At 43.4% G+C, this 72089-nt stretch overlaps 1 protein-coding gene across 1 annotated transcript; it reads left to right on the top strand.

The window, feature by feature from the left end:
• The first annotated feature begins 35173 nt into the window (after positions 1–35173).
• On the top strand, positions 35174–54552 carry LOC118843197 (all-trans-retinol 13,14-reductase-like). Its single transcript, XM_036750684.1, has 11 exons — positions 35174–35535; positions 38787–38969; positions 40205–40446; positions 41405–41606; positions 44071–44268; positions 45456–45575; positions 51714–51852; positions 52300–52409; positions 52496–52662; positions 52945–53104; positions 54230–54552. Exons 1-11 carry the CDS (start codon positions 35364–35366, stop codon positions 54373–54375), a joined length of 1839 nt encoding a protein of 612 aa, XP_036606579.1. The 5' UTR covers positions 35174–35363; the 3' UTR covers positions 54376–54552.
• Positions 54553–72089: the final 17537 nt, after the last annotated feature.

Genomic DNA, 72089 nt, shown 5'->3' with positions numbered 1-72089 from the left:
AGCTTAGGAATTGTGGGCAAGTTCCAGCTTCTCTCCATTTTCTGCATCTCCAGAATGAAGGGGACGGATAAGGTGGTCTCCAAGCTCCCCCTTAGCTTTAGGATTCTATGTCTCAAATGTGTTTACAGAAGGTCTGTTTTATACAGCATGACTGTATATAGAGAAGCAGGGGTGAGGATGGCACCCTTGAAATAGGCAGCAACAGAGCCCAGGTGTCGCACAAAACAGAAAAATGCTACATTCAGTAGGACCATCTTTTCACTCAAATTACTCCAGGCCAAACTGCCATCTCTGAGCTAATATATTTAGCTGAAGGCTTAGTCATAGATCTCGAGTCCAGCATCTGGAAGATTCATACTGGTTAGTTGGATCTTTCTGTAACTGTTACTCTTTGACCTGGGTGTAAATATGAGGTGACCTCAGGTACTCCTCACTGTTACTCCTGACTTGTCACCAAAGTGAATGAAAGGAAAAAGCATTTATTAGGTGCTCCCAATGTGCCAAGCACTAAGGATACAACTACAAAAGAGTCGTGCCTGCCATCCAGGGGCTTCCACTCTAACCTCTACAAGGGAGGGGTGGGTGGACTGGGAGGGGAACTTTGGTCCAGAACATGTCTGTGAGTGGGGTCCCATGGAAACAGATCATGGTCTCAGAGAGCAGCACATGGCTTTTCAGAGGCAAAGTAAAAACCACATACAGCCCTTAAAATTAAGTATATGATATTTTTCTCCAAGTTCTCCAATCCTTACTTCTGAGTAAACCCTCTGTTGTTCTAGCTGGTCTGGTAAGGCCCCAGCAAGTGGGAATTAGAGGAGACAAACAAGAAATTAGTCCTTAAAATTAATTCACATCAACCTGAAGCAAATTCGAAGGTGGACTAAAGTTCCTGTTTGAAAGGCAAAGAGGGCATCAGGACAGTTTTTAAGTGCCAGAGCTTGGGTGCATGGACTTTCCTTATCCAGAAGTTGGTGGGAGTCAAGGGGGAGGCTCATGCTCCAGAGGAGTAGAGGCCTGGGTGCTCAAGGAGATGGAGGAGACAAGGGGAAACCTCAGGTCAAGCTAGGGTGGGGCTGCACCAGCCAATCCTCTCTTGGTTGTGGGCCCATAGCTCTCCATACCCGAGCACGAGTTGTCAGGAAGGAGCCAAGCTCTCTGAGCTGAGCAGGCTATCTCACTGGTAACTGGAGGAAAAGTCAGGCAGAGAACAACATGAAGGAAATGAAGCCTCCTTGAGCCAGCTAATTTTCCATGAGAGCAGCCTGGGGACTCATTTGGAGAGACACTCTTCCCGAAGGGCCTGGATCACTATTCGAGTGATGTTTACTGACATCACACAGAAGGGAAAGTGCTAGAAAAAAAAATGACACCAAGTCAGGGGCTGAGCTACCTCTGTGCTGCCTTTTCCCCAACTTCTACCTTCTAGAATCCCTCTGGGGCCAACATCCCACCACCACCTCCACGAGCTACACCTTGTTAGGGTGAAATCTGAGCCCAATGTCCGGCCTCTCTCTGCATGTCACGCCATGCCCCTAAAGGTGAGGGCCACAATTCCCAAATACTCAGCAACAGACTCTGAAGATGTGGCTCAGGGCCTTAGGTTATCTCTTTTCCACTCTTGGTCTTTGGCTATTTCCCTCCAGCCGAGGGTTGGCAGAGAAAATGAAAGGCTGACGAGATACCACTTTTCCTTATGGTTGGCACAATCTGTCACCACCAACAACCAAGAACAGACTGAACTCCTTTTCATGTGTCACAAGCCTATGGGTCAGCAAAATACCCAGGTGGCCAAATGGATTCCATGGCGTACTGGGATAAGAATCAGGAATCGATTATTGACCAGCCCTATGATCTCAGGCAAGTCATGTCCAGTTTCTAAGCCTGTTTCCTCATCTGAGAAATGGGGATAATATTTACCTTACCTATCTCATTCACAGGGTTGTTGTAAGGATCTAATGAGATAGCGGAACACTTCTAAGGTTGTATGGTCCTATTCAAATTTAATGTTTTATCATAAGATACATTTTAAAAGAGCAAAAATTAACGTAGGAGTAAGTTGCTAAAATTTAAGAGCATAACCAATTTAAAAGCAAAACCATTCTGCCCTGCAGAACTTTATCATATGATAGCAGCTGCCTGTTTTTCAAGACCAAGTGGACCAGGCACACTGCTCCAAAGAGGCTGGCATAAAGGAGCTGGGGGTGAGGCTCTTGGGGCCAAGTCCCTTGAGGACCAAGCACTCTTTCAAGCACCTTTAGCCAACCCCGGAGGAGATCCTCGGGTCATCCCTTAGGCTGGGTGCCCCAAACTTATGTCTGATCCCTCAAGCGGTGCTCTGGAGTCCATCCTTCCAAAACACATAAGTGTGGATCACACAGAAAAATTTCATTTGTCTAAGGAATCATGGAACAGACTTTTAGAGATTTTAAAAGGATGTAAAAGGATTTTAAGAAATCACCTCATCCATCTTTTTCATTTTACAAATGAAGAAATAAAAGCCTACAGAGTTGAAGTGACTCACCCACGGTCAGCTAATTAATAGTAGGATTAGGGCTAAAAACCAGACACATGGACTACCAGATCAGTGTCCTTCATACTACAATATACTGCTTTTTCATCTTCTTGCCTGGTAAATATAGTTAGTAAATATTCAAGAAAAAACACAACCCCACACCAAAAAATGTTGTAGAAAATAAGCTAAAATTAATTGATATGGGAGTAGGCAGATGAAAAAAAATGCTGCCTTGCTCTTGTATTTTAGAAACAGGACTGGCCTAATGAATGTCTGGCTGGGCTGGTTCTAGGAAAATGTAGTAAAGCCCTTCCCTGATCTAGTCCCTAATCCATTTAGATGATTAGACCCCTTGAGACAGAAAATTAAGTGGTCCTCCTTCCCCAAACCCCTTTGTTGAAGACGGAAGCACCATCTGCAGCAGTAGCAGTGAGCTCCTCTCTCTGTTTCTTCCCCTCTGAAGGGCCTACAAGGCATCCTCAGTGAACACAGACCATCTAGATACTGTGGAATCACTTTGTTCATAGGGCACAGTCGACAAAGAAGACAAAGCAGAGTGGATTCTGCATATAAGGAGTCAGAGTTTTTTTTTCAGGACACCAAGCTTCTTCAGAAACCAGTTTAGAGCTTTCTTCCAGGATGGCACAGGCACAAAGACAAGTCATTCTGGTCTCCCCCTTTTCTGAACTGAGGGTTGCAATATGAAAGAATGCTAATAAGGTCAAAGTTTGGGAAGCAAACAGTTGTGTAAGGACTAGGATGGCATTTTCACTTTTGCCCTGGATGCTGGAGCTAATTTTACACACAGCAGGAAACAGGGTCAAACTGAAAAGGACCTCAGGTGCTCTGGCCCAACCACTTCCTTTCTCTGATGAGGAGACTGAGGTTCAGGGAGGTTTTGTGATTTGCCTAAGATCCCACAGGCAGTATATTTAAAGGGCAGGATTCAAACTCAGGTCCTCTGACTCTATTCCCCTGCAAGATGTTTCCTTCCCTGAGCAGAATCTCTGAGAAGGAAGAATATAAAGTATTCCTTCCATCTTTTTGGGTTCTGCTTTGTATGTTCAAAAGTTTATGGTTGTTGATGATTGTTAAGTTCCTAATAAAAAGGAGAAAGATTTGGAAAATGAAGAAGTCAAAAAGATGGTGGCTGAGAGAAGGATTTTGATTTTAGGTCACAACTCAAAATACAGAAATGACAGCCTCTGGGCCAAGAGCAGTCACACCTCAGCAAACACTGGTGGGAATAGGACTTGCTTGGAGTCTTGCACCTCTATTCAAAAGGCTTTGAGAGAGAAAAGGAGGGGAAGGGATAAACTGGGCACATGTGTGGACTGTGTGCCACACAGCAGGGCTCTTAACCAGCCCAGAAGGGTCTGGACATAAATTTTCAGGAGGTCTGTCACCTATTATGTGAAAAAAATAACATCTTTGCTTTTCACTAACCTCTGACTGAAATTTAGCATTTGCTTTCCTTCAACTGGTGAATTTTCAAAAGCCCACATTATTCAGATAAGTCCATGACACAAAAACCGCTAAGAGCCCTTGCCATAGAGGAGAGCTAAATCAAGGAGGAAGAGGCATTGGGACACCCACGAGTCCACAGGAGACACTCCAAGGAAGGAGCCCCTGTAAAGGCCACGGCCTCAGAGGACCCTCTCCAGAAGCAAGCAGGGCTGGCTGACAAGGAGATGCACAGAAAAGGGCTGAGAGCGGAACTCACAGGCATGAGCACAGCATGGCGTGAGGCCAAGCCCTACTATATGCACATACCCACAGAAAGGGGATGAGACTTTGTAAAAGAAAACAGAGGTAACTGGGCCAGAGGTAACTGGGTATCAGAGATAACTGGGTTGAAGGTAACTGGTTGTCAGAAATAACTGGGTCCGAGGTAATTGGGTGTCAGAGATAACTGGGTTGAAGGTAACTGGGTGTCTGAGCACAGAGTGTTGGAGCAGGAGGGCAGACTGTCTCAAGGAGACCCATTTGGGTGTCCTGGAGGGTGGTGGAGCATGGTAGGTACCAGAGAAGCATGACTATGGTAAGGACACACTGCAGACCGCACCCCCCCGCCCAAGACAGAGGAAGCAAAGACAAGAGGAAGCTGGGAAACCATTATAATGGCAGAAGCACCCAGGTGCTCCCTCTCTGCCAAAAGTGAAGTGCTTTCTAATTCCTGAACTACCTTAATGGTAATTTCTTCCTTCAGAAGGTGAAGGAACCAATGAAAGGAGACCCTATTCTGCGTTTCCCTCCTACCCAAGGGAGAACATGGCTGCTGGCTGGAAATGAGAGCTCTGGAGGGAAAGGAAGGAAAGGAAAGCAGACAAGTCTGATGGGCAGCAAAGAGTTTACAGGGTTCACGGAGAGGTCAGGTAAGGTCTCATGAACTACAATTCTACAGCGGAAGTCAGGAATAGCTCAAGAAAGAGATTTCAGAGAAATAATCCGAAGGGACAGTCTGTGAAAAGGCCCAAATGGATGCACATGGAATTTACCAACCAGCTTAGATTTTAACAATCTAAATTGTTACATTGATGGTGGAGTTGTGAACTGATTCAGCCATTCTGGAGAGCAATTTGGAACTATGCCCAAAGGGCTATAAAAATATTCATACCCTTTGACCCAGAAATACCACTTCTAGGGTTGTATCCCAAAGAGATCACACAAGTGGGAAAAGGACCCATATGTACAAAAATATTTATAGCGGCTCTTTTTGTAGTAGCTGAGAATTGGAAATCAAGGGGATGCCCATCAAGTGGGGAAGGGCTGCACAAGTTGTGGTATATGAATGTAATGGAATACTATTGTGCTATAAGAAATGGGGAAGATACGGACTTCATAATAACCTGGAGAAACCTACACAATATAATGCTGAGCAAGCTGAGTAGAACCAGGAAAACATTATACACAACCACAGATATATGGATTCTGTGATGACTAACCCAGATAGACTTCGCTCTTCTCAGCAATACAGGGTTCAAAGACAACTCCAAAGGACTCACGATGGAAACAGCTATCCATATACAGAGAAATAACTATGGAGTCTGAAGGAAGATTGAGGCACACTGTTTGCTCTCCTATTTTTTTCCTTTGTTTTTTTCTTTTGTTTTCGTTTTTATTTTATTTTTTGGTTTTGTTTCTTCTTTCTCTTGATTCATTCCATTGGTCATAATTCTTTACAACTTGACTATTGTGTAAATAAGTTCAATGAGAAGTTATACATAGAAGATATATCGGATTCCATGCCATCTGGGGCGGGGAGGTGGGGTAGAAAATCTGGAACTCAAAATCATGTGGAACTGCAGTGTTGTAAACTAAAAATAAAAAAAAAATCTTAATTAAAAAAAAGAATCTAAATTGGTGCTGAGCGAACCTGTTTGGTGAATAAAACAATCACCTAACACTCACAAATTTTGCTGGCCCCAGACCAGGCTTCCTACCCTATTCAACTATCCACCAGCACAACAGGGTCCACCCATGGTGAGCATACCACTCTCAGCTTTGCTGCCACTTGTCTCCTTCTTCTGAACTCCCCCCACCCCTAGATTTCCACAGGCTTGCTGTGGAAACACTAATAAAATCAATGCAGCCATCGTGACTGGAATGGAGGTGATATTCTGCCAGGAGAGTTACAATCCCCTAACTGCTGCGAACAAAAGTCCCTTCCTTGGCCACCACTCCCCCACAGGTAGCATATTCCCCCATTAGACTGTAAGTTTTCTGACAGAGGAACCATCTCAGTTTTGTCCTTTTTTAAGTCCTCAGAGCCTTGAACAGTGCCTAGCACATAGAACGCAATGTCTATTAAATACTTGTTAATTAAGAAGCCACGTTCAGAAGTTGGAAGCAAGGGAAGATATCAAAGGGTGGATACGGAAACATGGCATGGTCCCACAGGAGCCCCAGGTTACTCTAGCTCAGAATAAGCGGATCTTGGTGAAGAAAGTGAAGGACAACAGAAAGGTGGGTTTTTAAAAATATATAGTGAGTGGGGCAGCTAGGTGGCGCAGTGAGTAGAGCATGGCCCTGGAGTCAGGAGGACCTGAGTTCAAATGCGGCCTCAGACACTTGACACAATTACTAGCTGTGTGACCTTGGGCAAGTCACTTAGCCCCAATTGCCCTGCCTCCCCCTCCAAAAAAAAAATTAAAAAAAAATATATAGTGAGAAATAAAGGCGGGTCAAAGCAGCTCCAGGATCACGGATCAGAGAAGACAACAGAGAGAAGGCAATGATTTCACTTTTATTCTGCTTTTGGCAAAACGAATGATCTTTGGACTAAGAGAGACAGGATAAACATAGCTAAGAGAGAAGTGATTCCCAAAATCAATAAGGAGAAAGTCAAAGAGCTCCTGGGCACCCCTGACAAATTCAAGGAACTTGGCCCAGCAGAACTATATCCTCGGTCTTCTCTGGAAGGTCACAGAGCAATAATGTGAAGAAAAACACCACCAAGAGACTTAAGAAGTCATGAGACAGAATGGAAATCTTGCTTCCAGAGGAACGATGATGAGGCACACTTACAGAGACATTATATGAGAGACCCAGAGGGCTGCAAATACTGTCTCCTGGAGGCTATTCTTTGCCACAAAGGTGGGGGCTGGGGTGGAGATAGGGTTACTAAAAATGATAATGATGTTGGGGGAAAAGAAGCAAGAGCTTCCAAAAATATTTTTAAAAAGAAAGATTGTGGAGTAAAAAAATAGGAATAGAGAAGGTAAATATCTCAAATTTTTAAAAAAAGAGAATGGAGTCTGCCAACCATAGGCCAGTGAGCTTTATTTTTAATTTCCTGGGAAAATGCTAGAATATGTTACTAAAGGGACAGCTAGTGAACATCTTGAAAAGGAAGCAGTAATGACAAAGAGCTAGCACAGCTTCATCAAAAGCAGGTCATGACAGACTAACCTTATTTCCTTTTGGACAGGGTTACTAAGAGCAGGTGCAGGAGCATGCGAGACACAGAGTGTACCTAGGTCTTAACAAAGCACTCAATAAATTCTCTCATGCTGATCTTATGAACAGGATAGAGAGATGTCACCTACACAACAGTAAGGCAGATTCAGAACTAGTGGAATGGCTGGACTCAGGCATCAATGGTTTAATGTAATCCGGATCTTCAGCGAACTGTCCCAGGGATATGTAATTGGCTCTGCATTGCAACAATTTCATCGATCTCTCCAATAAATACATAAGTGGCACCATTACCAAAGCTGCAGGTGACAAAAAGTTGAGAAGGATAGCTAATATATTTCATGATAGGGTCAGGATTCAAACAGAACTTGTTAGAATGCTGGCCTGAATCAAAAAAGATATAAGGATAAACAGATTTGAAAACTCAACTTTACAAGGTGAAAAATGATGACTAGATAGCAGTCTGTCTGCAAGATATCTGAGAGTTTAGGGCACTGCAAGATCTGTGAGAGTCAACAGGGTGATAGAGCAGCCAAGAAAATGAATGCCATCTTGGGGTGTATTTATTAAGAGGCATAATATCCAGTGCTAGGAAAGGGATAATACAGAGGTTCTTGGGCCCAGTCATGCAGCCTCCGGAGTGGTATGTTCTGTTTTGGATGTGATTTAAGAAGGATAGACACAGGGGAAGCTAGATGGCTCAGTGGATAGAGTATGGGCCCTGGAGTCAGGAGGAGCCAGCTTCAGACACTTACTAGCTGTGTAACCCTGGGCAAGTCATGTAATCCCAATTCCTTCTTCCCCACCTCCCCATCCCCAAGAAGTATAGAGATTAGGTAAAATGTCCAAGGGATGATAATGAGAAAGACTCCAAATTTATACCAGATAAAGAAATTGGGGATGTTTAGCCTGTAGAAAAGAAGAGCTGCTGAAGGCCAAGGAGAAGTGATAACTGTCTTCTAGTACTTCAAGGGCTGTCTCATGGAAGAGGGATTCAGTTTGTTCTCCAGATCGCAGAATTGAGGGAAAATGTGTGAAAGCTGCAAAGAAGCCAATGTAGGCTTGATGTCCAGAAAACCTCCTAACAACTGGAGCTTTAGAAGACAGAATGGGCTGCCTTGGTCATAGATACTCTAATGGAAGGCCGTCAAGAAAAGCTGAATGTGTCGTAGAGAGGCTTCACTTTCAGGTATGGCTTGGACTCGATGGCCACTGAGGGACCTTTCCACCTTTGAAATTCTGTGATTCTTTCCACAAATTCCATCACATTTCGTTTTTAGAGGCTTCTCAAAATTCCTCTGCACTGGTCTCTGGGGCAGGAACGAGCACCAGTTAGAAAGTGTGCAGAGACATAAAGATTCAGGCTCCTCTGGAACCATGGCTGATCTTGGAGGTTTGGAAGAGAAAGGGTCCTCACTCCAAACTCTCAGGACAAGGGGAAGGGGCTGCTCTTGAATATCCTGACTTGGTGACATGGTAGATTGGTCAGAATAAAGAAAATCTCAACCTGAAATATCAATCTAGCATTTTAAGCACGGGGAGATTAGCCAAAACCTGGTGTCTTCTTTTTCTCCTAGTACTCGGTAAACTACTTTCTCTGATCCTCCAGGAGATAAAAAGGTAAATATTCTTCCACTTTTCAGCAAAGGAGGCTGAGTTCAGGGAAGATGAATGAGAAAACCACCCAGTAAAGCAGGAAAAGAACTGAGAAAAACAAGGGACATTTGTTTTTTTTCCAAAGTGCTTCGGGGATATTCTATCTGTACAACAACCTTCAAGCTAGGTAAGGCAGATATTATTATTCCGACTTCAGAGACCGAGAAATAGAAAAAGAGATTAAATAACTTGCTTAAAATTACCTAAGAAATCAGCAGCAGCACTGGAAACACAGCCAGGTCTTCTGATGCACAAGCCCAGTCATGATCACAAAGTTAAGCCTCTAGAATCCTCTGAAAGGGAGCCCAGGACAAGCGTAAATAACCAAGCACAGATCTCTGGAGGCTCAAGTCTGGCCATCCTCACACTGATGGAGACTCAAAGTTCTAAGTATGCCTGTGGTGACCAAGAAGGCTCATCAGCTGGCTCCAAACCACTACCTTCCTCGGTCAGAGCCTGGAGGACCATCGGGTACTTCAGGGCAGATATATGCAGGAGCCGGAGACCATTCGTGTCAGGATGGAGCAAACATCCTTTTTCCCAGTGATGCTTCTATGAAGCTTCAGTCATTAAAGTGCTCTCTTGCCATCAGGTTTTTAAGCCCTGGAATTGATTAAATCCTGAGGCCTCAGAAGGAAAGGGTCAGAGACAATATGAAATTACCAGAAAACCTCTAGCTCAGAGCTCAGAGGAGGCTGAGGGTGTCTTTCTTTGCCCTGTACTGAGCTTAAACTACAGTGATGACAACTCCAATGCCAGGCTTTCCAGCCAGACTGAGCAACATTAATCTCACATCATTCCAGATGAAGCCTTATTTTAAGTGATCTGGCCCTTTTTCCTTTCGTGGTCTCTGTTTCTTGAGAAAACATGCCAAGACAATGAAGTGCCTTAACTTGTGTTCTAATACTTCACATTTATAGAGCACTTGGGGGTTGACAAGGTGCCTTCCTCACAAGAACCTTACATGGAGGGCAGTGCAAGCCTTATTCTCATCTGACAGATGAGCAAACTGAAGCTTAGAAAGGCTATGGAGTACCCTCATGACCATGCAGCTAGCAACCAGGAGTCAGGATCTGAATACAAGCCAACTCACTTTGAGGTCAGGCTCTTTCCCCTAACCAGTAGTTACTCCAGGTTTGCTAATTTGGGGTGTGGTTGTACCTTTAGGAAAATATCTGAAGGTTGTTATCTATAGGGTGAGGACTTTGATTCCCTATCAAGAGTTCCAGAGAAATAATATAGCAGAGATGGTAAATGTTAATAATTAGAGGACATATTTTTTCCAAAGTGCCCCTTGATTTTAGGAACAGAAGTCCAACTCCTAAGGGGTAAAGCCAGACCCTGAAACGAGGCTAATTGGAACTTCAAAGCCTATATAATCACAAGTAATGATGTGGCAGTACACAGAGACCTAGGGTATATACACATATATAAAAATGCTTGCTGAATGACTGATCAATGGGCACTTCTAAAGAACTGGCACAGGTCAAGAGATGCATACAGGTACACATTTGCTGGCTGGAAGGAAGCTGCCTTGCTCATCATTTTGTAGGGAGGGCTCAACAGAAGTCTTCATAACGTAAAGGAAATAAGGAGAGGAATCAGTTTACCGGGGATGTGTCCACCATCCAGATGTGATGCATAATTGAAATGATTTAAAAATTTAATGCCTATAAGTGTCCCAACACATCTTGACTCCAATGTTCCTTAAAATGGATTAACTTCTGAGAAGGTAACTTTAAAAAAAAAAAGGAATAGAGAACTACTGACCTGCTTCACATCCTACTCCCTCATTTACAAATAAAGAAATGGAAGCCCAGGGGGTCATGAAGTTGTCAAGTAGCAGAGCTGAGCCTTGAGCAGGGGCCCCCAACTTCAGGGCTCTCTTCCACATCCCAAACACTTCCCTCCAAACAAGCCTCCTTCAAGGTCTGATGCTACTAGGAACTCTCCCCACATTTCCCCTCTACAGACTTTGAACTCTTGAAAGTCTGTACTATACAACTGGGCAACTGGACTGTTTGGAGAATCACAGGCTCTCAGATTTGGGAAATACCTTGGAAGTCAGCTAATCCAAACCATACTTGAGTAGTAATTCCATGTATAACATACCTAATACATAGTGGCCTCCATTCAATGAAGAACACTTTCACCCAGCACACTCCACACATCCCAATCATTCTGAATGCCCTGAGGATCATCACCCAAAACTGCCTGCCCATCCCCCATCACCTGATTCCTCATTCCCATCCCCTTCAACCCTCCCTGAAAAATTCCAATCAAACACCACCTCCTTCCACGGTGCCCTTTGGAATGCCTGTTCTATAAGGAATAAACTTCCTTTCATCCTCTGTTCCTCTCCCACTCCTTCCATCTTCTAGCTGTCACTGAAACCTGGCTTTCCCTAATGATACAACTTCTTTGGCCGCTCTTTTCAGCACTGGCTGTACCTTCACTCATTCCCCTCTGCTCACTGGTCAAGGCAGGGCAGTAGGAAAGGAGTTGTCTGTTGATCTGTGCTATTTTCTCTGCTTGTATTTTCTCTATGTTCAGGGTGCTCACCTCTCCCCGGAACTAAGGGAATGATATATATGTTTAATTAAAGTAAAATGGTTGACTCCTTTAAAAGCAGATCAAAGAACCTGTGCTAGCAGGCCATCCTGGGTATGCTAGGGTGCTTGCTGTTAAACCACTGCGACTTCCAGGTTCTCCCCATACCCCACCACTCATGCTATTCATCTCTACTATACAATCGAAATCCTAGTATAGTTGATTCTTGTCATTCATGGCAGTTATGTTCTATAAAGTCATGGTGAACAATGAATTGGCAAATATGAAACCATTGCTTCTGGGAGAAATACAGGGTCAGGTTCCTGTGAGCCTCTGGTAACAACATTTACTGAAGCACTTTCCAGAGTTGGCTAATGGACAGATTGGTAGATTTTCTTTACCTTTTTCTCATCATACCATATTGCTAACATCGAACTGAAGGCCCACAGGACTGTAATTCAGGTCTAACACACATACTTTCTCCATAAGGTACTTCCCAGCTTTCTTCCACTTAGGGACACTAGACAGCACTTAAAGCACTGTGTTTGGGGGCCATTTTAAATGACAAAATCACCAACAAAAAATGTGGAATGTGATGCTAAATAGACCACAAAAAGGATACTTGTTTATAGAGCTGAAACAAGAAGGCAGAGCATCACTTCATTCACCTCAGCTGGAAACAGGTTGGACAACTCAAATTTTTCATCACTCTTCATGTGTCCACAAATGACGGTGAAAACAGTGCAACTCACAAATAAATTTGAGTAAGCAGGCGAATACCCAAATACAGAATGCAAACAAGGACTGGCTGTAGCTGCTGTTTGTAAACTTTCTCAATGGGGTGGGTACGTGGATCACAATTTTTCTCTCCTTCCCAACTCCCACCCTTACACTAGGGGACTTCAGCATCCACATGGACTCTCCCTCAAACACCCTGACTGCCCACTCAGTTCCCCAACCTACTTCCTTTTCAGGTCACTGTGCTCTCCTGGTTCTCCTCCTACCTCTCTGGTCAACCCTTCTCTGTCTCCTTTGCTGGATCTTCCTACAGCTCATTTCCTCTAAGCACAAGTGTTCCTTAGGATCCTGTCCTGGGCCTTCTTCTCTTCTCTCTCTATACTACTTCCCTTGGGATCTCATCAGTTCCCAAGGATTTAATTACCACCTCCACGCTGATGATGCTCAGATTTACCTATCCTGCCCTAAACTCTCTGCTGATTTCCAATCTAGCCTCATTTCTAACTACTTTCATACATCTCAAATTGGATGTCCAAAACAGAACTCATTATCTTTCCCCCTAAACCTACCTCCCAACCTACCATCCTACCTACCTTCCCTATTTCTATTGAAGGCAACATCACTGTCCCAGTTCCTCAGACTTCCAACCAAGGCAACATCCTTAACTCCTTACCATCTCTCACCCCCTATATCTAATCTGCCAACTTCACCTTTGCACTATCTCTCTTGAATATACTTCCTTCTCTCCTTTGACATTGCCACCTCTCTGGTATAGGCCCTTATCCCTCTCATACCTGGATCACTGCAATAGCCTACTGGAGAGTTTGCCTACCTCAAGTCCCTCCTCACTCCAGCCCATGTTCCAAATCACACTAAAGTTATTTGTCTAAAGTGCAGGTCTCATCATGTCATCCTCAATAAACTGCAATGGCTCCCTGTTGCCTTCAGGATCAAATACAAAATCCTCTGTTTGGCATTTGAAGCCACTTATAACCTCCCCCCAACACCTCACTCTCCAACACCTACACTTGGCCACCATGGATCCCTTGATGTTCCACAAACACGATTCTCCATCTCCTTACTCCAGGAATTTTGTCTGCTTGTCCCCCCACACCTGGAACGTTCTCCCTCCTCGTCTCTGCCTACTGGCTTCCCTGATGTTCCACATAAAATCTCCCCTTCTACAGGAAGCTTTTCCCAGCCCCCTTAGTTTTTGTGCCTCCTCTCTGTTATTTCCTAATGATTTGTTACTTGGCTTGTTTGCGTGTTCTTTTCCCAATTAGAAGGTGAGCTCCTTGAGGTCAGGGGCTGTCTTCTACCTCTTTTTGTACTCCCAGAGCTTAGCACATTGCTTGGAATATAGTGTAAAATAAATTACTTAATCTTTAATAACTGACTGACTGTCCAGTCTACACCTAAAGATCTGCAGGGATGAAAACCTCACTCTCTTCAAGGCTGCCCAATCAGCTTTTAGAGAATTCTGGTAGGAAGGTTTTCCTTGTATTCAGCTGAAATCTGCCTTGGTAACTTTTCACTTCCTGTCCTTAGTCCTACCCTCCAGGACCAAGCAAAATTAGATAAATTCCTCTTCCCCTTTATGACCTTTTAAATATTTAAAAAAACAACAATTATGTTTGGCATCACCTCTCTGCCCGCCACCCCAAGATCAAACATCCCTGGTTCCTTAAACCAATGTTCACACACAGTCACATGTTCTCTCACTACCTGGACACGCTCTAGCCGGTCCAGGTCCTTCCTAAAGCAGGGCATCTGGGACTAAACATGACACTCCAGACAAGGCCTGATCAGCTCATAGCACATGACAGCCAGTTCTTCCCTCATCCAGGTCACCGTATACTTAGATAAGCATTTAAGACTGTGTTAGCTTTCTCTACGTCCTTGAAGGCAGGGACGTCTTTTGCTTTCCTCGTGTCTCTTGGTCTCTGGGCACAGTGTGTTCTCGACAGTGTGTTCAACAAGTATTTCATAGATGTGGAGCTAGAAGGAATTCAGAGGTTTTCTGGCTCAAGCCCCTCATTTTATAGATGAGGAAACTCACTACAATCAATACCCTGTAGGTTTCTATATTTTCCTAGGCTTCATTTTATAAATCCTTTTTCTCTCTTATCTAGTTTAGCCCCATCAATTCTAGGAAGAACTACCCAGGATTCCTTGGAGTAAATCACCTATCTTGCTACAGAGAAGCTAAATGAATAAAATACTGGAGCAACACAGAAATACCTTTATCCAAGGACTGGCTACTGTAACCACTGACAACAGGCAATCAGAACTTTGTGAACCTTACGTGAAAACTAGGTTTATTACAAGAGAAATGAACGTGAGTGTTGAACCCAAAGAGTTCACAATCCATACAGAAGTCTGCACATTTACATCAGTAGGACAAAGGAAGGAGGAGATATCAGAATCCCTACCTGAAGGGGCGTGGCATGGGAGGGGAAAGGTGCAGTAAAGGAGGGAAAAAGACAAAACCCCTCCTGAAGGGGAGGAGCAAGATGAGGGCCAAAGCCACACTCTTTTCCCTTGGGAACTGCTGGATCATGAAAATAGGAGGGTCTCTTTATCTGCAAGGGTCCAGTTGCACAAGCCTAATGCAGACTGACTGGAGCCTGCCTTAACTCCCAAGGACACACAGGGAGTCCAGCTTGGGATGCAAATCACAAATCACATCAGCTGGGAGGGCTTAATTGTTGACGCATTTACAGCCACCTACATACTCTGGGTCCGGTGTTTCTGGAAATTATCACTACTCAAAAAGACTAGTTCAAGGGATCCCTTAACATTCCTTAACATCAGAAATATTAGAATATTTTAAAGTCAGGCTGAGCAAGATACCTGGGGCAAGCTGGTGGTCTCATTCAAAGAGACACCAGAGTATCTAAGAGTTATCAAGACAGACTATATAAGGTGTTTAATAGAGATGCGGCAGCAGAAAGAACAGAGGACACCTAGGGAAAAATGGCTATTTGCCAGGTTGCAGGTTTCTCACCCAAAGAAACATACAGGAGAACTGTAGGAATAGAAAACTAGACTTTAAATTCTAGGAGGGCAGGGATTATGTCTTACCTAAATGTTATTTCTTCCCCAATGCTTAGCACAGCAACCTACACAAATCAGATGCCCATCAAATGTCTGAAAAGTGAACTGAGATGTAAAAGTTCTTCAAATGGAAGAGCCTCCTGGATGGGAGGCGGGGTTTAAATGTGATGAATTAGAGTCAGGAAACTATAAATCTTTTACCATATATTTCTAAATTCCCCTTTAGGCAGTGGTGTTTTATCTTCCATTTCCACTAAAACCAACATTCTCTAATACTCTGGTCCCAGGTAAGAGCACTTATCTGTCCATCTCCTCTCTCTTCCCCATAAGGGGGACAGCAAGCTCCTTCATTCATGTCTCAACCGTATTCCTTTAGAAAATCCTTGAGAACTCAGTACAACATGCCTCAGCACAAAATTTCTGGCAAGGCCAGAAATCCAGAAGCCACAGGTAACAGTGGAAAAATCAAGGTCTCTATCTTTTCATTGGTCATGCAGGCTGAGGCAGAAGAAACAGGACTCCTAAGAAATCAGGCAGCCGCTAACTTCAAGATTCCCATCCAGCCATCTCTGGGGGACTCAGTTCTCTCTTGGAATCTTCAAAAGATGCAGCAATGTTAGTGACTTGGATTTGCTAACTCTTCTGTGCTGCAAGGCCAAGCTGACTCTGCAGATCAAGTCTCTGGGCCCTCAGATCCAAGTGAATTGTCGATTCTGCCTCACTTCTGCTACCAGGAACATCAGGCTATGTCCATGTACCAGAAAGTACTCACAAAACTCAGGCCCAGTGAAGAGTTGGTCTTCTTGTGTAACAAACAAAGCCCTAGGTAGTGGCCAGGGCTATTGCCTTCAACTCTGTGATAAAAAGTAAACCCACGTTATCATCTACAAGAGTGGTCTCTAACAGAGAGGGCCGGCACCCCCAGTAGGTGATGGCATCACTACATGGGGTAACCAATCAGAGGATCACCTTCTAGTACTAACCAATCTGCTATTTTCAATACAATTCCATCCTCCCTTCCCCATCATTCCCCTACTCCACTCCTTCCCAGTGCCTGCCTCCTCCCAAACTTTCCCATCCTGAACCTGGCATAGGTTCAGTTATAACCTGCAGCAGCAGCTGAGTCAGCCATGTTCTTCCCCTTGCCCATCCCTCCCCCCAGCAATGTGCTCATACTGTCCTCCCAGATTACCCCACGGCTGAGGCAGGTGCTTGCAGGGAGGCAAGCCAATCTATCCCTTCCCTTTTGTTTTTGCTGGTTCAGAGTGAGCTAAGTAGATAAGCAAGGATGGATGCATTCTGTACCAACAGTGTCAGTATATTATCTTTCCTTCAGAAACCACCCTCTTCCCAACTCCTCTTTCTGTTCAGCGGTCCACCATCCTTCCGGTCAGCTCCTCCCTTCCTTTGCCCTCCCCTCATAGATGCAATCAGGTACCACGTCTTGTTCATTTACCTCCCATACCTAGCATCTACCCCCTTCTCTCCACTGACATAGCTCCTCACCCCAGACTACTGCAACAACTTCTTCTTTGGCCCCCTGAACTTGGTTTTCCTTAATGGAATCCAGCTTCCACATACCTTCCAAATTAATAATACTCTTGGTTTTGTTTTAGTATTTCTTGATTTCTCATAAAGTCATTAGTTTCCATTTGTTCCATTGCAATTTTTAAGGGATTATTTTCTTCAGTGAGCTTTTGGATCTGTTTCCATTTGGCCAGTTCTGCTTTTTAAGGCATTCTTCTCCTCACTGGCTTTTTGGACTTCTTTTACCATTTGGCATAGTTGTTTTTTAAGGTATTATTTTCATTACTATTTTTTTGTTTCTCCTTTAACAAGCTGTTTACTTGTTTTTCATGATTTTCCTGAATCATTCTCATTTGTCTTCCCAATTTTTCTTCTACCTCTCTTACTTGATTTTCAAAATCCTTTTTGAGCTCTTCCATGGCCTGAGACAAATTCATATTTTTCTGGGAGGCTTTGGATGTAGGAGCTTTGACTTTGTTGTCTTCTTCTGAGTGTGTGTTTTGATCTTCCTTGTCACCATAGTAATTTTCAATAGTCAGTTTTTTCTGTTGTTTGCTTATTTTCCCAGCCTATTATTTGACTTTTAACTCTTAGTTAAAGCAGAGCTCTATTTTTTAAGTGAATTTATTTTTTGTTTTTAGCATTCACTTCCATAAGTTTTAAATTTTTCCCCCTCCATCCCCTCCTCCCTCCCCAAGACGGCATGCAATGTGATATAGGCTCTACATATACATTCATATTAAACATATTTTCACATTAGTCATGTTGTATAGAAGAATTAGAACTAATGGGAGGAACTTTGAGAATGGAAAAAAAGAAGACAAAATAAAAGTAAAATAGTCTGCTTTGCTCTGCATTTAGACTCCATAGTTCTTTCTCTGGGTGTGGATGGCATTTGCCATCATGAGTCCTTTGGAATTGTTTTAGGTCCTTGCATTGCTGAGAAGAGATGTTTATAAAAGTCAGTCATCACACCCTGTGTACAATATTCTCATGGTTCTGCTCATTTTGCTCAGGATCAGTTCATAGAAGTCTTCCCAGGTTTTTCTGAAGTCTGCCTGGTCATCATTTCTTATAGCACAATAGTATTCTATTACATTCATATACCACAACTTGTTCAGCCATTCCCCAATTCATGGGCATCCCTTCAATTTCCAGTTCTTGGCCACCACAGAAAAAGCTGCTAAAAATATTTTTGTATATGTGGGTCTTTTCCCACTTTTATGATCTCTTTGGGATATGGCCCTACAAGTGGTATTGCTGGGTTTGTACAGTTTTAGAGCCCTTTGGGCATAGTTCCAAATTGCTCTCCAGAATGGTTGGATCAGCTCATAACTCCACCAACAATGAATTAGTGTTCCAACTTTCTCACATCTTCTCCAACATTTATCATTCTCCTGTTTTGTCATATGGCCAATTTGATAGGTGTGATGTGGTACCTCAGAGTTGTTTTCATTTGCATCTCTCTAATTAACAGTGATTTAGAGCATTTTTTTCATATAACTAGAGATGGCTTTAATTTCTTTCTCTGAAAACTTCCTGTTCATATCGTTTGATCATGGGGGAAGGACTTGTATTCTTACAAATTTGGCTCAATTCTCTATATATTTTAGAAATGAGGCCTTCATCAGAGACACTAGCCATAAAAATTCTTTCCCAGTTTTCTGCTTCCCTCTTAATCTTCGCTACTTTGGCTTTATTTGTGCAAAACATTTCAATTTAATGTAATCAAAATGATCAATTTTGTATTTCATAATGTTCTCTATCTCTTGTTTGGTCATAAATTCCTCCATTCTCCATAAATCTGACAGATAAACTATTCATTGCTCCCCTAATTTGCTTGTAGTATCAGCCTTTACATCTATTTCATGTACCCATTTTGACTTTATCTTGGTATATGGTATCAGATGTTGGTCTATGCCCAGTGTCTGCCACACTATTTTCCAATTTTCCCAGCAGTTTTTGTCAAATAGTGAGTTCTTATCCCAGAAGCTGGGGTCTTTGGGTTTATCAAAAAGTAGATTGCGATAATCCTTGACTACTGTGTCTTATGTACCTAACCTATTCCACTGATCCATCACTGTATTTCTTTGCTAGTAGAAACCAGTTTTGATGATTGCTGCTTTAGAATACTATTTAAGATATGGAATGACTAAGCCACCCTCCCTTGCATTTCTTTTCATTAATTCCCTTAATATTTTGGACCTTTTGTTCTTCCAGATGTATTTTGATATTTTTCTAGCTTTATAAAATAACTTTTAGTAGTTTGGTTGGTATGGCACTGAATAAGTAAATTAATTTAGGTAGAATTGTTGTTTTGATTATATTAGCTCAGCCTACCCATGAGCAACTGATGTTTTTCCAATTATTTAGATCCAACTTTATTCATGCGTAAAGTGTTCTGTAATTGTGTTCATATAGTTCTTGGGTTGGTTTTGGTAGGTAGGCTCCAAAATATTTTATAATGTCTACAGTAACTTTAAATGGAATTTCTCTATCTCTTGCTATGGGGCTTTGTTAGTAATATATAGAAACGCCAGTCATTTATGTGGGTTTATTTTATATCCTGGAACTTTGCTAAAGTTGTTTATTATTTCAAGTAGTTTTTTACCTGATTTTCTAGGATTCTACAAGTATATCATCATATCATCAGCAAAGAGTGATAACTTAGTTTCTTCTTTGACTATTCTAATCTCAGCAATTTCTTTTTTTCTCTTATTGTTATAGCTAACATTTCTAGTACTGTATGGAATAATAGTGGTGATAATGGACATCCTTGTTTCACGTCTCATCTTACTGGAAATGCATCTAAGTAATCCCCATTATATGTAATGCTAGCTGGTGGTTTTAGGTAGATGCTACTTATCATTTTAAGGAAGGTTCCATTTGTTCCTATGCTCTCTAAGGTTTTTAATAGGAATGGGTGTTTTATTTTGTCAAAATCTTTTTCTGCATCCATTCAGATAATCATATGGTTTCTGTTAGTTTTGTTGTTTATATGATCAATTATGCTGATAGTTTTCCTAATATTGAACCAGCACTACAATCCTGGTATAAATCCTACTTAATCAAAGTGTATTATTCTCATGATAAGTTGCTGTAATCTTTTTGCTACTATTTCATTTAAAATTTTTGCATCTATATTCATTAGGGAGATTGGTCCATAATTTTCTTTCTCTCTTTGATTCTTCCAGGTTTACGTATCAGTACCATATTTGTATCCTAAAAAGAATTTGGTAGGAATCCTTCATCACCAATTTTCCCAAATAGTCTACATAGTACTAGAATTAATTGTTCTTTAAATGTCTGATAGAATTCCCTTGTAAATCCATGTGGCCCTGGAGAATTTTTCCTAGGGAGTTCATTGATGACTTTCAATTTCTTTTTCTGAGATGGAGTTATTTACTATTTTACTTTCTCTTCTGTAATCTGGGCAATTTATATTTTTGTAAATATTCATCCATTTCACTAAGATTGTCAAATTTATGGGCATACAGTTGGGTAAAATAATTCCTAATTATTGTTTTAATTTCCTCTTCATTGGTGATGAATTCACCCTTTTCATTTTTGATACTGGTAATTTAGTTTTCTTCTTAGCAGAGCTCTATTTCCAAGATGGAGGGCATGTTGTCCTAAGCTTCAGGGGTTTTGTGCAGCTGTATTCAGAGATAATTCTAGGGACCTGTAAGTTTTCAGTTCTTTCAAGTTGGTATGATCTAAGGAGAAATGTGTATGCCTCTCCTGACCTGTGCTCCAGTCTGCGAGCAACCACAAGCACTCTTTTTGGCCCTGGAACTGTGAGGAGGGTCCCCTTTTTACTGCTGCCACAGGTTCTACTATGCCAGGGCTCCTCCTTGTCCTGGGAGCACCACCCAGGACTGCAACTTGGATCTGAGTATCGGCAAAGCAACAGAGTCCTGCCTCAGTGCTAGCAAAGGAGCACCTGTAATCTCTTTCTGACGAGTTGTTTGACCCCTTTACCATCTGAGCTGAGAGAAGCAGCCTTTGCCATTGCCACAGCTAAAACAGTCACTCCCAAGGCCTGCTCCTGGATTTCTGGGGCTGTGGCTGTGCTGGTACAGCCTGTGCTGGACTGCACTCCACTCTCTGCAAGGCAGCCTCCTAGGCCTCTTCTAAGCAAGGTCATTTGAGGATAGGTCTATGCAAGGGAAACACTATCTAAGGATAAGAAGCCATGGCAGAGAATACCCTCCTTCATAGCTGCTACACACATGGGAAAGAACAGAAATGTTTCAATGTGATTATGTATTAGGAGGGCAGAGTTTATAATCTCAAAGAGGATCATAAACATGTCTGAAAGGTTCGGAACCGCCAGATATAAGAAACTCTCCAAGTAGAAGGTAGAAGAATCAAAACATATATTTAGGCTCCACAGTAACCAACCCATGAACCAGCAACCCCATTTTGATATATTGATCAAAAGCTTCCAGGCCCAATAAGTACGCCTTGAAAGAGTAACCAGGAGGCTACAGAGAAGCATGATTGTGTAAAGCAAAATCATGCTTCCCCCTCTATGGTAAAAAGATTACCCACTGGCCTGAAGTCTTTGTTCAGCTTCCTCCCGTAGGTCAGCTCTGCTACTGGCAGCTCCTGCTTCAGCTGTGGCTGTAGCTGTAGCTGTGGCTGTGGCTGTGGCTGTGGCTGTGGCTATAGCTGTGGCTGTGGCTATAGCTGTGGCTGTGGCTGTGGCTATAGCTGTGGCTGTGGCTATAGCTGTGGCAGCCTCTGGCTCCAACGGGAGCTGCTTTTAACCATCCAGCTTCTGCGGGGGTGTAAGGTACGCCGGGGAAAGCACAGGTTCTTTCCATCAGCTTAAGCAAGGGAAGCAAGGTGAAGGGGCCGACAAGCTTACTCCAGTCCAAGATACAAACAGCATTCAGTTCAGGGGAAAAAGCCAAACTAGTCAAGGCCACTTGTTGACCAAGTGCTAAGGAGCCCATTTTTGGTTGCCAATACACTCCACCCCTTGTTATAGGATACATAATCTAATCAGCCATGTATCCTAGAACATACATTGTGATCCAATTACAAAGGAAACTAAAACATATCATTCATTATAAAGCAAAACATATCATTTGGTGACATTCCTAAATATTGGTTTACGATTCAAATGTGATCCACCCCTAGGTCCCAGCAAGATAATCTCTTCAATCAATCATCCCAAAAATAATTATTAATAGTTCAAATGTCCACCCCTAGATCCTTGTATCCATTACATAGGATCAATAATATCATAACAATAAAACAACATAGCAAGGATAACACAAAATAAGTAGACATAGAATACTATCATCATTCCCACCCCCCTTGAATGATTGGGGCTCAAAATCTTGGGGTAAGGGGTGAAGGTCTCATTTTCCATAGCTTCTTCATGCTGAAATTGGATGTAGAGATGGCCCTGCCCCAGAAAGTCCCATTCCAGAGGTCAGTTAACGAGCTGGCAGGAATTCCAAGAATGCTATGTGCTTAGGCAGTCACCAGAAAGTGCAGGGTGCTTAAGCCTAAAGGAAACAAAACTAGCAACAATGTTAGCCAAAACAAAGGACAAAAAGGGTAGACAAGTATGGACTATTATTCTTCAAATAAAATCATCTCAAGTTTGGTTGAGATTTCAGTTATGCAAAGATCCAACATCAGAGCCAAACTCAGGTGGGAAATGTTTCTTTTCAAAAGGAACATAATGAGGAAGCCAAGAGGATCCCACCCTAGATAGAGACTAAGATTGTCCTCTCAGCCTTTCCCCAGATGTACAAGGAAACACAATGGGAAAATTAAACTAAGAGGATCCCATCCTAGATAGAGACTAGGATTGTCCTCCCAGCCTTTCCCCAAATGTACAAGGTTTCATCCGTTAATCACACAAGGTCACCTTTCCTCTGAGTGGCTTATGGCATTTACCAGCATCAGCCATACCTGTGGAGTCTGTGAATCTATTATTATAACCTATTCACGGTAAAATATATGGTTCAGGGGTACGATTTGGTAATTATTTTCCCCTGAATAGACAACTGTTACAGTGTTGTCCTTCCCATGGGCTATAACTTCTGCAGCCTTTGGAATATCATCTGGCTTCCGTTTTACCCATACCTTAGCTCCTGACTTTATTCTATCAATGGAGCAAGACCCTTTTGCCCCTCTAGTAGTTATTTTGGGAGGAGGGTCAGTTTTCACAAAGGGTATTTTTTCACAGGGGATAATAATCACTTGAACCATCCTATCATTTCTACAAAATTGTACAGGTTTTTTACCCATATTCTGGAGTGTCACAACAATTTCTTTTTGATAATTAGAATCTATCACTCCAGCCAATACATGTATTCCTTGAGCCGCTAATCCTGGTTTAGGTAATATCCATCCAAGATGATTCTTGGGGATTCTCATACATACTCCAGTAGGGGTTTTTCTTATCTCTTTCCTATTTAACCTAAAATTCTCTATACAATGTAAATCATATCCTGCTGAACCAGGTGTTCCTGGACTTGGTAGTGGGACATCTTCCCTCACAGTCCAAAATTCAATGTTTTGGATCTCACATGTTTGCTGTTCTCTGATCTGCAGATTTGGGGTCATCATTCTGGCTAGAGGTGTACTCCCCCCTAAGGGCCTATTATTCAAATTACGTAAGGCAATAGACAAATTATCCTTCCAATGTCGATATGAATTATTTGAGCTTAATTTTCTCAGCTGTTCTTTCAACAATCCATTCATTCTTTCAATTAGCCCAGATGCTTGTGGGTAATATGGAATATGATATATCCATTCTATATTATTCAACACACAATATCTTTTCACTTCTTTGCCCTTGAAATGTGACCCATTGTCACTTTGAATCTGCATTGGGGTTCCATAATATAAACTTACAATATCTAGAGTTTTACAGGTGTTTTTCTGAGTTGCGTCTTTATAAGGACAAGCCACTAGTACACCTGAATAGGTGTCAACACACGTACATACATATTTACATCCTTTATCCTGGGGTAGTGGGCCAATATAATCTATCTGCCAAATTTGGGCTGGAACTTTTCCCCTTGCTATTTCTCCAGTAACTATCCTAGGAAGAGTTCGTTCTTTTTCTAATTGGCATATACAACACTCCTCTGTTATTTGTTTTAACAACGCATGAGAAATACTGATACCTCGATCCTGTGCCCATCGATGGGTGGCCTGGACCCCTAAATGGCCAGCAGTCTGGTGGACCCATCTTGCTAAGGCTGGGTCATCAGTTGGAGTCGGAGTAGGGACAATACATTCAGTAGCAATCTTTGCTAGTCGATCCGCATGTGCATTGTACTCACGTTCTGGTGTGGTCAGGGTTGCATGAGCATCAACATGAAAAACTGACAGATCTGTAACCAAAGACATGTCCCATATATTTTCCCATAACTCTTTACCCCAAACTTGTTTGCCATGAATCTCCCAATTCTGATTCCTCCATATAGGCATCCACGTAGCTAATCCATTAGCTACTGCCCACGAGTCAGTAAATATATGACACTGTCCTCCTTTCTCTGCTCTGATGGCCTGATGCACTGCCATCAGTTCAGCATATTGGCTACTTCCACCTATCCCAGAACTTTCCAGAGTTCTCCTTGTACAGGGGTTATAGGCTACTGCTTTCCAATGTCTCTTCTGTCCTAAATATTTTGCTGTCCCATCAGTAAACCAAGCATGTTTCTTCTGTTCTTCATTTAGTCCGTCATATCCATTATTCCATTTCACTAAGGATGGTACCATCTGTTGCTTAGATTCAAGGGGCTTTTCATTGCTCTCAGTATCAATGTTCGCCACAGATTCATGTAGAGCAGAAACTCCATTTTTGCCTGCTCTGGACCTATTCTGAATATACCACTTCCATTTGATTATGCTTGCCTCTTGTGCATGTCCAATTCTGTGAGAAGCTGGGTACTCATTACCCAAGTCATAATTGGAATTCCAGGCCTTAATACCACTTCATGACCCAGAGTTAGTTGCTCAGTTTCTACTAAAGCCCAATATGCAGCTAACAGCTGCTTCTCAAAAGGTGTATATTGCACTCCAGATGAGGGCAGTTTCCTTGACCAAAAGCCTAAAGGTACACTTCGGCTTTGTTGTTTTTTGCCACAGACTCCAATTTGCATAGTCATCTTGTACAGTCACTTGTAACTCCACTGGCCCATTTTGCATAGGCCATAAGTCTAGAGCTAATTGGATAGCAGCCTTTGCTTCCTCAAAAGCTCTACTTTGTTCAAGTCCCCAGTCAAATTCATATTTCTTTCTGGTGACTTTATACAAGGGTTTTAAAATCTGTCCCAAATGTGGGATGTGGTGTCTCCAATAACCAAATAGCCCTATGAACTTTTGGGCCTCTTTCTTATTGGTAGGGGTGGGAAAATCCTGGATTTTTTGTCGAGCTTGTGGGAGAATTTCTCGCAGTCCTCTATTCCACTGTATCCCCAAGAATTTTACAGTTTGAGCTGGCCCTTGAACCTTTGCGGGGTTGATTTCCCATCCTTTGCTTTTAATATGGTCAATTAATAATGCTAAACTCTCCTCCACCTCATTTATATTCTTTCCCTGTATCATGATGTCATCTATGTAATGTGTAAGCTGTACACCAGGTAACTTTAATTCATCCAGATGTTCAGCTACAATCCTGTGGCAAATAGTTGGGCTATGAATATATCCTTGCGGCAGGCGTGTAAATGTATACTGTCGGCCTTGCCAAGTAAAAGCAAACTGATTCCATTGCTTGGGGTCTATTGGGATTGTAAAGAAGGCATTGGCCAAATCAATAACTGCATACCAAGTCCCTTCACGTTTTTGTATTCTCTCTATTAAAGTAACCGTGTCTGGGACAGCAGCATACAAGGGAGGAGTCACTTTGTTCAGCTGTCTATAATCTACTGTCATCCTCCATGTCCCATCTGACTTTCGGACTGGCCAGACAGGGTTGTTCCATTGAGTAGTTGTAGGGACTAACACTCCTGCCTCAACACATTCTCTTATAGTGTTGGCAATTTCATCTTGCCCACCTGGCACACGATATTGCCTCAAAGTAATTATTTTAGAAGGTTCGGGCAAAGTGATTGGATCCATCTTGATTTTCCCCACTAAGACTGCATTAATGCCCATTTTCCTCACAGCAAATTGGTATTTCCCTTCGGGTAAATTTAAGGTCATACCCTTCAATATGTCTATTCCAATGATGTATTCGGGAATAGGCACAATAACCACACTATATTCTTTCTTGGGCAACTGTCCAATTTTCATCATTAATTTAACTTGCCTGGCTGATATTTCAGTCCCTCCTAGTCCTGTAATGGTAATAGGAGTTCCATGGCTGAACTTGTCTGGATTTCCATAAATAAGGGTGGCCTCGGCCCCAGTATCTATTAATGCCTCAGTTACCGTACTTGACCCATTTTTCCAATACATGGTCAAGTTAATGTGAGGTCTGCAATCCAGCCTGTGTATTTCCTTAATTTGGACTGGGGCTCGGCCTGTTCCCTAGTATTCCCTTTCATGTGATTCACTTGGGTTTGAAGGTTCAACATCTGTAGTATTTGCAGGAGCAGTTCTTATTTCCCTATCTCTCCTGTTATCAAGGCCTTTATCTCTATACATTCTATATAATTCATTGGTTGGAATTCCATCTATCATTTCAAAACCTACCCCTGCTCTCAATAAAGCAGTAAACATTTCTTTCCTTGTTACTCTCCTTTGGCGCCAAGTTTGCTGGTTATTCACCCTTCTCTCTCGAGGAGATCTATCCCTTCCCCAGTCACCTAAGTCATGTAACTGTAAAATCTTATTTATCACTGTTGTAAGACGGCTCCCTACTTCTCCAAGTAATAAATTCAAAATTAGTTGTTTATAAGCAGGGGGAGCTGTCCTAATTATTAAATTCCTATGAGGCAGTCCCATTGGATCATTGTAATATTTGTCTGCAGTTCCTATCATAATGGCAGTCTTCATTACCTCCTCCTTTAGTCTCATGATACAATCTCTAAGTGAATACCAGGGTCTGTGCTCAGTGGGCCACATAGAATCAGTAGCATATCTCTTATTGCATCCCACAGCGGCTAATGCCAACAGAGTAGTCCTGCTATCACCATCTCCTTGCTGATGATGTTCCCTAAAAGCTTGTTGAACTAGAGGATCATGGCTGATACCTATGAATCTCATGCAGTCTGTCCTATCTACTGATATTCCACTGGCCCCTTGATCACTGAGTCTTACCATCCAAGATATCAATGGTTCTCCTATTCTTTGGCTGAATCTACTCAAAATATCTGTGACCTCTTGTGGTGAGAAATCTTCCTGAATTTCCCTTGTAACTGAATCTTCACCTCGGGTTTCTGTCTTCCTCCTTTGTATGGGTCGAGCCCTTGTCTGATCATTTAACCATCTCCTATTCTCTGTGTGAGGGACATCCTGAACCCCAGTAGTGTTTTGTGCCTCAGCCCCTAACATTGTCTCATTTTCCCCCCACTCACTTCCTCTGCCACCATGGCTAGGACGAAGCAGGCAGTCAGGCTCTTTCTGGGCTGGGTTGAAATGCACTCTGGGCTTTTTTGGTCTCCTGTTGCTCTTAGCCACATTAATAGAAAAGTTCTCATTTGAGTCAGTTTGGTCTCCTGCTATCTGAGATTCCCCTTCTTCCTGTGGGGTAGGAGTGCTCCCATGTCTTTCACTTAATCTCAATCTTTCATATACTAGCCGGTAGGCTGATAACACTATCCAGCTTTGCCTAGATAGTGATGCCCCTGACTGAATCCCAACTTCTTGTAAACACTTTTCTAAATCCCTAGGATCTCCTCTCTGTAGCCTTGGTTCCCAGTTTTCACAGGGTCCAGCTTTTTTAGCCAATTCTTTTGCTAGGGAGGAATAAAATGGATCCTCCCATCCTGGGATATTCATCTCTTCCTCTGGAATTGTTCTGCTTCTAAATAGAGATCTTATACCTAGCGATCCCATCCTTGTCGCCAAATGTATTAGGAGGGCAGAGTTTATAATCTCAAAGAGGATCATAAACATGTCTGAAAGGTTCGGAACCGCCGGATATAAGAAACTCTCCAAGTAGAAGGTAGAAGAATCAAAACATATATTTAGGCTCCACAGTAACCAACCCATGAACCAGCAACCCCATTTTGATATATTGTTCAAAAGCTTCCAGGCCCAATAAGTACGCCTTGAAAGAGTAACCAGGAGGCTACAGAGAAGCATGATTGTGTAAAGCAAAATCATGCTTCCCCCTCTATGGTAAAAAGATTACCCACTGGCCTGAAGTCTTTGTTCAGCTTCCTCCCGTAGGTCAGCTCTGCTACTGGCAGCTCCTGCTTCAGCTGTGGCTGTAGCTGTAGCTGTGGCTGTGGCTGTGGCTGTGGCTGTGGCTATAGCTGTGGCTGTGGCTATAGCTGTGGCAGCCTCTGGCTCCAACGGGAGCTGCTTTTAACCATCCAGCTTCTGCGGGGGTGTAAGGTACGCCGGGGAAAGCACAGGTTCTTTCCATCAGCTTAAGCAAGGGAAGCAAGGTGAAGGGGCCGACAAGCTTACTCCAGTCCAAGATACAAACAGCATTCAGTTCAGGGGAAAAAGCCAAACTAGTCAAGGCCACTTGTTGACCAAGTGCTAAGGAGCCCATTTTTGGTTGCCAATACAGATTACCTGCATGGGAAAGAACAGAAATGTTTCAATTTGGTTAGCAGTTAGGATACAAGCATCTCATTCCCAGGAACAAGGAGATAAGGAACTTTACTATATTAAACCATTACTTCATTGTATTTTTCTGAGAAGTCAGAATGACTTCACAATTAACTTGTATAAAAGATTGTCTATGTTCCCATTAAAATCAGTCTATAGCTAGACTATATGACTTGGTTAGCCTCATTTTGTGTCTTTTTGTGTCAATTACTCCATCCTATACTTGCACCACTGCTGGCACTCACCCAGGTACAACAGACATTTCCTGCCGACCTCCTGGGTTGTATTTTGCATCTAAGGACTGAGAGGTCTGGAAACTACCACTGCTATGAGTGATTCAGTCACCCCAAGGCCTGCTCCAGATTTGCTGGGGGTCTGGTCTGCTCTGGTGTGGCCTGTGCTGAACCATGCTCCTCCCTCACCCTGGTGCAACATACTTTTCTTGCTGACCTTCCAAGTTGCCTTGGGCTGGAAATTTGTTTCACTCCATCTTTTTGTGGGTCCTGCTGATCTAGAATTTAATTGTTTAAAGGTATTTGTAGGGGTTTAGGGGAGAGCTCAGGTGAGTCCCTGCTTTTACTCCATCATCTTAGCTCTGTCTTCTCAAATTGATAATACTAATGTGTGGGTCACTCCTTCATTTAATCAAATGATAGTTTACTACTGACTCTAAGATCAAATGGCATTTCATCTTTATTTCATCCCTTTTAAATTCTATTTTTTGTGCAAATTTAATAATGTACATAATTATTTGTATAGTAGTAGTAATAAATGTAAATACACATATACATATATTTGGGGGTTGTGTTCAAATTTGTTTTACTTTTAGAGGTATGTGGCCAAGAATGTCTGGAGACTGGTGATCTAAAATGCCATTTGGGAAAGTCTGAACCATGATTTAATCAGTATAGGGAGCTCTATAACTTGTGGGGAATGAATAACCTTAGTGAATAGCTGGGGGCCTGGAAGATCAAATGACCTGCCAAAAGTCAGGAAGGTGTGTGTGAGTGCATGCATGAGTGCATGCGTGCATGCGTGTGTGTGTGTGTGTGTGTGTGTGTGTCTCTGTGTGTGTGTGTGTATGTGTGGGTAACAGATTAGAAGCCCAGGCCTCCTGATCCAAAGGCCAGCCAACCTTTACCCTATTATATTTTGCTGCATCTCTTAAATTTATCTTACTACATATTAATTTCCTTCCACCCATCTCACACCATATTAGCTTATCTAGGAAGCAAAATAGAGATAAGGACAACTGGAAATGGGAGATCTTGGCCTTTTTAAGCTAAGGTCTTTCCTATGTCTCAGTTTGACTGAGGCAACACCCATTCGGTGATTAGGGTTAGGTAAGAAATGAGGCAGAAAATGGCCTCTTTACCTAGTCCAAAAATAAAAAAAAAATTGATCTGGGAGAGGAAGACCCTCAAAGTTTCTGGCCAAAAGAAAATAGTTGTTATTTACATTTATTCTGAGCCAATCAGGGCCAAAATAATGACCAAGTGGGGTTTCACCTGAGACTTATTGTTGGCCAGTCAATGAGAGGCAGAGTGATTCGGATTGAAGGCAAGATCCTTAAGAAAAGTAATCTAGTCAGTAAACCCCAAGGTATCTGCAAGGTTTCAGTATTCAAAACTTGCATTCCTTTGGGCAGAGCATCTGCAGGTAAGGGTATCATACCTTATGTGGACAGAGAGAAGGGAAGGGAAAGGGAGGGGAGAGAGGGAGATGGAGAGAGAGAGAGAGAGATTGAGAGAGCATATGAAAGTGAAAGAAAGAACGAGCTGTGTTGTCCAGAAGGTTCTGGAGGAGAAAGTCAGGCTGGTGGCTTTACACGGCCCTCCTTCACTTATATCCAATTCACTTGCACATCATGGCATCACCTCCCTGAAGTCATGGTGCTCTTCAAAAATGAAGGACAAAAGCAACAGCAACAGCAACAACAGGAAGCAAGAAGCCAGCGAAGCAGGATATTTGACAATCCTAAGTAGGCTAAGCTACTATTGTGGAAAGCAGAAGTAAGAAGATCAGTTATATAAAGCATCTTCTCTGCACTCTACATCAGAGTCCTGCAGGTAACCTTCATTTGGACCTCCTGTTTTTAAACATCAGCTTGTGGAAAATAGGAAAATTAGTTTTTACATGGCAAAAAGAACTATGGCTGGAAGATAGGTCACAGTACTAGTGTAAAGAAGGTAGGCACACCTGTCCTTGGAAGAATAATTTTTTAATAAATGTAAATCCATTTCAAATTAACAAATAGTTATTATTAAATACTATATACAAGGCAGCTAGGTGGTGCAGTGGATAGAGCACTGGGCCTGGAGTCAGGAAGACCTGAGCTCAAATCTGGCCTCAGACACTTCCGAGTCGAGTGACCCTGGGCAAGTCAATTTTGTTGGCTTCAGTCTCCTCATCTGTAAAATGAGCTAGAGAAGAAAATGGCAAACTACTCCATATTTCTGCAAGAAAACCCCAAATGGGGTCACAGAGAGTCAGACTGAAAATCGACTAAACAACACCATCGCTAAATGAAAGGCATTGTACTAGGTGCTGTCATTTTCACATGTTTACTTTGTGCATGAGAACACAGCTGAAATGGGGAGAGGAGGCTGGACAGGAGCAAGAGTGCCATGCACCCTGACCTGTTATCAGACACTAAGGCACACTTTGTGATGCCAAAGTTCTCCTGGTAATGAAACAGAGCTGGGAGTCATGAGACATCCCAGTCTCAAATGATCTAAATTGGAGATGCCTGAAAGTATGTGGAAAGGCAAATGTAGGGAAAGAGGGAGTGGTGAAAGGAAGCACAGAGTTATACTGCAAAGACAAGGAAGAGGTCAGACCCCTATCCACAGGGCAGTAACCAAAAAAAGAAAAGACCCTTGAAGAAGGCTCCTCGCTCACAGAGCCAGAGCTGGAAGCAACCTCAGAGGAAAAGGAAGCCCGAGGGGCCACATGACTTGTTCCAAGTCTCTCAGGCAGTGATTTCTGGAGGAGAGATTTGAGCCCAGGTTCTTTGACTTCTTAGTAGACTGCACTGCCACTTCCCAGAGGTTGGAAATGCATAGGTGGGCTTCCATCTGCACCAACAGAAGAAGTACCCTCATCAATTAAGTCATTCATATATCCCTGGAAGGGGAAAACTCACTGAATAGGTATTTTAAGTAAGTAAGTAACTGACTTCATCTGTGTATACACACATATATAAAACATTATGTGAAGCCTGTAGTCATGGCATGATAGCATCTACTTTAAAGGACAGCCAAAAAGCAAGTGTGGTTTGGGCCTCACGCAGAGGCCAAGCTTCTAGGAATAAAGAGGGGATAGGTCTGCTCTATTTCTACCCTGGTCAGACCCTATCTAGAGCACTGCATTCTGCTCCAGGAACCAAGGCTCAAGGAGAACACTGGCAAACGGGAGACAGACCAGAGGAGGGCAATCAGGGTAGGGAAGGTCCCAAGTCCATATTGGAAGTTCCTTGAAGGCAGGACCTGGTTTGTTTTCTTTCCTTCTTTCCCTTCCTTCCTTCCTTCCTTCCTTCCTTCCTTCCTTCCTTCCTTCCTTCCTTCCTTCCTTCCTTCCTTTCTTTCTTTCTTTCTTTCTTTTTGTCTTAGATCCATTTTTTACATTTATTTTTTATTTTTAGTTTACAACACTAAGTTCCACAAGTTTGTGAGTTCCAAATTTTCTCTTCCTCCCTCTCCTCCCCCCTCCACCCCAAGATGGCATGTAATCTGATATAGGTTCTACATATACCTTTGCATTAAACTTATTTACGTAATAGTCAAGATGTAAACAAGAATTATAACCAATGGAATGAATAATGAGAAAGAAGAAACAAAACCAAAAAAGAAGGAAAAAAAAAGAGAGCAAATAATTTGCCTCAATCTGCATTCAGACTCCATAATTCTTTCTCTGGATGTGGATAGCTTTTCCCATCGTGAGCCTTCTGGAGCTGTCTTTGAACCTGGTATTGCTGAGGAGAGCCAAGTCTATCAAAATCAGTCATCACAGATACCGTGTGTCTGCAATTGTGTATAATGGTCTCCAGGTTCTGCTCCCCCCACTCAGCATCAGATCATGTAAGTCTTTCCAGGTTACAATGAAGTCTGTCTGCTCCTCATTTCTTATAGTACAATAGTATTCAATTACATTCATATACCACAACTTGTTTAGTCATGCCCCAATTGATCCCTTTGATTTCCAATTCTTTGCCGCCAGAAAAAGAGGTGCTATAAATACTTTTGTACATATGGGTTCCTTTCCCACTTGTGTGATCTCTTTGAGATACAGTCCTAGAAGTAGTACTGCTGGGTCAAAGGGTATGCATATTTTTATAGCCCTTTGGGCAAAATTCCAGATTGCTCTCTAGAATGTCTGGATTAGTTCACAACTCCACCAACAATGCAACAATGTTCCAATTTTCCCACATCCTCTCCAGCACTTATCATTTTCCTGTTTTGTCATATTAGTCAATGTGACAGGAGAGATGTGGTACTCAACTTGTTTTGATGTGCACTTCTCTAATCAATAGTGATTTAGAGCATTTTTTCATATGACCACAGATAGCTCTAATTTCTTCCTCTGAAAACTGCCTGTTCCTATCCTTTGACCATTTCTCAATTGGGGAATGACTTGTATTCCTATAAAATTGATTCTGTTCCCTGTAATATTTTAGAGATGAGGCGTTTATCAGAGACACATGTTGGAAAGATTTTTTTCCCAATTTTCTGCTTCCCTCCTAATCTTTGTTGCATTGGCTTTGTTGGTACAAAAACTTTTCAATTTAACATAATCAAAATTGTCCGTTTTGCATTTTGTAATACTCTCTATCTATTGTTTGGTCATGAATTCTTCCCTTTTCCATAAATCTCAAAGGTAAACTTCGATATTAGGAAAATTATCGGCATAACTGATCACATCAACAACAAAACTAGCAGAAACCATATGATTATCTCAATAGATGCAAGAAAAGCTTTTGACCAAATACAACACTCACCATCAGCAAGCATTATATGTAATGGGGATAAGCTAGATGCATTTCCAATAAAATCGGGGGTGAAACAAGGATGTCCACTATCACCCCTATTATTCAATTTGGTACTGGAAATGTTAGTTTTAGCAATAAGAGAAGAAAAAGAAATTGAAGGAATTAGAATAGGCAAAGAAGAAACATCAGTTACCTATGGTTATGCCGAGCTAATATAATAAATGACAATTTTACCCAAATTAATTTACTTATTCAGTGCCTATCAAACTACCAAAAAATCATTTTGCAGAGCTTGATAAAATAATAACAAAATTCATCTGTTAGAATAAAAGGCCCAGAATACCACAGGAATTAATTAAAAGAAATGCTAGGGAAGGTGGCCTAGCCATACCAGATATTAAAACTCTGTGACAAAGCAGCAGTCATCAAAACTACTTGGTACTGGCTAAGAAACAGAGTGATGGATCAGTGGAATAGGTTAGGTACCACAAAATGCAGTAGTCAAGGACTATGGCAATCTACTCTTTGATAAACCCAAAGAGTCCAGCTTCTGCGTTAAGAATTCACTATTTCACAAAAACTGCTGGGAAAACTGGAAAATATTATGGCAGAAACGGCATAGAACAGTATCTTACACCATATACCAAAATAAAGTCAAAATGGGTTCATGATTTAGGTATAAAGGCTGATACTATAAGCAATGTGTTAGAGCATGGTTCTCTTTTTCTTTTTTTGGTGATCTCTGCGCTTAGCACAAATACAAAGTATGTAGGAGGCACTGAATAAATGGTGATTGAATTAGACTGGATTGTCAGTTCCTAAGCTAAGGGCTGAGGAATGGGAAAAAAGAAAAACATATCCTGCTCTTATACAGGTCAGTCTAATGGAGAGACAACATTGGAACAACTCTGTACAAACTTGTTGGGTTTTTAAAAAGTGTAGTTTTATAACTGTATCTACATAACTGGCTTCCTTTGCAGCCCTACATACCGTATTTGATGCACATAAGAGGGTCCACAGTCTTCACCAGACTACCCGGGGGTAGTAATCAAAAGTGATAACCCTAAGCTGCAGAAACGGTGCCAAGCTGCCCTGGAGATGGGAGGTCTCTACACAATGAGATACCTGCCCCTCCCCGATCCCCATCCCCAATTCCTTCAAGCGGAAAAAGCCCAGGATGCACCAGGGGAGCCCCAGCGGCTGGAAAGATTACATAATATCAAGCCCTTCGGGTAACGCCCTCTTCCCGCCTCCAAGGGAAGCTGGACGAGGGGGCTGAGGGGGACACTGGGCCTTCGGCGCGGTGCCGCGTCCTGCAGTCACCCACCGGCCTCAGCCTCCAACGCCGCCTCCCCTCTCGGTGATCCCTTTCCCCCAGGGTCCGCCTCCGTCCACCAGCTCCCCCTCAAACTCACTCTCCCTGCGTCTACACCTGCCCACTGCCTCGGTGCCCCACCCCACCCCCCAACAGCGCGCGGCCGAGCCGGAACTACACTTCCCAGGAGTCCTCGCTAGCCAGCCCTAACGACTCCTCGCCGAACCGGGCAGAGAGCCAGGGTGCAAACTTCGACGTCCAGTCGCTGGACTGCCCAATTTTGCTGCCCGCCCTAGTGGTGCGGAGCGAGGTGGGTGGGCTATGGGCGGGGCGGCGCCCAAGGCCCTCCTTATATCTGGCCAGACCACCTCGGGCTCCATTCCTCGGAGGCGGTCAACAAGATGTTGTGGCTGTGGTGGGCGCTGGCGCTGGCGGCCGGGGTCGCGCTGCTCGTGACCCGGGTCCGGAGGTTCGTGGGCGGCGGCGGCCCGAACCCCTTCGCGAAAGACGTGAGGAGGCCGCGGGAGCCGCTGGTGACCGACCGGGAGGCCCGCAAGAGAGTCCTCAAGCAAGGTGCGAGTCCCGCGCTGTGCCTCAGTTTCCCTCTATGTAAAACCCATAGCGGAAGCGGAGGGTTGGCGGGGAGGTGGCGTGGATCCAGGCCCGACGGTTTCAGAGCGTGTCACCGGCGGGACCCACTCCCGCAAGGATCTGTGACTTTGAGCGAGGCACCCCCGCCCACGGCCCCAGTTTCCCCACAGGTCAGACTAGGGTGTAGCCCTGAGCCCCCCAGAGGGGCTGTCGGGGCCGGACGTGGACAAGCTCTAAGTGTCTGGTCAGCCTGGCTCAGTGACCTCTAGCTACGAAGCCCGGCGGGCCCTCACTACGAACCACTCGCAGAGCCAGTTCTACAGAGCCCAGTTATTCCTCCCGGAGCTTGTGTCCCTCGCCCCCGGCACCGAATAGCTGCTTAATGGGCCTTCTTCATTTAGCCTTCTGCACTGTGTCATTTCACTCAAGACTTCTCTGGCGTATCTTATAGTATTGTATTTATATATCATGATTTTTCCAACCTTTCCACAGTGGATGGGCACCTCCTTAGTTTCCACCTCTTTACCATCACAAAAAAAGAGCTGGTAGAAATATTTTTGTAGGCGTGGGTCCTTCAGCTCTATGTTTGACCTTTTTGGTTATAGGCCTAGTAGTGATTAAGTAATTAAGTAATGGTAATAGTAGTAATTAAGTAATTCTTTGGGCAAGGTTCCAAATTGCTTGCCAGAATGGCTGAAGCAATTCACAGCTCTGCCAGCATGGCATTTAATGTGCCTGTGACCTTCCAACATTTGTTATTTTCCTTTTTTTATCATCTTTGCCTATCTAGTGGATGTGAGGTTGGAACCTAAAAGTTACTGTCATTTGTATTTTTCTAATTATTAGTGATTTTGAGCATTTTTCCGTATGGCCATTGACAGCTTGGGCTTCTTCCTTATTAAAATGTCTGTTTTCACCATTTATCAGTTGGGAATGGCTTTTATAAGAGGTTTGAATGAATTCCTCATAGATCTTGAAAATGAAATTCTGATCAGTGAGACTTGTTGCAAACATTCCCCCCTGTATGTTTCCCTTCTAATTTGAGTTGTATTGGCTTTGTTATCCAAAAACCTTTTAATTTTATGTAATCAAAATTGTCTGTTTTGGATCCTCTCTGGCCCCCATTTGTTCACGAGTTCTTCCCCATCCATAGACCTAAAAAGTCATTTCTTTCTTGCTCCCCAGATTGTTTATGATGCTATCCTTAATGTCTCTAAGTTATGTATCCATCAGTGATCTCTTAATCATCAGATCTTGTGGCCTATTCCTCCGTGGCCTTTCTTGGAAGGTATTGACCACCTTCTCCTCCTGTAAAGTCTCTTCTCTCAGATGTTCTGGCACTGCTTTCTCCTGGTTCTGCTCCAACCTGACTACTCCTCCATCCCTGTGGCTGGATCTTCATTCCTGTCCCACCTACTACCTCTTGGTGTCCCCAGAGCTCTGCCTTGGGGCCTCTTCTTCCTCTGTACTCTCTCACTTGGAGATCTCATCAGCTCCCATGGTTTAGTGATCACCTCTCTGCACATGACTGCTGCATCTCCAGATCCAGCCCTAGTCTCCTGAGCCCCAGCCCTATACCACCAACTGCCTATTAGACATTACAAAGAGGAGATCCCATGGGCATCTCAAATCTAGCTTGTCCAAAACTGACCTCACTCTCTTTCTGCCCAACATACCCATCTTTTGAACTTTCCTGTTTCTTTTGAGGGAACTACCGTCCACCTTTCTAGGCTCCCAGGCTTGCAGGCACAGCATCATCCTTGATTCCTCACCTTAATTACCAATCAGTCATCCAATCTTAGTGTTGTCCTCCTCATTCCATCTCTTCTATGGTTTCCTTTCTCTCTGCTCTGGCCATCACCCCAGTTTAGACCATCCTCACCTCTTGCCTCTACCATTGTAGCCTTCTAATTGATCTCCCTGCCTCAAGTGTCTTCCTACTCTAATTTATCCTCCATTCAGCTACCAAAGCGATTTTCCTGAAGCTTGGGTCTGATCATCTTCTCTTCTCCCTTCCCCTCTCCCTGACCCTATCCTTCCCTGATTCAGTAGACTCCAAGGGCGCCCTGTTACTTCTAGGATCACATGCTAATTCCTCCGTTTGGCCTGTAAAGCTCTTCATAACTAGGCCCCTTCCTAACATTCCATGCTTCTTGTCCCCTTCACACACTCTACAGCTATTCTAGCCATGCTGGATACTTGCTGCTCCTCATTTAACAATAACACAATAGTTCTCCTTTATGTAGCGCTTGCTGTGTGCCAGGCCCTGTGCTGAGCCCTTCACAGATATTATTTCATTGGATCCTCACAATCCTGGGAAGTAGGGACTCTATTATCCCCATTTTGCAGATGAGGAAACTGAAGCAAACAGGTTATATAACATGCCCAAGGTCACACTAAAGTTACTAAGTGTCTGAGGCCAGATTTGAACTCAGCTTTTCCTGACTCCAGGTCCAGCTCTTTCCAATCAGTGATGCTCCATCTCCTCGCTGCCTCCACACTGGCTGTTCCACCAACCAAGAATGTTCACCCTCCTCAATGCAGCCTCTTATGCTCCAATGTCACCTTTTTAAGGGGGCCTTTTCCTTGTCTCCCAGCTCCCTCCAAGGTTACCTTCCATCTACTCCTTACGTACCTATATCTGTACAAGTTGTTTCATCCATTTAACTATCCCCTCCTCAAAGGCAGGGCTGCTTTTCTTGTACCCTCAGCACTTAGCAGAGGACCTGACACATGGTAGGCCCTTAATTGATACTTTTTTGATTTTCGACTGAGTCCAAGGCCAGCACTGTCTCCTGACTTCCAAGCCTCATCTCTGTTTCCAGAATGAGAGACCAGGGGGAGGTCACACCTATTCAGTTATTAAGGCTAGGTAAGAAATGGGGCAGAGAATGGCCTCTTTTACCTAATCCGGAAAAAAAAAGTCAATCTGGGAGGGGAAGACCCAGGATCTTATCTCTTGTTTGGACTCCAGGTTCTAAACTCACCTCTCAACTGCTGTTATCTGATGAGTCAGGTCCTCATTAGGTATGGGAAAATTTTCATTGGAATAGACTATGCCAGTTCAGATTACATATCTCACTCTCCTTGAGACAGAGGGTCAGTGCCTGTACTTGTGGCTTTTCTCATTGTACGTGGCCAGAGATGTTCGCTTAGATTCCTGTTCCACCTCCCACTCATCTAATGCTGTCTCAGAGATCAACATGCCATCTCTCCCACACTTTCTTTCACAGCTTTCTCTGCCAGTCGTGTGCCAGACCACCTGGATGCTGTGGTGATTGGGAGTGGCATCGGGGGCCTGGCAGCAGCGGCCATCCTCGCCAAAGCAGGAAAGCGAGTCCTGGTGCTGGAGCAGCACACCAAGGCAGGCGGCTGCTGTCATACCTTTAGTGAAAATGGTCTGGAGTTTGACACAGGTAAAGTAGGTCTGTTTCCGGGCATACCTGAGGGTGGCAACACAGGCTAGGGAAGAGGATACAGAACTCAAGAGTGCTGGAGGCCAAAGCTGGGTTCTGCCTCCTACTGCCTCCCTGGGCCTCAGTTTCCTTATTTGTAAAATGAGGAAGATGAGACCAGTTGGCCTCTGAGGTCCCTTCCACCTCCAGACTAATGATCTTAAAGTTCTGCTACGGTGGCACCAGGTGACTTGGATTGGGAGTTAGAGGAAACCAGACGGAAGGTGACACTAGGCATCCTCATTGGTTTAGTGAGTCCCTCTCCTTAATAGACTCTCTTTTTTTCTTTCAGTACACAAGAATTCTCTGTAGCCTTGTTCATGGTTTGTCTTATAGACCAGACAGGGAGATTTCCTTAGAGCAGGGGAGGTTATCCTTACTTCTGGGTCAAGTCCAGGCAACAAGCCTTTTATTAGAATTCTAACTCTGGGCCAGGTCCAGTACTAAGCACTAGGGACATAAATACCAGCTAAAAGACAGTCCCTGCCTTCAGAGCTTACATTCTAATGGGGAGAGGGGCTGGGGTGGAATGGGCTGGAGCCTGGCTGAGCTGGGCCCTTCCTCAAAATGGAGGAGAGAAGGGGACCCTGGGAGGGTGGCTCAGGCAGAGAAGGGAGCTGAGTCACTGGGGGCAAAGTCTGGAGAATGAAGTGGCCAGACTGGGACCCTTCTCATAGTGAAGGCTCTGAGAGTTCAACAGTGAGAGAAGACAGCCAAACAGCAGTGGCAGAGTGTGGAGAGTAAAAAACAAAACAAAACAAAGCCACGCTTTTATTAAGTGCCTGCTGTGTGCCAGGCACTCTGCTAAGCCCTTACAACTATATTATCTCATGTGATCCTCACAACAACCCTGGGAAGTAGGTGCTAGTATGATCCGCATTTGACAGATGAGGAAACTGAGGCAAACAGAGATTAAGTGACTCACCCAGGATCACACAGCTCATAAGTGTTTGAGCCAAGATTTGAACTCAAGTCTTCCTGACTTCAGGCCCAGCTCTTTGTCCAGTGCACCACTGAGCTGCCAAGTGAAGGACAGCTGGTCTGGGGCTTTCCTGTTACCAAAGGGTGATCCCAGGGTTGATCTATATGAGGGGAAGTTTGGGAGCTTCCAGCCACCTTCATGTGACTTTCCTTCTTTCTCTACCTCTGTGGGGTTATGCTCAGCAGCATACCCATTCTATACCACTCTTTGACAGGAATCCATTATATTGGGCAGTTGAAAGAGGGCAGCTTTAACCGCTTCCTCTTGGACCAGATCACGGAGGGGCAGCTGGACTGGGCTCCCATGGACTCCCCCTTTGACATCGTGGTGCTGGAGGGACCCAGTGGCAGAAAGGAGTTCCCCATGTACGCTGGGGAGAAAGCCTATATTCGGGGCCTCAAGGAAAAGTTTCCTCATGAAGAAGCCGCCATTGACAAGTACATGAACATGGTGAAGGTAAGACTGGGCTGAGCTGGGAGGCTCCTCCCCATCTGCAGAGACCCAGGAAGGGCCAGCATTGACCTACAGGGGGAAAGTGGAGATGGAGGAGGGACAAGACTTCTGGCCCCAGCTGCTTCTCATCAGGACATTGGATATTTGCCTGACACCCCCAAGCCATGGCCTTGGGGATTTCCTCCTTTACAAGCACTGAGGGCTCCCATGAAGATACACTGGTGGGCAGGAAAGTCTTAGCCCCTAACAAGTCACTAACAGCTGTCTGCCTCAGTGTCCTCTTCTGTAAAATGAAGATAATATTAGCACCTACCTCCCAGGGTTGTCCTAAAGATCAAATGAGATAATCCTTGTAAAGCATTAGCCCTGTGCCTGGAGCATAGTAGGTGCCATCTAAAACCTGTTATTTTAGTAGGCTCTAGTTTATTAGATTAGCTCCTGTCACCTCACAGGGTCCTGAAGAAAGGGAATTTGATGGAGGGAAGGAAGGCTCAGGCCAGGTTGGGGGCATTGAACACTGCTGTGGAGAATGAGTCATCTGTGGTCTGTGGGCAGTTAGGGTGGGAAGGGGCACAGCCTGAGGGCACTGGACAGAGGGGGAGAGGGCCATGAACAGGAAGAAGAGCCCAAAGCGGTGGTGGAAAAACCCTAAAACAAACATCCTACACTCCCCAGTTTTACCTTCAGTAGATCAGGGCAGGGCTCAGGTCACTGTGTTGCCCTGGGAACAGCATTGGTTCTTAGTAAGGATTAATGAGTAAAATGTTCAAAATGCAGATCTTTCTAAGAATGATTTGGGAAGTGCTGGGAGGGACCCCCCCTCCTTTAAAGTCAGGCTATGCTTCTTCCCACCTGCTTAGTGATTGAGATCTGGCCCATGTCAACGGGGCCTCAGCTCTTTGGGCTGGCAGGGCCAGGAATGCAGTAACTTCTTTCTGCCTGGGGTCCTTTCTTTCTCCAGGAGGTGGCAAAAGGATCCTCTCATATGGCCATGCTGAAGCTCATCCCTTTGCCCATGGTGAAGCTTTTGGACAAGTTTGGGGTGCTGGCCTTTTTCTCCCCTTTCTTTAGAGCAGCCACCCAGAGCTTAGCGGACGTGCTCAACCAGCTGCCTGCCTCCCCGGAGCTCAAAACCGTGCTCAGCTATATCTTTCCCACCTATGGTATGGACGTTGGGCTCTGGGAACACTGGGAGCAGCCAGGTGGGGAGGGGGCAGCCTTTGTGAACAGACTGCTTGTCTCTTGGCTCTCCTTGCTTTGCTGGCATTGGAGGGAAGAGGAGTTTATACTTGTAGCCCCCAAGAGCCTGTTAACAAGACGGCTCGTCTTTTGTGCGTCACTAGGTGTTGCATTGCACAGAGTGCTGGGTCTTGAGTCAGGAAGACCTCAGTTCAAATCTAGCTTCAGATATTTACTAGCTGTGTGACCCCAAGCAAGTCACTCAACCTCTGTTTTCCTCAGTTTACACAGCTATAAAATGGGGATCATAAGAGCATCTACCTCCTAGGGTCGTTGTGAGGAACAATGAGTTCATATTTGTAAATGGCTAAGTACAGTGCCTGGCACATGGCTGATGCTGTATAATTCTACCTATCTTCATTATTCTTATTGTCACTCTGCCACCTTGAATGGGTTGTGATCTGCTGGAGGGAGGACCAACATGGATTAGATCATAAATCCATTGGCTTGAAAAGAAACTGAATTTGTCACCAGAGGAGCTGGGTTCAAGTCCAGGCTCTACCACTGAACAGCTGGGTGTAGTAACAACAGTGCTGCTAGCAGCTGTTGTGGAGGTGAAAGACCAACAGCAGGAGCACACAGGAGGGCTGCTAGCACAGGTCCTTTGATCTGCTTTTCTAAGGAAAGCAACTTTAAGGGGTTAACAGTCTTACTTTAATTAAACATACATATACCATTCACTCAGTTCAGGGGGAAGAGCCAGCACCCTGAACTTCAGAGCAAGTACAAACAGAAAATATAAACAGAGCAAAATAACACAAATCAGCACACAGGCTTCTCTCTGACCACAGCAATACAAACACAGTTACCAGAGAGAGAAGCACCAACATCTGGGTTTTCAAAGCCGGGGGGCTCCATGAGGCTACCCAGAGTCTTGTCTCATCAAATCCCAGGACACTCTTCCCAGTGAGTGAGAGCTCCCAAACAAAATGCTAACCTCAGAGTTTATATACACTTCTTCAGGATCAGAGCACTTCACACCTCTCAAGGGTTTCACACCTCTCCTGACCTAACTAGCAAACCAAGACTCAGTCAAAGGCACTTGATTGCCTTAGTGTTGAGAAGCACTCTAAAACAAGACAACAAAAAGTCCCACTTTGCTTGCCATTACACTGGGAGACCAGTAAGCACTCAGTTTACCTGTGAGCCTCAGTTTCCCTAATTGAAGTAATACTCATACTACCAGCCTACTAAATTTGTTCAGGGAGAATAGATGTGAAGTGCTTTTTAAGTCATAAAACACTCTAAATGTGACCCATTTTATTCATTCTGTTGTTGTCAAATGTCCTTGCTAATGCTTCTTCATTATGCCAGAGGAATCTTGGGTACTTGACAGCTAAGCCAGTGGAGGGCCAGCTCTGATGAGGCCCTTCTGATGGTGTCTGTTCCCTTCTCTCTACTCTCATATCCACCACTTGGTTTCCAGCCCTCATCCTCTCTTACCCAGACCATCACTGTGACCTTTGCCTTCCCACTTAGCATCTTCTACGTTGTTAAAGCACATCTGATCATATCATGCCCTTACTCAAGGGGAACTAGAAGTTGCTCATCCCATCTGGGATCAAATAGAGATTTTATTACCTATCTCTACCCTACTTTGCCAGCCTTATTAGGTGTAATTCCACTTCCTTTGCCCCCTGTGACATAGCCGAGTGCGCCTTCTTGTGACTCTCACCTGCCTTCCTTTTCTCTAGCTATCAGCTAGATGCTGGTTGAATCATTGCTAGGTCTCTAGAATTTGCCCCCACACCATTGTTGGGTTTGTCACTTGTTTGAAATCCCAACATTTGCTGACTTAATAGCTGAGTCTTCCTGTAGTTCTTATACCTTTAAGTACTTAAATGCTATTTCATTCAGCACATCACTGAATGGTCATTGTGTTAGTCAAAGTGAGACCTGGGAAAGACCTCAGCTTAAAAAGGCCACAGTCCCCCACTGCATCTGGGCCATCTCAGGTCATCCTGACCTGATCTGTGTCTTGTCACTGGACTCAGATAGCTCTCAAGGAGAGCGTGAGGCTGGTGACTTTGCAGAGCCCTGCAACACTTAAATCCAACTCACTTGCAAGTAATGACACCACTTTCCTGATGTCAAGGTCCTCTTTGAGCCTGAAGGACAAACAATGAACAAATGAATGTCACTACCCCATAAAAGTTCCTTCACTCTGTGCCCTGGAACTTTTGCTGTCCTGTGAGATGTGGCTGTCATCTTTAAATAAGCCATCATTGCAATCTTGAGGGAGAACTCTTCCATTACCACAGGTTTGGTTGGTGACAAGGTTCCCTGATAGATTACGTATTGGGGGAGATTTTGGTCCTGAAGGGATCATGCTGGCCGGTAATGTGTGAGTGCCAAACCTAAAACACTCACCTTACTTTTCTCCCACAGGTGTTCCCCCAGAGAATGCCAGTTTCTCTATGCATGCCATGCTCATCCACCACTACCTTCGTGGAGCCTTTTACCCCCAGGGAGGCTCCAGTGAAATCACTTTTCACCTTATCCCAGTGATTCAGCAGGCTGGGGGTGCAGTCCTTGCCAGGGCAACAGTGGAGAGTGTGCTCTTGGATTCTGCTGGAAAAGCCTGTGGTGAGAGCAAGCACTGTTTCAATAACTGCTTTGTGCCAGTCTCTAGGAATGCAAAGAACAATGAAATTGCCCTTACCCTCAGAGAAATTACATGCTGTCAGAGATTACATGTGCATTTCAAAATGGCATAAGGTAAAAATTTTCTGCATGGGGAAGGATGAGCCGTTGGGCGATTGACATCAGAACAGGCTTCATGTAGGGACTGGTGCTGGAGTAGAATCTGAAGAAAGCCAGGGAACCCCAGAGCCTAAGTTGAGGTGGTAGTACCTTCCAGGAAGGAGACATAACCTTGTCAAGGTTCAGTGGAAGGATGTGGGAGGTTGGGTGGGAGGTCCATCCATCAGCATGGGCCATAGGCAGCAGAATGGGGAGTAAGAGCAGAGGGAGACCACTTGTAAAGGCTGCAGAAACTGAAAAGAAGACATTTGACTTTATCCTAGAGGCATTAGAGAGCTGCTGAAATTCACCAAGAGGGGAAGGGACCTAGTGAGGCCTGCCCCCAAGGGAATTCCTTCGGCAACTGGGCTGACAGCATGTATTTGACATGGGGGGACCAATTGGGAGGTGGTTTCAGTAGTCCAGAGCTGAACTGGTGAGGGTCTAAGATAGGGTGGTGGCCGTTTGAGTTGAGAGGAGAAGGTGGATATCAGAGATATGTGGAAGTGGACATGACAGTATTCAGCACCCGATGGCTTATTTGTTGTGAGAGAGAGTGAGGAATCATTGATAATGCCAAGGTTGTGACATGAGACACAGATATTGATAATAGGTACCAGTAATTGTAAGTCATAGGTAACCATAACATGAATATGATAGGGCTCATTAGACAGGGACAGACCAAATACTAGGGGAGTTCTGAGGACGGGAATGGATTACTTTGGCAGAAAAGTTTTCATAGGATAGGTGGCATTTTCAGTATGGGTGAAATTGAGGCAGAAATAGATGGGGTTGGGGGCAGTGTGATGCCAGGAAATAGCTGAGGAGAAGGAGGGAGACCAGGGAACGGGGAGCTGGGGCTCCTGAAGAAAGCATCACCTGCTATCCAGCTCTGCTAAGGCATCTATCTCCCTGCTTAGGAGGCAAGGTGGGCCTTTGGAAGATGTATTGTGAAAGGCCCTTTGTGCTCTGCAGGGCTTCTCTTTCCTTTCTGGGCTTCCTGGACCTCATCCAGTCTCCTCTGTTTGCAGGTGTCAGCGTCAAGAAGGGCCGCGACCTGGTGAACGTCTACGCTCCCATCGTGATCTCCAGCGCAGGAATATTTAATACCTACGAGCGCTTGCTGCCTGAGAAGGCGCGCTGCTTGCCAGGTAAAAGCCGCTTGTCCTTCCCCGCTCTGCTTCCAGGCTGGCTCAGCTGTGTTCTGCAGACTCTTCTTAGGGAAGACAGGTCACTGCCTCCCTCATGCCCTCTGTCAAAGCCAGGCCTGGGGCTTGGGTGGCAGATTCCTTTGTCATGGTCCTTGAATCCCGATCATCCTCGTCCCCTTCTTGGTACACGGGTTCTTCCTCCTGTCCATGTCTCCCTCTTCTCTTGCAAGTCCGTCTGCTGGTGGCTAGCACTTCTATAGCATGTGACATTTCCACAGCACTATAGAGATATGTTCTCATTTGATCCTCAAAACAACCCTGGGAGTTAGTCACTATTATCAATCCTATTTTGAAGATGGGGAAACTGAAGCAAACAGAGGTTAAAGTGATTTGTCCAGGGTCATACAACTAGGAAATGTCTCAAGCTGGATTTGAACTCAGATTCCCGACAGAAAGCAGGGCAGGCTTGCTGACTGTTAAGCAACAGTCATTCACAGCATGCCCTTGCCCTCTGAATCTCTGCACCCCTTCATGTCACCGTGTACAGGCAGAACAGACCGTGGACAGACATTTGTAGGCCTTTGGACAGGCTGTGTACCTCCCCAAGGTCATACACACATTTTTAAATTTTGGAGAGGTAATGTCAGGTTCCAGGGGAGGCTTGTGAGGAAGGAAACATAGGAGGCTTAGTGTCCCCTTAATCAGAGGCTTAGAGGCCAGAAGGGAACTTGTTTTGGTGGGAGATGGACATGATGTTTGAGACATGTAAGATGCCCTAAATAGAACAGAGTGGCTATGAAAATTGAGAAAGGCTACAGGCATTCACTGAGCACCTACTGTGTACCTGGCACTGGGCTGGGTGCTGGAAGGGTAAGGGATTTAGAATCAGGAGACCTGCATTGAAGCTTGGGCAGTAGCTCAGTGAGCTAAAACCCACCATACTCTGAACAAGGGTGCTTGGAGGGAACAAGGGTGAAGAGACGGGCTCATAGCCCAAAGACAGTGGTATTAACACCAAGCGGCAAAGCGTTGACAGAGGAAGGAAGAAAAAGGAAGCTTCTCACAGAAGGTCAGACTTTAGCTAAGATCTGAAAGCAGCCAGGGAAGCTAAGAGGCAGAGATGGGGGGCCGGGGTCATTCCAGGGATGGGGGGTGGGAAAGTGGGACACATGGTAAAGACACCTGACATGAGAGATGGAGAGTCTTGTTTGAGGAACAGTCAGGAAGGCAGCTCATAGAACAGTATTGGGAGGATTGTTAGTATAAGACAATTGAATGGGTGGAAAGGGGTCAAGATATGACGGGCTTTCAAAGCCAAACAGGATTTTATATTTGATCGTATACATAACGGAGAATTTAGGGAATGTGAGTGACCTGGGCTGACCTGCACTGCAGGAAGGACAGTTTGACCGAGGGGAGAGTGATGGACTGAAAGGGTTAGAGACTGGAGGCAGAGAGACCTACAGGCCTTGCCCTTGTTCAGGCATGAGAGGGTGCACCATGGTGGTGGCAATGTCAGAGGGAAGGAGAGGAGTCTACAGAGATGCTATGTGCACCATGGTGGTGGCAATGTCAGAGGGAAGGAGAGGAATCTACAGAGATGCTATGGAGGTCAGATAGATGGGCCTTGGCAATGGACCAAAATGGGGGACGAGGGGATTGGAGAGTGACAGTCTGGAGACAGTGTGGGGAACTGGGAAATGGGGCTGTTCTTGGCAGTAAATGGGGGAAAGATACTGAGTTCAGTTTGGACATGTTGAGTTAACGATGTCTGTGGGACATCCAGTTCAAGATGTCCAATAGACAGTTGGTGATGTGAGACTGGAGGCCAGGAGAGAGGTCAGATCGGGACAAACAGAGCTGAGAATCATTTGTATAAAGATGATGATAGAATCCACGGGAGCTCATAAGGTCACCAAAAAAATGGTATATAGGAACAAGAGAAAAGGACCCACTGTTAATGGGCACGGCTTGGATTCAGCAAAGGAGACTGAGAAGGAGTGGTCCAACAGCTAGGAGGAGAACCAAGAGAGAGAAGGGAATCAAGGAGAAGGTGACTGACAGTGTCAGAAGCTGCAGAGAGGTTCTGAGATTTGGATTGAGAAAGACCACTGGCTTTCGCAGTTAAGAGATCATTGGTCTCTTTGGAGAGAGCAGCTGCATTTGCAGGGTGCAGTTGGAAGCCAGATTGTAGAGTTAAGAGAGGGAGAGGAGAAGAAGAGCAGGCACCTGGGGTAGATGCCTGTTGGAGTTTAGCCACGACAGGGGGAATATAGGACGACAGTTAGTGAGGATGGACAGGTCGAGTGATGATTTTTTTGAACATGGGGAGACACGGACGTGTTTGTGGGCAATAGAGAAGTCACCAGGAGACAAGGAGAGACTGGAGATAAATGAGAGGGGTGACCAGCTGGAGAGGATGGGATGGAAGGGGATCATGTGCCTTGGCGGGGAGAAAGGGCTCGTGATCAGGTGAAGCAAAGATGAGGGAGGAAATAGTGGTGGAAGACACAGGTGATGTGAGGTGAGGAGAGAAGAGAAGCTCTGAGAATGGCCTGTTTTCTCAGTGAAATGTGAGGCAAAGTCCTCAGCTGAAGTGGGGAAGGAGGTAGAGCGTTGGGCTGTGGGAAGTTCAAGGAGGGTGGAACAACTTTGGAAATGTTATGGTGAATGGGTAATGATTCCACAAAGGAGATGTAAAAGAGGGAGAGGAAATAAGCGTTTGTATGGTGCCAACTAATGATTCTCTCATTTGATGCAAACAGTGGTTAAAGTGACTTGTCCAGAGTCACACAACCAGTAAGTGTCTGATGCCACATTTGGACTCAGATCTTCCTGACTCCAGGCCCACTGTTCTATCCACTACCATCCACTCCTCTACCCAAGGCTTGGCTTGCCACAGTGAGGGCCCTATTAAGATTACGTAACACAAGCTTGTTGTGGATCCAGTCCATAGGGTTTCATGAATTTCTCATGCTTTGTTCAGCAGCACAAGAACAGGAGCAAAAGCAGGGGATGGTCACCATGATCCAAGGTCAGAGTTCATCAGGGCAAGGTCTTCCCTAGAGGAAAAGGGCAAGGGCCTAGAGAGAAGACAGTAGGGGGGAAATGATCCACCAATGGGTCAAAATGGGTAAGGGAAGAGAATGTCATCAGTGCAGGGTGATGGACTGGGAGAAATCTGATGGGACAGAAAGCAGTAGTTCAGGGTTGCAAGGGAGAGAGAGGTTCTCTCAGGTTCTATCTGTCAGATAAAGGAACTTCAGAGTTTGTGAACATGGATGTGAGGCATGTGTGGGTGATGGCAGCATCCCAGATATGACCTGTCTGTAGAGTAATGGGAAATGAATAAGCTGGAAAGAGAGGTAAGGGCGTTTGCGGAAGTATCAGCAGATATGTTGAATGCTCTTGGTGTAAGGGCAGGAGTTAAAAGAAAAAAATACAGTGAGCCAGGCACTGAACTCACTGAAGAAGGAAGGACAGCATCGTAGACGTCTGCAGACAACAGCTACCAACATCTTGATGGGGTGATAAATGTGGATTGAGTGTATCTTGCAGAAGGAAAGGTTAGTGAGACATGGAGGTAGAGGGAGAACCTGGAAGTGCCATGGGGAGCAAAGAGTTTTCCAACTCCCCTTCTAAGATCAGTGGGTGGTGGGGAACACAGCATAATGAGTGAAAGTGCAACCAGGGCTGGAAAGGGTGGCCAGAGAAGCTGGGTCACTTGGAGAGCCAGGACTCAATGAGGATGAGAAGATGGAGAGACCGGGGAAGGAAAGGTTGAGGTGAAATCTCCAGTCTTCCAGCAGGGACAGTAGAGGAGTGGAGAGTTTGGGGGTTGGAGGATTCAGGTCGGGGGGGAACATTGAGAGGGATGGGAATAAGGAGCAGTCATTGGGTGATGGAAAACAGCAGCCTGAAGTATTGAATCCCTGTGATGGGTAGTGGCTATGACTAGTGGAAGTGCCTGAATCATTGAGTAAAGATTGAAGTAGGTTAACTTTGTCCATAGGGTAGAAGGCCTCAGGTGGATTTGTCTCAGGGCTCAGGCAGCTGTGTGTGGCTGGAAAGAGAAGGGAGTGTAGGTGGTGCTTGGATGGGCCAAGCCATGTCCTGTGGAGCCATGGGTGCTGCAGATGATGCCTGCAATAACTTTGTCAGACATGGCCCCCATCCTGCCTGATCTCAGAAAAGCTTAGGAAGTCTAATTTGCTCCCTTTCATTAAGAGCTTTAATTTCTTTGCTCATTACTAATACTTTGTGCATTTATGTAAAGATATCTTAGGCCATGGCTTTTATGGTTGAAACCTTTCTAGGATTTTTGTCTTGGGCTTGTAAATTTATGAGAATTCCTCTAATATTCTTCTTCCTCTGTTGTCCCTATTCTTTCTGGTACTTAGCTTGATAGGTAAACAGGCAGTATATTTTCTCTGTCTCCTGTTTGGTTTGGGCCCAGGGGAGGAGACTAAGCATTTGTTAAGCTGGGCTGTGCTAAGGGATTTACAAATATCATCTGATTGGATCCTGGAAGGTAGGTGCTACTATTGTCCTCATTGAAAGATGAGGAAACTGAGACAGGCAGTGGTTGAGTGACTTGCCCAGGGCCCAGCACCACACAGAATTAAGTGTATGAGTCCAGATTTGAACTTAAGGCTTCCTGAGTTCAGGCCTAGCACTGTATCCACTGCATGCAACACCTAGCTACCCAGCTCTTATGAGGCGCCCTCCATCTAGGGCCAGGAGCACATCATTCCTATATTTTAAGCCATGATCCAGATATCCAAATTTAGATTCCAGACACCAGTTTCTTAAGCTGTTCCCTTCCTAAATTTGTCTCACTTTTCTAAGACTTTTCTCTACAATCAGCAGCAGGGATAAAAAAAAAACATCTAGGCCACTTAGCCTTCAGTTTCATAACTGAACGAAATAAGGAAAAAGCTTTTATTAAGAATTATGAAGTGCTGTCAAATACAAGTGAAGACAGTCTCTGCTTTCTTGGAGTTCACACTGTAATTGGGGGTACAACATAATGAGTTTGGGTGCAGGTAGATGGCAAGGCCCAAGGGTTTGGGGGGCTCTGGACAGGTGAGACAACAGTACCTAAAGGAATGGAAGGAGTAGCAGCAGATGGTCAGCCCTGGGGGCCTGGAGCAGATAGTAAGGCCCAGGAAATCTCCACATTCCTGGAATGGTCATAGCTGGTGAGACCTAACTCATCTAAAGAACATGAGCAGCCAGATGGGGTGAAGGATGGGAAGAAGTGCGAGAGCACCCCCAGGGTGGCTGGCACTGTGGCTCAAGACTTCATAATCCTTGGCAATGCTTTCTAAATCATTTTAGTCAGTTATCATTTGTCTTCACTGTAGTCACCACAAGTTTGTGGTAGTGAGGTTTGGCAAGTCTGAGAGGTTTCTCCTTCGGATATTCGATACTTGCCATGGAAAGACACCAGAACTCTGGATTAGTAATATCTGGTTGACAAATGGCTTTGTCTCTACCCCTTAGGGACTCACCAGATGCTGCTGATAGCATACCAAGGATGGGGAACCTGCGGCCTTGAGGACACATGTGGCCTTCTGGGTCCTTGGGTGCAGCCTTTTGACTGAGTCCAAGTTTTACAAAACAAATCCTTTTATTAAGGGGATTTGTTTGGATTCAGTCAAAGGGCTGCAGGCCCTAGGGGGTCACATGTGGCCTCAAGGTCACAGGCTCCCCACCCTATTGTTGCTTGGAGGACAAGTTGATGCTTCTGTCTCTTTGGGAAGAGCCTCATATCTGTTGCTTAACTTCAAGTGTCCTCCTTTGCCTTCTTCTACCCTCCAACCTCCAGACCCAGGTCAGGATTTCCCTCTGGCTCTTCAGATCCTTTCTCAAGTCCCTTGACCTTTCATGAAATATTTTAGAAAGTAGGAATAGTGTCCTGATCCACTCGGAAGCGAGGGTGTCCAGCATGCTGTCCCTCAGGCAACAGGGGTAAGTTTCAACCACCAGGCAAGCTTCCCTGAGGTCAGTGACTTTAACCCCATCTGTAGGCATATACATACATACATACATACATACACACACACATATGTACACACATATACATATGGCCACCAGTCTGTCTCTGGGTGCTGAGGTCACTGGTCTTTTTGACAGGTATACAGACCCAGCTGGGAATGGTGCAGCACGGCATGTCTACACTTAGTATCTTCATCTGCCTCCAGGGCTCCAAGAGTGACCTGGGTCTGGAAGCCAAGAACCGTTATGTCTACTTTGACACAGACATCGACAAGGCGTAAGACCTAAAGGAGAGCTGGGGCTAGGGGCGGAGGGTAGCCATTGATCCTCCTCCTGTTTCCTAAAAGCTAGGCAGAAAAGGGGTCCCAAACTGATTCAGAGGCCCAGGGTCTCCACAGCCAGTTGCTCACTCTTCCTCTTTGAGGTCAGATCTCCTTCTAGAAGCTCCTGTATCTTTTTTCTCCTTCCATCTCCTAAGCTATCTTCCTCTTTCCTTTGGTGCCAGGATCAGTTGTTGGTTTTACCTGTTTAAGTTGTCTCTGTCAGCATTTTTGGATGCAAGGAATCTGTCCAGCTCCTCTTCTACTTAACTGTCCTATTTGGGGAGAATGACTCCTGTCCCCTTCTTTTGAGAGGGTTAAGACACCACCTCCGAGTGTGGCTCCATTGATTCAAACTGTAGAGGAACCAGTCATGTGGGTGATCTCTTCTTTCCTCCCCACAGGATGGAGAGATACCACTCCCTATCCAGGGATGAAGCTGTGGCACACATTCCCTTTTTCTACATCACCTCAGCATCATCCAAAGACCCAACATGGGAGAAGAGGTTCCCAGGTGGGACAGAGGCCATGGAAGAGGGGAAAGGAAGAGGGAGGATAGGCCCAGCACCAAGCATAGTGACCAAAACTCTATCTCCACAGACAAATCAACAATGATGATGTTGTTGCCTGCCCGCTATGAGTGGTTTGAGGAATGGCAGGATGAGCCCCAGGGCAAGAGAGGGAGTGATTATGAGGCCCTGAAGAACTCCTTCATTGATGCTTCCATGTCTGTTTTGATGAAACTTTATCCTCAGTTGGAGGGGAAGGTACTGGAGTGAGTGGGAAGAGGGAAAAGAGGGTGGGTCATGTAAGTGAGTGGTAGAGAGGAAGCTCAACCTTTACAATCTCCCTCCTTATCTTGGTACAAGAGAGAGGGGTCCTAAAGGAATGTCACACTGTGGGTAAGGGGATATAGCCACATGCACCCATTGGTTTGACTCACCTTGGAGTAGTGTAGACAGACTGGAGAGAATGAAGAGAACACAGATGCTGGAGTCTGAGGCCACTATTGGATTTCCTCACCTCTGCTACCTTCCTCACCTTCTCAGGTGGAGAGTGTTTCAGCAGGGTCACCATTGAGCAATAAGTTCTTTCTGGCTGCCCCCCGTGGAGAGCTCTATGGGGTTGACCATGACCTGAGCCGTCTCCAACCCCAAGTAATAGCTGCAATGAGGACCCAGAGCCCCATCCCCAATCTCTACCTAACAGGTATGCTCCTTCACTCTGCAGAGATTTCTGCTGTCCCTAAGTACCCTCCCCTCCCCATCCCCCCATGTGCCCCTAAACCTAAATCCCTTCACCTCTACCCAGGCCTTGCCTTTAATGTAATAAGCACATGTGAGCAGTAGGAGACATATGTGGGATCCCAGGGAAATCAGGGACATAGGCCTGCGGGAGTGATGGGGAGAAGGAACAAGGAACAAGAATATGTGGTGCCTCGAGACAGTCCCCTTGGATTTCCAGGATTAGTCTGAGCAAAGTGACCCCTTAGCACTTGGGCATGGCATAGTCCATCTTTAGCAAGGGACCATTTTGTGCTGACCTGATTAATGTCCCTAGAAGAAAAGAAAAGAGAAGAAGGTTTCTATCCCAGACCAGAACCCAGGGCCCTTCCTGTCTTGACTTCAGTGCTGGGCTGACAGACATAGTGGTACCTTGCCGCTTGGCCCAGGACTCAGGTTCACGGAAGTCTAGAACTTGAGTTGGGAAGGACTTAAGTGGACATCTTGTCCACCTCCTACAGGGGACGAATCCCCCTTATGACATGCCCACAAGTGACTGTTCATTCTCTGAGCAAAGATGTGGGGAGAACCGCCAGTCCAACCCAATCTAATCAACATTTATTTAGTGCCTACTGTGTGCCAGACCCTGTGGATAGAATCAATAAATAGAAAGATAGTCCCTGTACTCAATGAGCTCACAACCTAAAGGGCTCTCCCAGTATGCAGAAGGAGGCAGGAAAGGCAGGGGGCAGACCAAAGGGTGCCTGCTGGGGGAGCATCTTGTTCCCTGAAGTCAACACCAGACAGGCAGCAGATGCAAAGTGGAATGAACTGAGAGTCCAGTTTCTATCCTCTACAAAGTAAGGTATTGGGTGAAGTTATGTATCCCCACTCCAGCCTTCTAATCAGAGGGGAAAGGAAGCTGAGGGACCTGGTGTCCATCAAGGCTTGAGTTAGCAGCCTGGTGATGAGATAAGAAGTGATGAACTCAACCTGGGAGGGGCAGCTTGTTCCAGGCAGATGTACCCTCACCATTTTTGGATGGCTCTCCTTGTTAGGAAAGTTTGCCTGAAGTGACTCCCATGACCTTGCTTTTGCTTTTTCCTTCTAGGGCAGGATGTGCTCGCTTGTGGTTTTTTTGGGGCCCTCTATGGGGCTATATTGTGCAGCAGTGCCATCCTGCAAAGGAACTTGTACCGGGACATCATGAAGCTCCAATCCCAGGTTTCAGCTGCCATGCCCAAGAAGATGAATTAGCACAATCCAAGTGGACCCTCTATGGCAAGGGAGTCCTTGGTCCCAAATGGCCTGAGAGAGCAGGGAAGATTCCAGGACCTTTGACTCCTATTACCTGTAATGTAACCCAATACCCACTACACTGTGCCTTGTGGAAAGGAATAGCCACTCAATAAATAATAATCATTTTAGTAGTAATTGTTGGCTTGATTTTTAATGCATCCACCAAAGTGACGTTCTTTTATTTTAGACCATGGTTCTAAAAGTCAGGTTCCTTCAGCTCTGCGAGCTGAGCATAGGGAGTTATGTTGCTAGTCCTACTTCTATAACATGGATCTTTGGGATTAGGTACACAATGTGTAGTAGTAAATGACTATATAATCTAATATCTCATAAACCTAAAAATTCAAGCTTTTGGAGGTGAGAATTCACCATTTGACAAAATTTAACAAAAATTGCCAGGAAAACTGGAAAGCAGTTTGGCAAAAACTAGCCATAGACCAACACCTCACAACATATATCAAGATAAGGTTAAAATGGGTCCACAAGAAGCAGTAGTGCTTGTGGCTGCAAAGTATCAAGTGCTCTTTCTACATAAGAACCAGAGCACAGACCAGGAAAGTAGTAGCCACACCTTTCTCTGTATCACAGCACCTTGGAAACACCAAAAAATGCCAAAACCCCAGAAATAGTTCTGAAAACAGCAGTATGAAAAAGCCTGAAGTTTGAGATGGTACCTCCCTTCATCACCCGAAGTAAGCAGAGCCCAACTTTAACAAATTTAAAGTCAAGAAATAGCCTGGAAAAATCAACAAACAACAATAAGTTGTAGGAGGTAAAGCAGATTAAGGGAGGCAGTGGTCAAAAGCAAAACACTTCTGAAAAGGGATTAGGTAAGAAAGAGAAAGATAAACAGAAGAAAACTGGATGGAGAAAAATGCAGTTAGTAATTATAATCATGAATGTGAATGGGATGAACTCACCCATAAAATGGAAGCAGACAGCAGAGTGGATTAGAAATTGGAATCCCAAATATGTTGTTTACAAGAAACACTCAAAATGGAAAGACACAGGTAGAGTTAAAATAAGGGGCTGGAACAGAACCTCTTATGCTTCACCTGAAGGTAGCAGGGATAGCAATCAAACTCAGAAAAAGCAAAAGCAAAAATAGATAATTAAAAAGAGATGATCAGGGAAACTATTTTGCTAAAAGGCACCCTTGACCATGAAGTAGTAGCAATACTGAACATGTGCAGAGCATTCAAATTCTTAAAGGAAAAGTTGAATGAGTTACAGGAGGAAATAGCAGAACTGTATTAGTGGGGGACCTCAATTTTATCCTCTCAAAAGTTAGATAAATCTAACCATAAAATAAATAAAGAAGTTAAGGAGACAAATAGAATTTTAGAAGAGTTAGATATATTAAACTTCTGGAGAAAACTGAATAGGAATAGAAAGCAGTATACCTTTTCCCTAGCTGTGCATGGCCCTTTCACACATATTAGGACATAAAAACTTCACAAATGCAGAAAACAAATATTAAATGCACCCTTTTCAGACCATAATGTAATAAAAATTACATTCAACCAAAGGGCCTTGGAAGCAGAGATTAAAAACTAAAGGGGCAGGTAGATGGTACAGTGAGTAGAGCACCGGCCTTGGAGTCAGGAGGATCTGAGTTCAAATCCAGCCTCAGACACTTGGCACATGTACTAGCTGTGTGACCTTGGGCAAGTCACTTAACCCCAATTGCCCTGCCTTACCCCCTCCAAAAAAATTAATTAGAAACTAAATAATCCTAATGAATGAGTAGATCAAAGAATAAATCATAATTTCATTAAAGATAATAAAAACAGTGAGACAACACACCAAAATTCATGGATGCAGCCACAAGTAGTACTTGGGGGAAAATTATTGTCTCTAGACAAGTACCTCAGGAAAAACAGGTCATTAAATTGGGTATGCAACTTAAAAAAAACAAATTACCTGTATCAAAAATGAAAAAAGAAAATGCACCAATAATGAAGATGAAATTAAAGTAATTATTAGGAGCTTATTTTGCCCAGTTATATGCCAGTAAAACTGACAGTCTAAGTGAAATGGATTAATATTTACAAAAATAGAAATTGCCCAGATTACATAAATAACCTCGTATTAGAAAAAGACATTGAACAATCCGCAAATGGACTCCCTATGAAAAAATCCCCAGGACCAGATGAATGTACAAGTGAATACTGTCAGATATCTAAGGAACAATTAATTCCAATGATATATGAACTATTTGAAAAAACAGGTAAAGAAGGAGTTCTACCAAATTCCTTTTATAACACAAATATGGTTTTGATAACCAGGGGGAGCAAAAACAGAAAGAAAACTCTAGGCCAATTCTCTTAATGAATGTCAATGTAAAAAATTTTAAATAAAATACTACCAAGGAAATTATACAAAAATCATATGCTAGGACCAGGTGGGATTCGTACCAGGGCTGCAGGGCTGGTTCAATATTAGGAAAACTATCAGTATAATTGGCCATATCAATAAGAAAAACACCAAAAAAAAATGATTATATCAACAGATGCAGAAAAAGTTTCTAATAAAATATAATACCCATCCCTATTAAAAACAATAGAAGCCACAGGAATAAATGCAGTTTTGTTAAAATGGTAAGTGGTATCTATCTAAAACCATGAACAAGCATTATCTGTAATGGGGATAAACTAAAAGCCTTCCCAATAAAATCAAGGTGAAGTAAGGATGGCCATTATTGCCAGTGTTATTCAACATCGTATTAGAAATACTGACTATAGCAATAAGACATGAAAAAGAAATTGAAGGAATAAGAATAAGCAACAAGGAAACAAAACTATCACACTTTGCAGATGATATGATGGTAGGCTTAGAGAATCCTAGAGAATCAATTAAAAACTAGTAGAAATTTCCAACTTCAGAAAAGTTCCGGGATATTAAATAAACTCACATAAATCACGACTATTTCTATATATCACCAACAAAACTTTGCAGGAAGAGAAGGAGAAATTCCATTTAAAAATCACTGGAGACAGTATAAAATGCTTGAGAATTTACCTGCCATGACACACACAAGAACTATACGAACACAATTACAAAAAACTTTTCACATAAATAAAGATAGATCTAAACAATTGGAAAAATAATAATTGCTCATGTGTGGGCTGAGCCAATATAATAAAAATGACAATTCAACTTAATTTATTTATTCACTGCCATACCAATCAAACTACCAAAGAGTTATTTTATGGGGCTAAAAAAATAAGAAATCTAGAAAAACAAAAGGTCAAGAATATCAAGGGAATCAACTAAAAAAATATAAGAAGAAAGGTGGCTTAGCAGTAGCAGATTCAAACTTACAAAGTGGTAATCATGAAAATAATTTGGTACTGGCTAAGAAGTAGAGTGGTCAATCAGTGGGATGGATTAGATACACAAGACACAGTAGTAAACCACCAGAGTAATCTAGGGCTTGATAAACCCAAAGATCCAAACTCTGTTCCCTTGTGACCACAAGTGTTCCTTTCTGCTCTGGGACAGGGACCCAGAAGTGGATATGGGCAATGAATTGCCAAGCAGAGTCTGGTCCAGTGCCCAGTGCTAGTGCAGTGGTGCTCTGTAATCTCTCTTTCTGGCCAGTTGCCCAATTCCCTTCTCTTGCTTGAGAGCTCCCAAGCTACCATCTCAGTTCCCTCCAAGGCTCACAACTGGTGTTGCCACCATGTGGGCTGTGGCCAGCCCCCAACCCCCTGTCACAGACCTTTCCTTCTAACTCTTCAGTTTCCTTGGGCTGGAAAAATGTCTCACTCCAACCTTTTGTTGACTCTGCTGCTCCAGAATACAATTTGAGGTGTTATTTTAAAGCTGTTTGGTAGGGAATGTTGGGAGAACTCAACTGGAATGCTAACTCTACTCCCCCATCTTGGCTGCCCTCCAAACCATCTTACAAACACCTGTGAAACTGGCATTGCTAAAGCCAAGCCTGACAATTTCATTCACAGTGGCTATATCAACAATGTTGCTACTCGCTGCTACTGTGGCTGTTTAAGACCAATGATAACAGCACACAGGAGGGCTGCTAGCACAAGTTCTTTGATCTGCTTCTCTAAAGAAAGCAACTTTAAGGGGTTAACAACCTTACTTTAATTAAACATACATATACCATTCACTTAGTTCAGGGGGAAAAGCCAGCACCCTGAACTTCAGAGCAAATACAAACAGAAATTATGAGCAGAAATTATATAAACAGAGCAAATAACACAAATCAGTCTGTCCATAGCAATACATACAGAGTTACCAGAGAGAGAAGCACCAAAATGCGCTCCTTAACAATGGCTATCCAGAGTCTCATCTGGTCAAATTGCATGACACTCTTCCAGTAAGTGAGCCCCACGCAAAATGCTGACCTCAAAGTATATATACAATTCTTCGGGATCAGAGGGTGTCACAACCACGTGACTCAAACATCACTTAGGCTTTCTTGTGACTGACGGAGGTCGTCAAAGACAGCCCATTCAATCAATGACTCTTGATTGAAACAAAACGCAAGACTCAATCAAAGGCACTCAATTGCCTTAATGCTAAGAAGCCCTCAAACAAAAAACAGCAAAATGTCCCACTCTACTTGCCATTACAGTGGCCAAGAAGCTCCAAAGGCTCTCTTGCCCCTAGGACCAAACAGTGCCTGTGCATATTAAGCCTTTGATTAATTATTAATTAATGCTTGCTGACTTGACTGATTTCTAAGGCCCCCCCATACCCAGGTTGCAGCCTACCTCCCTAGGTTTGGAGTGCTATACTCTCCTTAATGCACACTAAGCTCTAACCCACCTGACCTTTTTGTTCTGATAACAAACAATTCTATCTCCCTCCTGCCTTTATATAGGCTGTCTCTGCCCCACCTCCACTGCCACCCTGGTGCCTGCTGTATACTACCTTCTCCCCTCTGCCTCATGGAACTTCCTCAGGGCTCAGCTCAAGTAACATCTGCCATAAGATGTCTGGCTGATTATCGTCTCAGCCCCTCTAGAAAATCCTCCCCACCACAGTTACTTTGTATATATTTTTGTTTAGCTTTGTGTATCTGTTTTCTTTCTGCAGTAGAATGTTTCTCGAGAAAGGGATTTGCATCCCTAGGACCTAGAAACAGTGCCTGGGAAGCACTTAAATGCTTGTTGAACGAATGAGTTGGACCACACACTAAGAGTACAAGTTCATCCTATCTCCTAACTCCTGTCCTAGCCATCCCTGAATCTTCCAGGTACATGCTGTAACTTCAGGGGATTTGTAGAAAATTCATGTGGGTCAGTCACTGCTAAAACAATAGACACCCTTTTGATTGTTACCCACGGGAATATGGGTCGAGGAAGACAGGGACAAGGGAAAGGGTGCTAGGATAGTCACACAGAGGCCAAGGCTGACACCTCTAATGCTATGGCAGCCCACCGACCCCCTCCCCAATACTGAGCCTGGGACTGATACCTCCAAAGCAGGTAAGGGAAAAGGAAGGAATACAACAAGGGTCTCCTCCAGAGAGACTTGGGTATGATGGTCTTCAGGCCCTGGAATGAGGAGGGACATCTTACGCAGCATGCTTGTAAGAGGCTGCTTCCAAGACTTACAAATCATTCTGTCAAGATCTTGCTAGGATTCCTAAATTTATCTTCCCTCCATTTATCAGGCCAGCTCAAGCACCTATAGATAGATTCAGGGCAGCTCAGCTATTTTATTCAGAAGGGTGGGGTCCCACATGTGAGGTCCTGAGGAAAGAGATGTCAATCAATTAGGAAACTGAAGGTTTCTAGAAACTTCTAGGCAGAGATGATCGAGACATGAAAGATTCCTGGGAAGGGACAGAACTAAAAATGGGGTGGGGGGGGGGGGACATAGATGGGAGCAGATGCCATGACCAGAGCACAGAGAGTTTGTTGGATGGAGAAAGATTAGGTTAGAAGAAAAAAAAAGTTTTTCCAGGCTACAATAGGTAACCTACCCCTGACTTCTCTGAGGACCAAATCACCAAGTATTTATTGACTCGAAGCATATGATTTAGTCTCCCTACTTCCTCCACCTGGTAATCCCTGGTGTTTGGTGAACCATCAGCCACCCTCCTGTCATGATAAGAGTCTGGAGTGTAGAACCCCTGTTGGCCTGCCAGCATCTCATGATCCCTTGTAACAACAATTTGTCTAGCAGCTGCTGAAGAGGCTACCCAGAGTCTCCACGCCAACACACTTCCAGTGAGTGGAAGCCCCAAAACAAAATGCTAACCTTTGAGTTTATATGCCCTGTTCAGCATCAAAGGGCATCACAACGTGAGACTCAAACCCACGTGACCTAAAAGCTTCTTCAGGGTCAAAGAGATCACAAACATGGACTCAAATCCATGTAAATTAGGCTTTCTCTTGAGGTAAGCAGGTCATCAAAGACCTGGGATTTAATCGAAGAAACAAAGGCCACAGTCATCAAGGGCACTTGATTAAATAAGTGCTCCAAAAGAGAAAACAGTAAAAAGTCCCACCTTAATTACCGTTATACCCCTTTCTCCTCTACAATCCCTGTGACTGAGTTTCCTTAAGCCAAGGGAAAACCCCTTTCCTCTGCTGCTATTCCCTACCCAATTCTCCATCTTACTTGGTTCTACCTCTCTCCCACCACTGTCCTCATCTGTTTCTCACTTCCATTATGCACCCACCCCAACCCCCAACCTTCACTCTACTGTTAGCAAACCAGCTTTTATCCTAGATCTCATCCTGTGACTGTATTTTTAAAGAGATTTAAAGTTTGCACCTTGACAAAATGACAAATGCAATAACCATTTGGCAATTTGGGGGAGATTATATTAGTATTGTTGGGATAATACCTAAGAGAAAGGTGGATTTTTTGAATTTGACTTGATAAAGAAAAGACCATTACTGATCACCAGAAGGTTCTGATTGAAGGCATTAGCAGCTGTCAAAAAGATAAGAGAAGAAACTTTGGAGAAAAGCTTTAGGATAAGACTAAAAGCAGGAGGAATCACTGGAAACTATTCAGAGTGGAGTCAGAAGGCTTCCAGCCAAGTCAGCTGATTTGGCAGCTGTTCTGCTGGGAATTTACTGATTGGCAGGGAGGAACTGCTTGGCTGATTGGCTGGAATATCTTGCCACTGTGTGAAGAGGTATGGAGGGAAAACTTCTGGGAGGTGCCTGTGCTGCTATCTACCTCACACTCTGGTTCCAGGGAATAAAAGAAAGAAAGGAAGCTTAGCATCTGTTTTCCTATGACCTGTACTTTGCTGTGAGACTGGAGATTTGGAGCTGAGGGAGGTTCTAAAAGGCAGAAATGAGAAAGAAGACATGCTTACAATGAGGGACAGCCTTCCCAATTGCAGTTGGGAGGCAGAATTTCTGAACCAGGGAACCACAAGTAGGGAAGTTCAGTCTGGAAATATCTTGGAGGGATTTTAGAGCCAAAAAGAGAAGTTTGTGTTGTATTTTCAAAGTAATTGAGAGCCACTGAAGCTCCCTGAATCAGCAGAGTCACATGGTCCAATCTGCCCAGTAGAAATATTGAGTTGGCATTTGCATGGAGGATGGGTTGGGGAGGGGAGAGACTGGATCTAGGGCATCTGATTAAGAGACTGTTGCAGTGGTTCAAGAGAATGATGATAAGGTCTTGGACTAGAAAAGTCATTATGTAAATGGAGAGAAGACAATACGGAGCAGGTAGATTTAGCAAGATCTGGCAATGAACTGAAGCCCTAGTATTTTTGTCAAAAGCTTTTTCTGCATCTATTGGGATAATCATATGGTTTCTGCTAGTTTTGTTGTTGATATGATCAATTATGCTGATAGTTTTCCTAATATTGAACCAGCTTTGCATTCTGGAATAAATACTACCTGGTCATAGGGTATTATTCTCATGATAAGTTGCTGCAATCTTTTTGCTAATATTTTATTTAAAATTTTTGCATCAATATTCATTAGGGAAATTGGTCTATAATTTTTTTCTCTGATTTGACTCTTCCTGGTTTAGGTATTAGTACCATATTTGTGTCGTGAAAAGAATTTGGTAGGACTCCTTTGCCTATTTTCCCAAATAGTCTTTAAGGTATGGGAATTAATTTTTCTTTAAATGTTTGATAGAATTCACATGTAAAATCATCTGGCCCTGGAGATTTTTCCTAGGGAGTTCATTGATGGCTTGCTCAATTTCTTTTTCTGAGATGGGGTTAAATATTTTACTTCCTCTTCTGTTAACCTAGGCAATTTATATTTTTGTAAATAATCATCCATTTCCCTCAGGTTGTCACATTCATAGGCATATAGTTGGGCAAAATAATTCCTAATTATTGTTTTAATTTCCTCTTAATTGGAGGTGAGTTCACCCTTTTCATTTTTGATACTGATAATTTGGGTTTTTTTAATCAAATTAAACAAAGGTTTATCGATTTTATGGGTTTTTTCACAAAACCAGCTCTCAGTTTTGTTTATTAGTTCAATAGTTTTATTGATTTCAGTTTTATTAATCTGTCCTTTGGTTTTCAGTATTTCTAATTTGGTATTTAATTGGAGATTTTCAATTTGTTCTTTTTCTAGCTTTTTCAGCTGCATGCCCAATTCATTGATCTCCTTTTTCTCTATTTTATTCATGTAAGCATTTAGAGATATAAAACTTCCCCTAAGGACAGCTTTTACTGCATCCCATAAGATGTTTGGTATGTTGTCTCACTATTGTCATTCTCTTGAATGATGTTATTGTTTCTATGGTTTGTTCTTTGAACCGCTTACTCTTTAGGGTCAGATTATTTAGTTTCCACTTAATTTTTAGTTAATCTTTCCATGGTCCTTTATTACAAATAAGTTTAATTGCATCATGATCTGAAAAGGATGCAGTGACTATTTCTGCCTCTCTGCACTGGTTTGTGAGGTTTTTATGCCCCAGTACACGGTCAATTTTTGAGTATGTGTGCCATGTACCGCTGAGAAAAAGGTATATTCCTCTTTATCCCCATGCAAACTGAAGCCCTAGTGACTGAAAGAATATTGGACTTCCTTATCTGTGTGCTGGTAAAATCCCTTCAGTAGGATGGAAACTCTATGACCACATGGACAGTTTCTTGATGTTTTCATCTTCCTAGTGCCCAATGTAGCCTTAGCAAATGTTTGTGGAATTTAAATAAGGAGATCTTAGCAATTCTCCAGACCAGAAGTGTCAAACATGATGCCAACAGGTGAAACACATCAAATGTTGCCTGAATCAAATTAAAATGCAAGTGGAAAATATTTAACCAAATAAATATACAATAAAACACAGGTAACACTACATTTTAAAACCAAGTCAACCTGCAGATCTAAGGATGTTTATGTACCGATCAGCAGCTTGCCTTCCTATTTGAGTTGGCCAGCAATGGCCCAACATGCCAAGGAGATGCTGGTTAAACCCTTGACAAGGCATCATCTCCTTCACAAAGTCAGGCTCATCCTTGGTCCTTATTTCACTTTTGCCTCAAATAACCAGGTTCTAAAGGTGCAGAATTGGTGAACTGACCAAGAATTAATAGTTCTTTACTTCTGAGGTTCACACATGACTTCCTTTAAAGGCTTCCCATGAGAGTATGCCTAGGCACATACGCTTTATCTCTCTACTGTTTTATTTAAGCAGTCTGTCCTATATCACTTATGATTATTCAACCTAGCAAACATTGTTTAATTCCTGACTATGTGCAAAGCCCTCTTTCTCTCTCCTGATCCCCGGTCCATTATCCAATGGTTTTATTGCTTGGAGTCCACATTCTAAACTCATCTTTGGATTTTTCAGATCTCTTCTCCTTCTCTGTTCCCTTGTGTTGCAGCTCTTCCTGAGTTGGATGCAGCAATGATGGGTAGGTACATACAGGACCAGGCATAAAGGTTGTCTTACCCAAGGCCAGAAAGGGATCCTGGTGCTGGAACAATACACCAAAGCCTATTTGTAGTATCATACTTTTGGCTAAATAGACCTAGAGATGGACAGTGTCGAAGTGGTGAAAATCTTTAAAGAACCTGCTGACCCGGAACTCTACTGATATACTAAAGATGTGATACCCAACCCTAAGCACTTTTTTACCTGGGGACTTCTGAGCAAAGAAGACTGCTGTGAGCTGCCTGGTGGGAGGAGGAGAACAGGAGAGACAACATATACCCCCCCCATCCCCTGCCATGTGTCTGTGAATGCATGATGCCTCTGCTTCTTCAGTCTCTTTTCATCTTTATTCTTCCCCATCTTTGGTGAATGAGTATCCAGAGATGGAACTGACCAGGTTAATGTGATGTAAGCTTCAAAAAATCAGAAGAGCCATCAGAGATCCCCTCAGTAATGAGGGTCTATAGCAAATGCCATTGGAGTTGGCTGCAAAAGTAGCCAAGCCTAGGGTGGAGCCTGAGTGGTAGCTGAGCAACCCAAATGAACCAGCCTAGCAGGGGATTGACCCATCAGCCAAGACAATGAGGACTGGAATAAGTTAGGCCAGCTAAGCAAGGGAGTGACTTGTACATCAAATCACTATGTCCCAGAGCAAACATGATGGAGAATCTATGAAGGGAGAAAAGGACTCCCAGGGCTAATGCCACTGTGCAAGACAGGGAGGTCCAATCTGGGGGAAAAAAATTCTGGAAATAAAAAAAAGATGAACAAAATCAAAAGCAAAAAGTGAATTGAATTAATAAAATTAGGAGCTGGATTTTTTAAAAAATGGGCTATTTTTAAGGTAATTTGATTTTTTTTAAAAGAAAGAGCAAAACCTAATCATCATTATGAAAAATTTAATAAGAAAAATGAGGCCTTTTTAAACAGAAAATGGCTGTAAAATTTTTTTCAGTTATGATTATTAACTGTGTATTTCCCTCCATATTATTTCTCCCCATTTATCAGGAGGACTTCAGAAAAACCTCGAAAGACTTATATGAACTGATGCTGAGTGAAATGAGCAGAACCAAGAACAGCGTACACAGTAACAACCACATTGTGTGATGACTGACTTTGATACTTAGCTCTTCTCAGCAATGCAAGGTTCTAAGACAACTCCAAAAGACTCATGATGGAAAATGCTATCCACGTCCCGAGAAAGAACCTAGGAGTCTGGATGCAGATGGAAGCATTCTATTTGCTCTCCTTTTCTTTTGTTTCATTTTTTCTTTCTTGTGGTTCCTTCTTTTCTAATTCTTCTTTATGTCATGTGTGAAAATATGTTTAATATGAATATATAAGTAGAGACTATATCAGATTGCATGTCTTGGGGAGGAGGCAAGAGAGGGAGGGGGAAAAATTTAAAACTCAAAATATCATGGAAGTGAATGTTGAAAACTAAAAGTAAATTATAAATTTTTTTTTTAAAAAAAAGAAGTCTAAAAAAATCTGCCAGATAAACCAACCAATGGATAAATATCCTTTCTTTCAAAGGGTTTTACGAGTGTGTTTTCTTTTTCTTTCTGAAAAGAGAAATTTCCCAGCCTTGTGTTTTAGCAATTTTGATTTAAAGATCTTTCCCACCCATTAATAGGCCATGTGACCTGCTTATGCCACAGGAAGCCTAAGTTACATGTGGTGGGAGGAGCTTCCTGACAGGAAAAGGAAGTTATATCACAGAAAATGCTGAGAAAGGGAGTGAGTGAGAGAGAGAAAGAGAGAGAGAGAGATATGTTATGGCTGATGGTGGCTACTAATGGCTGCCCTCGTGATTTGAACAGGCTGACTTAGCTGTATCGTGAGTTTGTTTTGGGGAAGAACCCAGCAGGGGGTTGGAGAGGTTTTGGGATGACAAGTTTCCAGGCTGTGATATGGTGTTTTAAGTTCCTTGCTGTTACGATAAAGTGGGCTGACTGGCTGTGGGAGCTGAGCATTTGGTTATGGGATATGGTTTTCTGGTGTCTGAATAAACGTTATACTTCTTTTACCTTCTTTATGGAGAGTATCTCATACTTTGCGATATAGAACTACATAGGCATATTCACAATTATCGTTGATGTTGTTATTATTGCCTTACCATTTCCTAAGAGGATGGGATCACAAGGTATCTCTATTTAAAGGTAGAAGAGCTTTAGAAGAAGAAATAGCTGTCCCAGGATGGGAGGATGTAACTTTCTGCTCCCTTGCAAGGGAATGGTCTAAGGGCACTGGTCTCTGTGAGGATTGGAAGCAGAAGCTACAGGGTGGAGGGTCTAAAGATTTAGAGCAATGCCTCCAGACACACTATTGAGAGAGAGAGAGAGAGACATGTTATGGCTACTAATGACTGCTAATGGCCGTCCTCACGATTGCTAGAGCTGAACAGGCTGACTTAGCTAGACTGAGAGTTTGTTTTGGGAAGATCCCAGCACGGGGTTGAAGAGGTTTTGGGATAGTGAGTTTCCAGGCTGTGATATGGTGTTTTAAGTTCCTTGCTATTATGATAAAGTGGGATGACTAGCCTGTGGGAGCTGAGCATTTGGTTATGGGATATGGTTTTCTGGTATCTGAATAAATGTTATACTTTTTTTGCCTTCTTTATGGAGGGTCTCTCATACCTTGCGATGTAGAACTACATAAGCATATTCACGATTATCGTTGATGTGTTTAATGCATTACTGTTTCACCTTGTCTTCAGTGTGGCTGAGAAGCACCTCATGTTCTAGTCTCATTTCGTAAAAACTTTTTTTTTTAATTCGTACTTTCTTTTTTTTATTGCTTTTTTTCTATAGCCGTCCACACACCAGAGATGCTGTTTAAAAGAATTCCTGTAGTCATTAGTATCTACTTACTATGGGGGTAATTACTCTTTTTTTAAATCATTATTTAATATTTTTAATTTTCAGCATTAATTTTCACAAGTTTGAATTATAAATTTTCTCCCCATTTCTAACCTCCCCCCCACTCCACGAAGGCATATATTCTGATTGCCCCATTCCCCAGTCAACCCTCCCTTCTTTCACCCCACTCCCCCCCCCATCCCCTTTTCCCTTATTTTCTTGTAGGGCAAGACAGATTTTTATGCCATTGCCTGTATATCTTATTTCCTTAGTTGCATGCAAAAACTTTTTTGAACATGTTCTTTTAAAACTTTGAGTTCCAAATTCTCTCCCCTCTTCCCTTCCCACCCACTCTCCCTAAGAAGGCAAGCAATTCAACATAGGCCACATGTGTATCATTATGCAAAACCCTTCCACAATGCTCATGTTGTAAAAGACTAACTATATTTTGCTCCTTCCTATCCTATCCCCCTTTATCCAATTTTCTCTCTTGACCCTGTCCCTTTTCAAAAGTGTTTGCTTTTGATTACCTCCCCTCCTAATCTGCCCTCCCTTCTATCCTACCCCCTTTTTTATCTGCTTCCTCTTTCTTTTCCTGTGGGTTAAGATACCCAATTGAGTGTGTCTGTTATTCCCTCCTCAGGTCAAATCCGATGAGAGTAAGATTCACTCATTCCCCCTCACCTGCCCCCTCTTCCCTCCCAACAGAACTGCTTTTTCTGGCCACTTTTACCCCATTCTATCTCTCCCTTTCTCCCTCTCTCAATATATTCCTCTCTCATCCCTTAATTGATTTCTTTTTAGATATCATCCCTTCATATTCAACTCACCTTGTGCCCTCTGTCCATATACATATATATGTAAATATATATATATATATACACGTATGTATGTATGTATGTATGTATATTCCCTTCAGCCACCCTGAGGTCTCATGAATTATACACATCATCTTTCCACGTAGGAATGTAAACAAAACAGTTCAGCTTTAGTAAGTCCCTTATGATTTCTCTTTCTTGTTTACCTTTTCATGCTTCTCTTGATTCTTGTGTTTAAAAGTCAGATTTTCTATTCACCTCTGGTCTTTTCACTGAGAAACCTTGAAAATCCTCTTTTATTGAAAATCCATATTTTGCCTTGGAGGATGATACTCAGTTTTGCTGGGTAGGTGATTCTCGATTTTAATCCTAGTTCCACTGACCTCTGAAATATCATATTCTAAGCCCTTCAATCCCTTAATGTAGAAGCTGCTAGATCTTGTGTTATCCTCATTGTGTTTCCACAATACTCAAATTGTTTCTTTCTGGCTGCTTGCAGTATGTTCTCCTTGATCTGGGAGCTCTGGAATTTGGCAACAATATTCCTAGGAGTTTTCTTTTGGGGATATTTTTGAGGAGGGGGTCTGTGGATTCTTTCAATTTCTATTTTACCCTCTGGCTCTAGAGTATCAGGGCAGTTCTCCTTGATAATTTCTTGGAAGATGATATCTAGGCTCTTTTTTTGATCATGGCTTTCAGGTAGTCCAATAATTTTTAAATTACCTCTCCTGGATCTATTTTCCACGTCAGTGGTTTTTTTCCAATGAGATATTTCACATTGTCTTCCATTTTTTCATTCCTTTGGCTCTGTTTTATAATATCTTGATTTCTCGTAAAGTCACTAGCTTCTACTTGCTCCAATCTAATTTTTAAGGTAGTATTTTCTTCAGTGATCTTTTGGACCTCCTTTTTCATTTAGCTAATGCTGCCTTTCAAGGCATTCTTCTCCTCATTGGCTTTTTGGAGCTCTTTTGCCATTTGAATTAGTCTATTTTTTAATGTTACTTTCTTCAGTATTTTTTGGGTCTCCTTTAGCAAGTCATTGACTTGTTTTTCATGATTTTCTTGCATCACTCACATTTCTCTTCACAATTTTTCCTCTACTCCTCTAACTTGCTTTTCCAAATCCTTTTTGAGCTCTTCCATGGCCTGAGACTGGTTCATGTTTTTCTTGGAGGCTTTTGGTGTAGGCTCTTTGACTTTGTTGACTTCTTCTGGCTGTATTTTTTGATCTTGTCACCAAAGAAAGATTCCAAAGTCTGAATCTGAGTCTGTTTTCGCTGCCTGGCCATGTTCCCAGCCAACTACTTGGCCCTTTAGCTTTTTGTCAGCATATGACTGCTTGTAGAGACTACTTTGTCCCAAGCTTTAGGGGCTGTGCTGCTGTTTTCAGAGCTACCTCTACACAGCAAACTCTGCCACACCAGCCCTCGCTCCTCCTCCCCCAAGAACTGCCAACCTGGACCGTAATTCAGATCCAAGCAGGCTCTGCACTCCCTCTCTGATCCACCACTTAAGTCCTCCCACAGGGTGGGCCTGGGGCCGGAAGCAACTGCAGCTGGAGCTCTGGAAGCAGCCCCAGAGCTGCAATACTTCTGTGCCCCCAGGGCTAGGGCCGACCACGCACTCCTTTCACTCCAGTCTAGCAGTTTTTCCACTAACCTTCTCTGTTGTCTTTGGCATTTGTGGGTTGAGAAGTCTGGTAACTGCCACAGCTCAATGATTCAGGGCCCTACTGCCTGTTCCTTCCAGCTCCTGCTCTGGTTGGTCCTGGCATGGCCCATGCTGGGCTGCATTCCGCTCTCCACTCTGGTCCCAGCTCCTTCCCAGGGACCATCCAGGCTTTCCTGGGCTGAAGCCCTGCTTCCCTCTACTATTTCATGGGTTCTGCAGCTCTAAAATTTATTCAGAGCCATTTTTTACAGGTGTTTGGAGGGACCTGAGGGAGAGCTTAAGCAAGTCCTTGCTTTCCAGCTGCCATCTTGGCTTTGCCCCCTCAGCTACTCATTTTAATGGTGATGGATCCTTGAAAGTGTCAAATAGTTACACTGGTCTCTACTGAATCACTTTTAATGTTTGATAGACACAAGCAGATTACAATAGAAGCTCAGAAGTCATGGTATTCCTGGAATTTGCCTATGTACAGAGTCTGTGGCTGTGTCTTCGTAATCATGAGGTAAACCTGGTTCATATGATCGATAATATTGGACTCTCTGGTCATTGATGGATATTGATTTCTGAATGCTGTTAGCATGTATGAAGGGCAAATAGAGTTCATGAGAATGAGAGAAGAAAAACCTGGCCTCTTCAAGACTGAAACTTCAAGAGAGAAGATGCGACATTCCAATCACTCTTCAAGTCACTGAAGAGAAAGACTGGACATAAGCTGACGTAAGAGGAACTGGCAGTCTCTGTCACATCCCTATTCTCACCTTGCTACACTAGAGATTTTTGGGAATTTCCTCCTGGGTAGCATCTGAGACTCTTTTTGGCATTTCATTGAGAAGGTGGTCAAGCCTTGGATATAGAACTTGGATTCTTCTTTTCCTGGTAATGAAATAGTGATCAGGAACTGTAGTTTGAATCTAAAAGTTATGTCCCCTAGATTAATAATATTTAAGGGAGTAAATAGATATAATTCTAGCCCAGTATCTCTTCTCTCTAAGGAGAACAAAGTGGCTAGCCTCTGGCCCCAATCTCTTGCTTTCTCCCCACCCCCGCCCCGGTCCTGGGCAGGAATCAGTCTCTTTTGGAGAAGGTGGGAGGAGGAGACACTAGAGATGTCTATTCTGTGAGCAACACTAAGATATAACCATGTGGATGCACATAATTTACATGGGCAAAATGAAAGAGAACAGAAACAAACACCTGTAGGCCCATTTCTTGGAGCTCAGAGGTAAGAGGCAGAGTGGGGAAGGATGTCCTCCCCCTCTCACTGATTCAATTCATGGGGCCCATGCTGTGCGTGAATTATGATCTTCACTCTTTGGAAACAGTAGGAAAAAGTGATAGACCATTCCAGTCTGGCAATTTTTAAAGACATGGCCTGTTGTGGCCACACAATCAAAAGAGGCTATGCCCACCTATGTGACCTGTGTGGTGGGGGACACAGAGACCGCCATATTAGGTAATATGGACATGCTCCAAAGGCCCTTCAAGGGCACTTTCAAGTTAGGTGAGCTAGGCATAACCAGACAAGCCCAGATTACATTTGTAATACTATTTTCTAGTTTTGGTATTGTTACAAATGTATCAATATTCTATTTTCCTGCTATTAATACATGTTATATTGTTATTTTTCTTTGTATTTAAAACAGCATATTAGGTGGTGCTTTGCATGATGATACGTGATTGTATATTTTGACTTGATGTAATATCAATGTGGATTCAATATAAACAAATAATTTTCACTGGACTGAAACTATGTGGCCTCATGGATAAATGTAACATGTGCTTCAAAAACCTCTTCTACAGGGGCTATATTTTCTATTTTCTATTATTGTAGCCTTAAGCTACAAATGGAATGTTGTTGAAAAGGCAATTTTTAATGTTTGAGGAGACTGTTGTAAGAGCTTGAGAGAAAGTGAATATTATTTTCTGTCATGGTTGGAGAGATGATGGGAAGAAAGAAGAGAGAGCAGACTTACTTGACTGTACTGTTTTAATCTTTTTCTTGCGAAGAAGATGAAGTAAATTCTGGTAAAGAGACATGGTTACCTGAATGAACTGAATGATGTGAAACAGTCTTCTCTGGAGTAAAAAGCAGTCATCTGCCATTACAGTGAAGGTTTGAAGAGATTATAATTGTGATAATTCTTACAGCCCAAATATATTAAATAAATATTTTGTCTTTTTATATTACTTGCACTGTTAATAAGTTGTATTTTTAGCAATAAGTTTAATATTTAATCACAGGAGAGTAAATGATTTAGTATACAGAAAGATATGAGAAACTATTATTGGGAAATGAGATTTCTTCAATTCATTCAATACATATTAAACTCAATAAATGTCGAATGAAATGGAGTGAGAGTTCAAGCCAATTGACTGATTAATGAGAAAGACGTTAAATTTTTAATTAATAAGAAAACATTCAAATAGGACCCTGGATTATTCTACAATTCAAAAGGATAAGACTAAATAT

The sequence above is a fragment of the Trichosurus vulpecula genome, chromosome 3 (genome assembly GCF_011100635.1).
Source record: "Trichosurus vulpecula isolate mTriVul1 chromosome 3, mTriVul1.pri, whole genome shotgun sequence".
NCBI lineage: Eukaryota > Metazoa > Chordata > Mammalia > Diprotodontia > Phalangeridae > Trichosurus > Trichosurus vulpecula.
The sequence above is the reverse complement of the archived record's forward strand: the minus strand, read 5'-3'. Positions and strand labels throughout refer to the sequence as shown.

Bases quoted from the DNA above. Each gene is read 5' to 3' on its own strand.
- LOC118843197 (XM_036750684.1), top strand. From the start codon at position 35,364: ATGTTGTGGCTGTGGTGGGCGCTGGCGCTGGCGGCCGGGGTCGCGCTG. The intron at 52,410-52,495 runs GTGGGACAGAGG...CTATCTCCACAG, and splicing joins ATGGGAGAAGAGGTTCCCAG to ACAAATCAACAATGATGATG. The intron at 53,105-54,229 runs GTATGCTCCTTC...TTTTCCTTCTAG, and splicing joins CCCCAATCTCTACCTAACAG to GGCAGGATGTGCTCGCTTGT.